This window comes from Telopea speciosissima, chromosome 5, assembly GCF_018873765.1.
Source record: "Telopea speciosissima isolate NSW1024214 ecotype Mountain lineage chromosome 5, Tspe_v1, whole genome shotgun sequence".
In the NCBI taxonomy this organism is placed as follows: domain Eukaryota; kingdom Viridiplantae; phylum Streptophyta; class Magnoliopsida; order Proteales; family Proteaceae; genus Telopea; species Telopea speciosissima.
Genome location: NC_057920.1, coordinates 18,538,185 through 18,610,273, shown reverse-complemented (window position 1 = coordinate 18,610,273; position 72,089 = coordinate 18,538,185). Strand labels below are relative to the sequence as shown.

The window sequence follows — 72,089 nt, the reverse complement described above, 5'->3', positions numbered from 1 at the left end:
ACACGGTTGTGCCTTCAACTGTTAAATGGAGGAGTGAGTGTGTTATTACACTTCTATCCTCCACTCCTATCTAGTTGAAAGGCACGACTGTGTATGCACATGGCCATACTTAAAAACTAAGGGTGTTAAATGGTGTAGTTACGATTAAATGGTACGGTTTGATTCAGTTCACAGTACTAAAGGTATAAACCAAAATTGAACCATTTATTAAACAGTTTCATATAATTAAATCAAAATCCAAAAGATTATTAAACAGTTATATGGTTCCTAAATGGTTTCATAGAAAATGCTGCACTAAAAACATGCTCTTATAAAAAAAGTCATAACCTATAATTTAATATAAACCTACTCTCAAATAAAAAAATATAAATAATTATTTCATATATACTTATTCCATTTTTTAAAAATTTGGATTACTATTTTTAGAAAAACATAAACAATTTCATCAATGTGGGGAAAGACCACGAGGATATTGAAGATTCAAACCCTTAATCAGTTTTAATCGACTTTGACGGTTAAAATGGTTAAAACCAAAATCGAACCATTATTTAAATGATCTTATTTTTCAAATCAAAATTGAAAAATATTTATTAAATAGTTTCAAAATTCCAATGTAAATGGCTCGGATTTGGTTTCGTTTGGATTTTGAAACCCTTAGATAAGAGAATGGATCATCTATGCGTATTACAGGCGAACATACATATGAGAGATAACCACTTATCCTTTTTGTTTCCATTAATACGCTTCTTCCTCTTGTAAATGGTAAAAATAAGATTTTTTTATTTTATTTTACCCCGAATATTCTCTGGGACCCGAGACAGCCCCTAGCATTTTATTTTAAAATTATATGAAGTACAACGACAAGGCAAGTGGGGTGGTGCGTTGAAGGTTCTGCAAGGCCGTGATGTTGGCGGTTTTATTGTAACCTTGTTGTAAATACAAAGTCAAAAAGTCTTAATTTCATTGCGTGGGCTAAGCTTCCCTTCCCACTCCTATAAAAGCCCATGCATGGGCTTTGGTGTTTCATCATCGCTTGCTTTAGCTTTCCCTGGCCTTCCATGCATCTACTCCATTCTCCGACTCTAATTAATCTCTGTTCTTAATTGCACCCTTACGTTCAACTCAACTTAGTTTACAAGAGAGAGAGAGAGAGAAGTAATGGAATCCGTTGGTCGAGAAATTTACTTAGTGCAACGTGCTCGAGGTCCAGCCACGGTTCTGGCAATTGGCACGGCAAATCCATCCCTCTATACCTACATGACTGACTTCCCCGATTTCATATTCAAAACCACAAGGAACGAGGATAAGCCTGAGTTGAAGGAGAAGTTGAAACGAATTTGTCTTCCTTATTTGGTAGAGCAAACTACCATGTGGTCTTAAGCATAGGAACAGAAAGGCAACAAACTCGGTTGTCTCGGATTTTCATCCTCTTAAATGCGGTGCATTGCCCAGCACTTGGGAGGATAAAAATCTAAGTCTCAAGTTTGGTACACTGTCCGATGCATTTTAAAGATGCATGCAAGAGGATAAAAATTCCTCTCTGAGTTCTGATTTGTTGAAATAGTATGGAGAATATGTGTCATTTATTGTTTAGATGCCCATTCTCTTTGAAGTTATGGAAAAAGGGTTCTGAGAAGGTGTTGGCCGGGATGTTAGGAGAAGAATTGGTGATTTGGAAGTGGATTAAGAAGACCTTTAATAGAAAAGATATCTCGGATCTTGTAGGCAAGTTTGCTTTTTGTGTCACCATATATCATATCACATTTGGATAGAAAGAAATATTAGATGCTAGGGTCGGAGTTCTAGAACTCTTCACTAAATCTGGGATTCTATTACTTTTGAAGTTCGTGGAAAGGTCCTGAGTCTTAGCTAGTTTGTCCCTTCTGCTGTCTCCCTCCCTCCCCCCTTCTTTTTTGTTTTTTTTGTGGGTTGTATAGTCCTGTTCCTGTCTCTATGTTTCATTGTCCTTGTATTTTTGCTGTCATTTTATGTATATTCATTCAACACCCCCCCCCCCCCCAAAAAAAACCTATTTCTTTAAAATTCGGGCCCAATTACCCTTGGTTTTTTTTTTTTTCAAAAATTATATTATAAGAAATCTAGAGGACAGACCCTTGCGCAATGGTAAGGTTGTTCTATTGCAATTTGATGGTTGTGGGTTCGAGTCTGAAAATTTTTCGATCTGTGAAGCAGAGATAAGGCTGCAGTCATTATGATACTCCCCAAGGATCTTTGTCCCCTCTAGTTCCCAATGCGGCTGAGTTCCCCCAATGCGTGTAATAAGGGGGGGGGAATGACCATCCTACCCCAGCCCCGGGTGAGGTTCACCCCACCTTAGTACAAGCACTGGGGGAACTAGGCCGGGCAGGGAATTGGAGGAGATAATTTTCCTACTCCCCAAACCCCATAGTGGCAAAAGCTGGAAAATTATCTCCTCCAGTTCCCTGCCTGGCCCAGTTCCCTAGTGTCTCTAATAAAAGGTGGGGGGGATGGACCCCACCCGGGTAGAGTGTTTGGGCAGTGGTAGGGTGGTCATTGCGCCCCCCTTGTTAGAGGCATTGGGGAACTGGGCTGAACAAGGAACTGATGGGGATAAAGATCCGACGGATGCCTCGTGCTGCAGATACAATGTCTTTTTTATATTATAAAAAAATCCATGACGTGAAACAAGGTAATCCAAAAGAATCTCAGTCGCGTACCTTTCTCAGCTTATTTTTGATTAAGATAAAAAATATTTAATGTGTAAGAGTACTGTTTTTTTTTTGGTAAAAAGAGAATTATATATTATTATCTCATGAACAACACAAGGCATTTGAAGTACAAAAGTCGGACAACCAAGGAGTGAATAGGACCAGTAGTATATATTTTTTCTGGGCAAGTGTACTTTCATAGTACCTTTAGTATATATTAATTTTGGAGGCATTAACCCCATTGCTATCAAGTTTGACCCCACAAAGAAAAACTCCATATAGAATTAATTAGTGGCCACTATATATATACTATTTTATTTATCTAACTAAGTTTCTTTACAGGTGACAGATCAAAGATCAAAAAACGCCACACTTACTTGACTGAGGAAATCATCAATGAAAACCCTGACTTGTTCAATCCCACTGTTGCATCAATAGACATACGCCAAGATATTATGGGGGTTGAGGTACCCACGTTGGCCATGGAACCTGCAACCAAAGCAATCCAAGAATGGGGTCAGCCGAAATCAAACATAACTCATCTTGTATTCACTACCATGTGTGGCATTCGATGCACCCGGGGCTGATTTCCAGCTTGTAAAGCTCTTAGGCCTTTCATCGAACATCAAACATGTAATGATGTGTCATCTTGGTTGCTTTGGTGCTGCCACTGCTATTCGTGTTGGTGAGGACCTTGCAGAGAACAATAAAGGTGCTCGTGTCTTGATTGTATGTGCAGAGATAAACTCTGTGAATGGGTTTAAGGCACCAAATGAAACTGACTTGGATTCCCTACTAGGGTTGGCCCTCTTCTCCGATGGTGCAGCAGCTTTGATAATCGGTGTAGAGCCTGATAGTCAGTGGGTGAGCGCCCATTGTATCAACTTGTCACAGCTGATTCAAGGATTCTTCCAGACTCTGAAGATATGGTAGCAGCTCACTTGCGTCAAACTGGTCTTTCAATCTGTTTAGCTAAGGATTTGGCTCCAACTATCTCTATTAATATTGAGAAATGCTTAGTGGAAGGATATGGTAAGATTGGTATTACTGATTGGAACTCTATTTTTTGGGTGGCCCACCCTGGTGGTCCAGCAATTTTAGATATGATTCAAGCTACTGTAGGATTGAAGAAGGAGAAATTGGAAGCATCAAGGAAAGTGTTGACTGAGTATGGTAACATGCCAAACCCTACATTATTATGGATGAGATGAGGAAGAAATCACTGGAGGAAGGGAAAGCCACAACTGGTGAAGGGTTTGATTGGGGTGTACTGTTAGGGTTTGGACCAGGTTTGACTGTGGAGATGATTGTCTTACGTATTATTCCAATAAATGTTTGAGCATCAGCTCATTGATAAGATAATGAGTTCTGCTCTAGAGATGATATGATTGTCTTACGTAGTATTCCTAATGTGTCTTACGCAGTATTCCCAATAAAGGCTCATGAAGGCCTTGTTTGATCTTAAGTTATTTTTATGTTGTACTTTTGCTTATGCTCCTTTCAATAAAATGCAACCTTGAATTTACTAGCTAAACTATATGGACTTCTGCAACGGTGGAAACATGTTGCAAAAGCTAAAATCATTCTCGAAGATGTTTAATGCTACAATAGAGACCTATGCTCTCTTCATCATACTACTGATCAGATGTGTTTTCCATGAAACTTAATTAACCTTTATTTTGAATTAGCTGATGAAGCTGCTAATTTTACTAGTATTAGATTTAACTGGAGTAGTAACAAACTTTTTTATAGCAAGGTTAGAAGTACTGCCCTCTCAACTCTCAAAAATCATTGTACGCTGACCTAACCCTTTTGTAAATTCCAATCTTTAAGCAATATATTTTCTTTTCCATCAGAAAAATAAACCTTGAATTTACTAAAATTTACTAAAAGTAATCGCCGATGAGGATAAAGATCAATTTTGTGGTTAGATTTAACAATTAGATGGTCCCAAATACCTTTAATAGCTTGAAGAAGACCCTTTTGAATTGCGATCACTTCATCCATTAATCATGTTATCATCCTCCGCGGGTTAAAATCTAATTTACATAGGTATCATTCTCATTATTATAATCAATGAACTATATATGGTGGGAATACAATTATTAAAAGTATGAATTCACCAAAAAAAAATAAATTATCAAGATTATAAAACAATACAGTAAAAACAAGATATACATATTTCTATCCGATAAAAATATATTATGATGGGGTCAACTATCCCCCAAACTTCTCACATCCATTCATATTGTGGCTGCTTCCCCACATTTGCTACAGTGCATGATTCTCTTCTTCTAAATGCCTCATATTTCCTTCTCTTACTCTTGGGTTGCCCTAGCATACGATGAACTGGGGATGGTAGAACATCATTTTTCTTAATACCCTATCTCATTAGGTAGCAATACCGGATGGAATGTCTAAAAGTAAGCTCGGTGGTTGTAGGTGCAAAGACCAGCAAACCAATGCCCCTCTTTTTGGTGGGAAGTGAGGGGCAAAAGGGGTTTTTATCTTCTTTTGAGAGTTGTCACCGAGATGAGGGTATAAATGTTTCTCCCTTTCAGAGGAGAGATATGAAATCCAAATGGATAGGTTACTAGTATACCAAAGGCTAGGGTAAGTGTCAAGTTACAGGCTAAGGATGTGTTAGGCACCTAGTCCGCTCGACTGAAAGCCGGTCTTCATAAACCATGTGTGTTCCTACAACATTGATATAATTCTTTTTTGTGTTATATAAACACATTTTTTTTTCCATTTAAAATATTTAATAGAATTTTGAAATTATTTTGGGGTGATATTGACTATAGTGGGGGATTTTGTGGAAAATCTAGTAGCACATCAAGGTAAAACGAGTAAAAAATCCGATAGTGTAACAACATGTCGGGGTAAAGGAGGGTATTTCTGGAAAGGACCAAAATAATCCATATGTATGTACACATGTATACTATTGTATGGAATAACCAGATTATAAAAAGAAACCGAAAATGACTAAAACATAATGATTGACATTATTGGATAGCGCAAAGCTAGCACCTCAGTCGGTCAAACCAGATCTTTAGCCACAAAACACAACACACCCACACTATATAGAAAATTAATGATCGATTGCATCATGGGATAACACAATGTCGGTGCCTTAATCAGATACGTTAGAAATTTTAAAAATTTTCTAACTTTGTGTCAAGAATATTCTGGTCAGCGTGTTAACTTGGAGAAAAGTAAAATATTTTTTGGAAACATCTCTCCTGCTCAAAAACACAGGCGTACATCCCTGTTGGAGATCCCTGCTTGCTCTCTTCCAACTCGTTATTTGGGAGTTGAGATATTTTATTAGGGAAGAGTAACTAACCAATGCCTTCTTCTGCTTATGGATAAGATTAAAAGTCGTTTGTCAGATTGGAAAGGCAAGCTGCTTTCGATGGATGGGAGAGTGAAGCTGGTGAGGTTGGTTATATCTAGCATGCGTGTACATAATTTTTCTATTTATTGGTGGCTTGAGTCTTTGATAAAAATTCTTGAAAAATGGATGAAGAATTTTATCTGGACTAGAGACATTGATTCTTCCAAGAAAACCATCGCTAATTGGGTGGATGTCTGTCGTCCGTTGTCCAAGGGTGGTTTGGGAATTCGGCACATGAGGGATGTTAACAAAGCTTGCATTTCTAAATTAGTTTGGCAAATCAAGCATGGTGATTCTATTCGGAGCAAATTTTTCAGAGCTCGATTTGTTAATTCTAATGGCATGTTGAAGAATCTATACAAGTCCTCTTCGGTATGGCCTGGTATTAGAAGGATGTGGGACTTGGACATCACTGGGAGTGTCACTGTGCTGATCTTTAGCAAAAAAAAAAATTGGGAACTGAGAGAAACATCTAGAGGAGAGGAAACATGAGTACGTTGGTGGCTGATTTAGGAGGGTTTGTGGGCTTTCCCGCATTACAGCCTCCACCAAAAGAGGTTGCTGGACCCCAGAAGTCGTTTGAGGCAAACGGTGGTAAGGCCAAGGTTACCGGAGACTGCCGGCCTTCCCTCGCCTGTTAGGGATGGAAATCTGACAAGAATTAAGATTCCTCTGGCGGCGTATTTGGCTCAGTTGGATAAACTGAAGTTTGCCCTTCTAGGCAGGGTTAACTTCAGGTACACTTCGATGCCCAAGCTCTGTGATGCGACGAAGAGTTGGGCGCTTAAGGAGCCGGTTCACTTGAAGTCGATAGGAAAAGGGGTTGTCATCTTCCGTTTCTGCAACATGGAGGATATGACTGCTATATGGAGGAGAGGACCACTATGGGTGGATGGGCAGACGCTAAGGTTTCAAAAATGGCGTAAGGATTTCAGAGTCGTTGAAGAGGACATTACTCACAGGGTAACCTGAGTTTGCTTCCCAAATCTCCCTCAGGAGTATTGGCACGACGACATTCTGCTGTCGATCGCCAAGGCCGTAGGCCAGCCAATTGTGATTGATAGGAGGACGACGGACGCCCAATACGGCCACTTTGCAAGGGTCTGCATCGATATCGGTGCCTCCATTCCAAGAGTGGAGGAGATTTACGTCGAGAGGGAGCCGGAGGGTTCCCCAGATTTGTTCGTCTTCAAACAAGAAGTGTTTTATGAGGATTCGCCGGCACGGTGTCTGCGATGGCCCAAGTTTGTACACAAGGAGGATCTATGCCCTATGAAGATCAGAGATGAGTTAATGGACAGTTCCGTTCCTGGAGCAAACTATGTTGAGGTCCAAGCTTGCACTCGGCCAGAGAGGAGGAGGAAGGAGATTCCGGCAGGCGGCGTGGCAGCAGGTGGTGACGTGATGCAGACGGTTACGGATCCCTTGGTGGGCAGTAACGTAAGAAGCCAGGACTGGAGTGTCCATGGTTTTGGAAATAAGTCGAAGGAGTTAGACTCTGATTCAAACTCTGTTACAAGAGTTTGTGAATCGGTGGGATTGGATGTGGGTGACTCAAGGGATGATGTGGAAGATAACCATGCATTTCAAGAGTCCTCTCTACACTTGAATAAGGATGTTGCAACGGCTAGCACTAATCAGTCTAGGGATTTGGGATTGGGTCAGCCACACGCTCCAGAACAGGTTCAAACCGGACAGAATTTTGAAGGGGGAAACATTGAGGTGGTCTTATCACCTATCACGGTGTCAAGCCGTGACAATGGAAGTGCAGCAGTTGTTCACCATGCTGATCCAGGCCAAGAGGCTAATAAGGAAGATGCTCGTGATCTTCAGTTTGTTAAAGTGAGTCGGCGCCGACAAGCTCGCGAGAAGCACATCCAGTAGGAAAACATAATCCCAGGTGCGCGTCGCCGTGGACAGGGAGCAATGGAGGCAAGCCAGGTCAGCTATTGTCTGCGCAAAGAGAGGGTGCTGATGGAAGGCGCCACACTTCAGATGCACTTCATCAATGAAGTGTATCTATTGGAATATAAGAAGGTTGGGGAACCAGTGGGCTCGCGCTCACTTAAGGTCCCTCATAAAAGATGAAAGACCAGATTTCTTGTGTTTGCTGGAGCCCAAGGTGGGTATTGAGAAGTGTCCATTGCATTTTTTTGCTAGGTTGGGTATGCATGGTGAGGTAATATCAAACCACCGAGATGTTGGAGTTCCAAATATACGGTTCTTGTAGCGGTTTGGGCTATCTCGGCCAGTGGTAATTATGGAGTCTGATCAGCATTTGACAATGCAGGTGGAAGAATAGGGGGTTAGAAGTATCATCTCTGTAATCCACGCTAGTTGTTTTTGGGTTTTTCGGCGACGGCTTTGGGGTGATCTGGTATCCTTGGCAGGTTTGTCTTGCCCATAGTTAGTTGTTGGAGACTTTAATGCATGTCTATATTCCTCAGAGAAAAGAGGACCTGCCAGATTTAACTTAGGATTTGCGGAGGAGTTTGCATCGATGGTGGATTCAGCCTCCCTACTGTCGATTCCCTGAACTGGTAACAGGTTCACTTGGTCAAACAATCGACGGGTGGGTAATGTGTTGGCAGTGTTGGACCGCAGCTTTTGTAATGATGCTTGGTGGTAGCAGTACGAGGGAAGTGTGCAACGGGTATTGGTTAGGGGCGCATCATACCACTCTCCATTGGTGATTTCATGTGACAGGATTGCTCGGCCTTCTAACGTTCCTTTTCGGATGCAACATTTTTGGATTGAGCATGAAGACTTTCAAGACTTTGTGAAAGGATCATGGTCAGTGCCGGTTAAGGGTTCTCCACTATATGTAGTTGCAGCAAAGCTAAAACGACTCAAAGGTCCACTGCAGGAATGGGCGAGAATAGTATTCCCACATATAGACAGAGAAGTTGCTCAAGCAAGGGCTAGATTACAGTCAGTACAAGCTGTGATAGAAGCAGACGGCCTCTCTGATGATCTGTTAGAAAGTGAGCTGCAGGCAAAGAAGAGCTATGACCAGGCTTCGCTGCTTCAAGAGAAACTGTGGAGCGAAAAGGCTAGGGACAAGTGGATAAAGCAGGGTGATAGGTGCACAAAATACTTTCACATGGCTGCCAGGATCAAAGCAATAAGGAGCGCAATCAGGGAATTAAAGACAAATGATGGGCAAACCTTAACGGATGCTAGTGCCATTGGAGTTCACATGGCCTCGCATTTTGAAAATTTTTTCAAAAGAGGGGAGTCCACCAAGGCTGCGGATTTACTTGCGGTAATCCTGAGTATTCTCACAGATGCATATAATGAGATGCTTACAAGAATCCCTTCGCAAGAGGAGATAAAAGCAGCAGTATTTGATTTAGATCCTTCCAGTGCCCTAGGATCGGATGGGTTTCCAGGTGCTTTCGACAGATCATGTTGGGATGTGATTGGGCATGATGTCTGCCATGGGATTAGAAATTTCTTCATGGAAGGAGTGGTGATGAAGGGGTTAAACAGTAATTTCTTAAGCTTGGTCCCAAAGGTGGACAATGCTAATAAAGTGGGGCAGTTCCGGCCTATATGCCTAGGCAATTTCTTTTTTAAATTGATCCCAAAGATCATGGCGACACTGTTGTCTTCGATCCTGCATAAATTAATCTCTCCAGAGCAAGGAGCATTCCAACAAGGGAAGGTCATCTTTGAGAGTATTGGGGTAGCTTCAGAATTAACCAATACCATAATGCGGAAATGCAGGGGAGGTGGTTTGGGAATGAAGCTTGACATCCAGAAAGCTTTTGACACTCTTGAGTGGGGCTTCTTAAAGGATGTCCTTGGTGCGTTTGGATTTCCACAGTTATGGATATCATGGGTCCAGGCGATGCTGCTCTCTACAAGGATTTCAATTTTAATAAATGGGGGACCAGTAGGATTTTTTGGTGTTGAAAGGGGGCTTAAGCAGGGAGACCCGCTCTCCCCTCTTCTGTTCATCTTGGCTGAAGAGGTTTTGTGTCGAGGCATAACTTATCTGTGCAATTGGGGGTTGATAGAGGCACTGCCAGGACCCCGTCAGGTATCCTCCCCCTCCCACCTTTTATATGCTGATGATCTTTTTATTTTCATGAAGGCGGATGTGCTTGGTGTGAAACAGATCAAAAAGTTTCTTGAAGACTATGGTGCATATTCGGGTCAAGTGGTGAATCTTTCCAAGAGCAAAGTCTTCTTGGGGCGCATCACGCCAATTCGGAAGCAGTGGATTGCATCAATTCTACAGATTCCAGTGAGCAAGTTACCTACAAGGTACTTGGGAGTGGAACTAATGCAAGGAAGGAGGAAGAGGGAAATGTACTGGGCCATGATTGATAGCTTCAAAAAAAGGTTATCAGCTTGGAAAGGATGCCTGCTATCCATGGCGGGCCGAGTTGAACTTGTTAGATCAGTGATGTGTAGCGTTCCGATACACAACTTCTCAATCTACCTATGGCCATCATGGGCAAATACTACAATGGAACGATGGATTCGCAATTTTATATGGACGGGGGAAGCAGATTCAACCAAGGCCATCACGGTCCTTTGGGACCAACTTTGCTAGCCGAAGAAAGAGGGAGGGCTTCGAATTAGGCGATTGAGAGAGCTAAACATGGCGCTGCTTGCGAAGCTCGCTTGGACAATTAAAACAGCGAATTCAAGTTTTGCTATATTTTAAGAAGTAGATTCATGAAAAGGGATGGAAATCTAAGAAGATCGGTGGGAGCATCTTCAGTGCTGCCAGGCATTAGAAGAGTATGGAGTTTTATTCAAGCGGCGGAACGATGGGTAGTGGGAGATGGAAAATCAATAAGGTTTTGGTATGACAGGAGGGTAGGGGACAACAGTGTTCAAGAGCTCTTGAAGCCGTATAAGATTCCAATCTTACTGTAAAAATCTCAGATTTCCTTGAATGTGACACATGGGACTTCCCTCAAGCTTCAGCAGCCGCGCTTTAGGGGGTTTTTACATTAATTTAAGGACTGGGTATTTCAACTTCGGCTAGAGAAGACATGAGGGTCTGGGCGTACTCACCTTCAAGCTATTTTTCGGTGAGGTCTGTGTGGGAAGAACTAAGGGTGAAGGGTGCCCAGCCAGAGTGGAGCTGGGCCATCTGGCAGTGACACTTGCACCCACGCAGCTCCCTGTTTGAATGGCGCTTAATGCATGGGGCGATACCCACGGATGAGAAGGTAGCTCGAAAAGCGGTCCCATTGGCCTCAAGATGTGAATTGTGCAAAGCAGAAAGTGAAATAAGAACTCATCTATTCATGGATTGTCCATTCTCGAGTCAAGTGTGGAGGGAGCTAGTTTATTATTTTACTGAAAGCTAGAATGGGTTCCCTACTGTGGAGCTTCTCTTCTCTTGGTGGCGAAGGAAATGCAAGACGGTTCCCCTGAAAGAAGTTTGGGGGGTGCTCCTAATTATTGGGTGTCAGCAGCCGTGGTATGAGCGCAACAGAAGAAGATATGACAACCTCAGTGGATCGCCAATGCAAGTCGTGAAGCGATGCCTAAGAGAGATTGTAGACTACTCACGCATCAAAGGAGCCCATGTAAAGTCAATGAACGATCTATTACTGGCTAGAAGATTTCAGGTCACAGTCACACGGCCTCCTGTTCATTCAGTCATGACAGGTCATCCTTGGGAAATCCAGGATCTTCAGGAGCAGGGGGAATCTTTCGAGATCACCTTGGTACCACTATCAAGTGTTTCTCAGCCTTCCAAGGAGTGGGGATAAATTTCAAAGCAGAATTGGCAGCTTTCTTTGAAGGGATAAAGGAAGCTAAGAGTTTGCAAATAAAATATCTATGGATAGAATGCGACTCTGTAGTGGTGGTCTCGTCTATATTGTCTGCCAGCCTACCCTGGAGCTGCTTACAACTATGGTGGAGGACGACAGACTACCTGGACACCATTCAGTGGCGATTGACTCATTGTTTTAGAGAAGTAAATTCTATAGCTGATATGCTAGCTAAAAAGGCAGCGTTGCGCAAAGAATCGCACTCCTGGTTCACAACACCGAGCTTTATAGATCGGTCCATCACATGGGAGGCATTGTGCCGTCCATATTACAGATTTTAATCTGATGTACCTGTAACATTTCCATTTTCTTTCATAATACATACCTTGCTGATCTTTAGCAAAAAAAAAAAAAGAAGGATGTGGGACTTTGTTGCTAGCAAGGAGAGTTGGTCGGAGGGTGATGGCATGAGCATCTTATTCTGGTCGGATAAATGGCTAGGTGATTTTTCTATTTAGAGATATCTAACTTAGATCCTCTCTTGTTCTAGCCCTTTTCTCACCGAGTTGCAGATTTTATTGTGGGCTCATCTTGGATCTTGCCAGTGGTGGAATTGAATTTTTTGAATTTGATTTTTAATTCAGCCAAAGAGATTATTATTCCAGGGCGGCAAATGACGGATGTGTGTGACAGGTCTCTTGCTTCATCGAGTGCTTTTCCGGTTAAATCTACTTGGGAAGCAATTTGTGCTGCGAAGCATATATTGCCTTGGTGGTCTGTGGTTTGGAAAAAATTTCTACTGCCTCGTCACTCTACTTTCGGTTGGAAATTACATCATGGAAAGCTCTCTACTGATGATTTAGTGCAACATAAAGGCGTGCCTCTTCCTTCAAGGTGTAGTATGTGTTGTAAGAAAGTTTTTTTTTTCCGCTAAAGGATCATTTTATTAGAACAAAGAGAAAAGAGAAATTACATGAATCTGAATCTGGGCAACTCCATAGCATCCTGAGCAAGAAGCTCACCAATGTGACTAGGAAGAGAGCAATCTAAAACTGATTCCCCGGTCCTCGTAGCCCTTTTAGCGTGGAAATCCGCAATGGGATTAGCCTCTCTATAACAGTGAGTGATTTTCCAGTTGCAAGACAATAAAAAAGGCTTTATCACTAAGAAGGTTGAGTCCTATACCCACTTGTTCCTGGAATGTGATTTCTCAATGGCTGTTTTGAAATTCTTTTTGATTTTTTTTGGGTTTGCATGGTGTCCGCATCTTTCTTTCCTTGATTTGTCTCAATGGCCGGTGGAAGCAAAAATCTAGGGTGGTTAACCTCAAGGAGGTCTGATTTGCTTATTTTATTATTATTCCATATTTGATTTGATCGGAAAGAAACCTCCAATGTTATGATGAGAAGTTTAGAGATTTGAGGTGGATCTATAAAGTTTTGTTGAGAGATTTATCTCTTATTTCTTCCAAGTTTAAGAATTCAGTTTCTTAAGTATCTAATCGTCTTTATGCTCGTCTCCTATCGATTCTGGTGGTTCCAAATACCAACCGTGAGTTCTTGGATGTTTACATTCCTAGCGAAGTTAACGCTATTGCGGAGTCTCTGGCCCAGAAGGCTCTGTCTATGCAGTGTAAGACAGTTTGGCCAAATTTCATTCCGTGGTTGAAGGAAAATTGTAGTTCTCCGGCCATGAGCCCAACACTTGCATCTGAATAAGATCTCTTTTTACCCATAAAAAAAAAAAAAAACGAGTTCTTGGAGGTTCTCTGGTGTCCTCCCCCTCCTTCCTTGACTAAGCTGAATGCGGATGGTTGCTCTTTGGGGATTACTGGAAAATCTGATGTCGGTGGTGTATTTCGTGACTCTCATGCTCAGGTTATTTTCTCCATCAGATCCTTCTTGGGTGTTAAATCCAACTTTGAAGCAGAATTCTTAGCGGTGATTGATGGCTTCTTTTTGGTTAGAGAGTTAGCTTTTACAAAGTTTTGGGTTGAGTGTGATTTAAATGCAGTTTTTATATTGCTCTCTATTGAGAGAAAGAGATCAGATTCACCTACCTTTCTCGGTTATTATCACATGTGATATAACCCAATATGGTAACACAATTCGGTTGGGCTCCTCTTATGGACAACCAATATTCTAGCAATATTCTCCCATTATTCTTGTACTAGCTAATATTGTCTTACCATTCTAGGCTAGACTGTATTGGATTGCAATCTTGTGTAATCTTGTAATCTCTGTATCTATATATACCCAGTGGGGTAAATCAATGAATTTTAAGGATCACAATTACATCAATATGGTATCCAGAGCCACACTTGCTCCAATGAGCAAATTCTGATTTTTTTTTTCTTCTTTCGGCCTTCTTCTTCTCTTCACCATGGCCGGAGATAGTGCTTCCTCCAACGATGGGAGGACTGCTGTTGTTACACCTGAAACGCCCAACCTTGTTCTACTTTCCACCACTGTTTCTCCACCTTCATTGAACCATGCTCATCACTACATATCTCTGAAATTGAATTCCAAAAATTTTATATTCTGGCAAACACAGGTTGAACCATTCTTAGATGGCCAAAATCTGATCGGTCATGTTGATGGTTTAAAACCATGTCCTGATGATCCAACCGAAGCTGAAATTTGGAGGCATCAGGACTCCCTCATTCGAAGCATGCTTGTATCATCTCTATCAAAAGAAGTTTTTCCTTTGATTGTTGGGAAATGGACTAGCAAAGAAATCTGGGACACCTTGACAACTGCCTTCTCCTCCCCCTCTGAGAGTCGATTGATGGCTCTCAACATGGCCCTTACTGATCTGGAACAAAAGAGTGATGAAACCGTGTCAGCCTTTTTACAAAGGGCAAAATCTATTGCTGAAGAACTTGCTTCGGCAGGTCATGCTCTGCGGCCTGGGGCTTTTAATTTGCATGTATATCGTGGCTTGAAATCTGACTTCAAGTCTATGGTATCGTCCCTTCTCACAAGACCAGATCCAATCGGGTATGATGATTTACATTCCATGTTGTTAAGCCATGAATTCTTCATGGGACATCCTTGAAAAAGCTTGCGATGACTGAAGATGCTACTCCTTCAACAAATATAACTACAAATATAGTCCAGCGCACTAATTCCCCGACTCCCCAAGGCTCCTCTCCACCTAACCGTGGTGGTCGTGGGGGTAGGTGGGAGCGTGGGGGTCGCAATGCTTGGCGTGGTCGTGGTTCTTATAATGGCTATGGCAGATTTTGGTGTGCGATTTGTAGGCGCACAAATCACTCAACAGACAGGTGCTTCTATAGACCTCAATCAGCCTTTCCTAGCACTAACTCAAACCCTTTTGCATCCCAGCACCCATCGGCTCATCACACTTATCCCAACCCAACAGCCCATTACCCTTCCTATTCACACCCGAATCCACCACCCTTACCTACCCCACACCCATCAACCGCCCTACCCTGGTACCCTGACACTGGTGCATCCCATCATGTGACCCCTGAGCTACATGCATTTTCTCAATATGATGAGCACAATGGTATGGACCAATTACATGTGGGTAATGGTAAGGGACTCAAAATTTTGCATATTGGTTCTTCTTCTTTCCCTTCCTTATCCGATCGTAGTTTTCATTTACATAATATTTTGCATGTTCCCTCTATCTCTAAATCCTTGCTTTCTGTTCAGAAATTTTCACAGGATAACCATGTTTTCTTTGAATTTCACCCATCTCACTTTCTTGTGAAGGATCAGGTAACCAAGGAAACTCTGATGTCCGGACCGAGTAAGGACGGCCTTTACCAACTTCATCCATCAACATCTCCTTCTGTGCATTCAGCTATTCAGACTCCTCCTACTCTTTGGCACAATCGGCTTGGGCATCCACATCACCAAGTCTTAAAATCTATGCTTCGCCAGAATAATTTTAGTTTTCAGTCCTCTAATTTAAGTTCAATTTGTAAAGCTTGTCAACTTGGCAAAGCTAGACGTCTTTCCCTTCCTTTATCTAGTAGTTGAAGTATTTTTCCATTAGATTTAATTTTTACGGACGTTTGGGGACCCTTCCCTACCCCATCAATTTCCAACCATCGTTATTATGTGATATTTGTGGATGATAACACCAAATTTATATGGTATTATCCTCTCATCTGCAAATCTGATGTCCTTGACATTTTTCCAAAGTTCCAAGCAATGGTGGAACGGTTATTTGGGAGGAAAATTAAATCGGTTCAGTCTGACTGGGAAGGGGAATTTCGGTCTCTACCTTCCTACTTTACAAAATTGGGAATAACACATAGACTTTCTGCTCCACATGCTCATGAACAACAGGGTTCTGTTGAGCGCCGGCATAGACATATTGTTGAAACCGGCCTCACCCTACTTGATCATGGATCTGTGCCTAAAAAATACTGGCATTTTGCTTTCGAAACAGCTGTTTTTCTAATCAATAGAATGCCATCCTCAGTGTCCTTTGGCATTTCCCCTTTTCAACTAGTCTTCCATAAATCACCTGATTATGGGTTCTTATGAGTTTTTGGATGCCTATGTTTCCCATACCTAAGGCCTTACAATCATCATAAGATGGATTACCGGTCCAAAGCATGCGTTTTCCTTGGTTACAGCCCATCACACTTGGGCTACAGATGTTTGGATCCTACTACGGATAAAATATTTATCTCTCGTCATGTTCGCTTTGATGAGCATATTTTTTCTTTTTCCACTATGAGCATCACATCCAATGTTTCACCTGCAGTCCCTCCTCCTATCCGTTGGGCCTCTTCCTCTTTACATCCACCTTCCATACCACCACAACCAATACCGGGGTCACCTTCTTCACCAGTGTCACGGCCTAGTGTAGGTACATCACCCATCTCACCAACCGCACCCTTACCTCATCTTTTGGGTTCACCTAGCCTAAGCCCAAGCCCGAACCCTCCATCCTCTTCACCACCATTACGCACTAGGCCACTCCATGAACTTTATCAAACACCACAACCTGCACCTACCTTACACCCAATGCGTCTTCGATCTCACCGAAATCAGCCTCAAGCACATGTTACTAATGCAGTTATTACTGAGCCATCTTCTTTTTCGTATGCTAACAAAATTCCCGAATGGAGGGCTGTAATGACTGAAGAATTTAATGCCCTATTACGAAATGGCACGTGGTCTTTGGTACCTCGCAATGCCAATATGAATCTTGTGGGCACTAAATGGGTCTATCGGATAAAGAGAAAAGCAGATGGATCTTTAGAGCGCTATAAGGCGCGGCTGGTTGCCAAAGGGTTCCACCAACAACATGGCTTGGACTACAGTGAGACGTTCAGCCCTGTTGTAAAACCCACAACCATTAGATGTGTGTTATCTATAACAGTTTCACATAACTGGCCAATTCGACAACTGGACATCCAGAATGCGTTCCTTCATGGGTCCTTAGATGAAGAAGTGTTTATGGTCCAACCACAGGGTTTCTTTGACCCATCACATCCAGATCATGTGTGCAGATTAAATCGATCACTCTATGGCCTCAAACAGGCACCCCGTGCCTGGTTTCACCGTTTAGCAGTATTTTTGGTGGGCTTGGGCTTCATTGGGTCCAAGACGGACACGTCTCTCTTTATTCTTCGATCTGGTAGTCAAACTTGTTATGTCTTGGTGTATGTTGATGACATAATTGCCACGGGCAGTGATTCCTCCATGATTAATGATCTATTACACCGGCTCTCTACGGAATTCTCCATTAAAGATCTTGGGGACCTTCATTTCTTCCTTGGTATTGAGGTGAACAAACACCCGAAAGGGATTTTATTGTCTCAGACTCGTTACATTTCTGATTTATTGGACAGCACAGAGATGACAGACTGCAAGCCTGTGCAAACACCTATGGCTACGACTCAGCAACCGAGTGCTTCAGGGGGTGCACCAATGTCCGATCCAACCAAGTACAAGTCGGTTGTTGGTGCCCTGCAGTATGTAACACTGACACGGCCAGATGTCGCCTTTGTAGTAAATCGGGGTTGCCAGTTTATGCATTCCCCGACTAAAGCACATTGGCAACTTACGGAGCGTATCATTCGTTATTTGAAAGTACACAAAGAGCGTGTCTTTTGATTGAAAGATCGCCCTTGCGATCCATCTAGGCCTTCACTGATGCAGACTGGGCCGGTGATGGGTCTGATAGAAAGTCAACAGGTGGCTTTACGGTTTTTCTTGGCCCAAATCTGGTTTTCTGGGTGTCTCGCAAGTAGAGAACAGTGGCTCGATCATCTACCGAAGCCGAGTATAAGGCACTTGCTGATGCATCAGCCGAGCTCATTTGGTTAGAGTCCCTCCTAAAAGAACTCGGCCATCAACTGTCTGGGCCGCCAATCCTGTGGTGTGATAATCTTGGGGCCACCTATTTATTGGCCAATCCCGTGTTCCATGCTAGAACCAAACACGTGGAGGTCGATTTCCACTTTGTTCGTGATCGAGTAGCCAAGAAGCAGTTCCAAGTGCAGTTCGTCTCATCGCAAGATCAATTAGCTGACACATTCATCAAGGCCTTACCAAGATCCAGGTTCGACTCATTACGGGACAAGCTGAAGATTCGGTTACCCGAACCTCCACCTTGAGGGGGTGTATTGAGAGAAAGAGATCGGATTCACCTACCTTTCTCGGTTATTATCACATGTGATATAACCAAATATGGTAACACAATTCGGTTGGGCTCCTCTTATGGACAACCAATATTCTAGCAATATTCTCCCATTATTCTTGTACTAGCTAATATTGTCTTACCATTCTGTAGACACCACATTTTGACACCTTGGAAGTGTGTCTAGGCGATGATGGTCAAGGACGTAACTCGTGTGGTGACCGAATGGCAAGAATTACCAAATTACCCCTACCTCACTTTTTGTAACCAAACTGTCCCAAATAGAGCCTAAACCCCTAACATAGCCGTATTTAACCATTTTAAGTCCACATTTGAAGTTTCGGCCAAATCGGGTAACTTTTGTGAAAATGACCGTTTTGCCCCTGGCACGGTTCTCAGTATCTGGATCACCCGACTTAGTCCGAAATACTTTGGATGACCTCATTTGGTCATATTAAGTTTTCACGTAAAGTTTCGGCCAAATCGGGTAACTTTTATGAAAATGACCGTTTTGCCCCTGGTATGGTTCTTGGTACCCGAGCCACCCGATGTGACCTAAAATCATTTGGATAACTTTATGTGGTCATATTGTGCTTACACATAAAATTTCATGTAATTTTGGTATCATTTGGACCTTGATCGGTGTGAAACACCATTTATGTGCTTTCCTCGATATCCGTATCATTTTTAGGCAAAATCTGACCATAAATGTCACACGGATGAAAAGTATGGGTTGAGACCTTCGCGGCAATATGTGGCGCGACAAAATCGGCCACACGGATTGGAAGATATCAATATTTGAACATGGACCTTTAAAATGGAATCTTTAAATGGTTTATTAAAAAATAAATAAAATAAAAAAGGTGGGTCAAACTGAGTTGACCCGAACCGAGTCAACCCAGTCTGACCCGGCCCAGCTGGACTGTCGGCAGGGGACAAGCCCCCACCATTTAGGCTGAGCCACACATGGCCCATCACCCATGCCCACTTGCCCTGCAGGCCTAGGCACACGCATGCCCAGGCTGCACAGCAAGCCTAGGCACATGCAAGCCCAGGCTGCTCAGCAAGCCTGGCCACACGCAAGCCAGCTCCTAGCCATTAAGGCCCCAGGGGTCTTTGAGACCTTTCCTCAAACACTTTTTTTCCTATAAATAGGAGGTGTTTTAGAGAGGTTAGGGAAAGAGGAAAATTAGTGAAAAATTATCTTCACGTAGTCCTTGATCCCCTCTTTCCATCCATGATTTTTTTATTCATAGATTATACTCCATTACTGATATAAAATTCCGTAAATACCCCTTCTTCAGCACTCTTGCCATTTGGAGCAACCACACTTGGAGCGACTTTTGGAGATTTCCGGCCATACTTACGGTCAAGAAAAGGTTACTCAAGCTGATCCCAGGCACTTCCACGCTTCAAGGGTATTTTTCCATATTTTTTACTTATTTCTAAGTATTTGTTTTGATTTGCTTTACAACAAAGGTTTTTTTTCAGTTATAAAAATGTTAAAAATAATTCAAGAGTGATAAAAATATGAAATTTTCAGGGATAATGGTTGTCACTATGTTTGACATTCATTAATTTTTTCAAGCTCCAAATCATTTTTTTTGTGACATTTTTTCCCCTGTAAAAGATTTCGGATTATGTAAAATCTGAACTTGTGGATGGGTATTTGGACAAAAGTGTTATGACCATGTTAAAGATCATGTTTTGATTAGTGGTAATGGGCTCTGGTTTGATCCAATTCGGATCTGTGATGGGGATTTTGTATTTTTCTTTGTTTTCCCTTCTTTTTTAGCATTTCAGAAAATATTAAAAATAATATAAATGCATAAAAATTCACAAAAAAATTATGGAATGCATATTTCATCATGCTTGATTTTATGGAATCATTATCCACTGACATGCATGTTTGATAGTTTTTATACATTTCCCACCTCATTTAGGGGTATAAATGTCATTTTTCTAATTATAATGAAAAATTCTGGAAAAATAGGAAAAAATGTTTTTATGCATGACATGCTGTTTTAGAATGGTTTAGGATGTTTTCATATGCATACGTGACCCTCATGCTTGATAGATATGCATACAAAGTCATTTGCCCTCTAGGGGGCATTTTGGTAATTTACCAAACGTGGGCCTAGGCTATCATTTTGGAAATATCATTTGGTGTGTTCAGTCATTTTAGGATGTTTAACATCACTTTTGATGCCTACAATGATTCTAAGTGTCTTTTGACACTTTTGCCATTTTGCCCTTAGGGGCATTTTGGTCATTTTGTGACCAAACCTTGCTTAGGACCCCGGAAAGGCTCCTGTTACTTTTGCCGCATGTTTTAACATTTAATAAACATGTTTTAAGCATAAGTTAGCATTTTCATGAATTATCATGCATTTTCTACATGTTTGCCATAACAGGGGCATTTTGGTAATTTTTATCACCCCACATTTCCTTGCCATTTCATGTGCTCTTGATGATCCAAATGCATGATGTTAATGTTATTTAATCATGTTTTGCTTATTTACAGCATTTAAATATGATTTCATGCCTTTGTACATATTTTGGACTGTTAGTGGCATTTCCGTAATTTTGGCTATTTTAGCCTATAAGCTGTTTTGCTTATCAATATAATTGTCCTTCTCCATGATATAATTAGACTTGGTTTTCTTTTTTACAGTCAACCATGTTTTAGACCATAGAGTTAGGCTTTCTAATTTAGGTAAAATCCATTAATTAGCTTAACTAGGATGCATAATGTACATAACCATCTAGCCTAGTGATAGGGATAGTAATCAAGATTAAAACATTAATCTTAATTAGCCTAACTAGGTTCATAAATTTCAATTAAGTTAATAAAAAATCTTCAAAAAAAAAAAAAATAGTTTAATTAGGTACATAATATGTATAAAACAACAGTACACAACAGAGTTTGGTCTAGGAAGACCGGCCGTCGGCCGGGCGGTTGCTGGGTGCCTAACACCTTCCCAGCCCGTAACTTGACACTTACCCAGGGATCTGGGGCAGACCATCCATTGAGTCGTTGGAGTTAAATTAGCGCCCCTTCTGCGAAGGAGGGGCACCATTCATGGGTCCTAGACCCTAAATCTAGGTGGCGACTCCCATTTTCCATTTTCTTTCTTTCCCCCCGGGTGCACACTCAGCGACCCTCTGTCCGCTGCACCTACACATTCTAGGCTAGACTATATTGGATTGCAATCTTGTGTAATCTTGTAATCTCTGTATCTATATATACCCATTGGAGTAAATCAATGAATTTTAAGGATCACAATTACATCAATACTCTCCAGAGGCCTAGTTCCCTGGTTTGTCCGAAAGAAGTGGCTTTCGTTACAGCCTTTCCTTCGCTCAATTGAGTGGTGTATCTCGCACTGCTATGAGGAAGCCAACCCCATAGTAGATTTTTTGGCCAAATCTGTTGCTAAGCATGAGCTCTCCTCCACCTTAATTGTTTTTCCGTCTTTGAATGTTTCTGAGTTGCAGATGGATGCTCAGTGTAGAGCTCGTTTCCGAGCTGGATAATGTTTTGGTTGCTTGATTGTAATCCTTTCTATTGATGACATTGCCATAGGTGGGAGGGATTGTCTTTGATTGGGTTGTTTGTGTATCAGGCAGCTGGCCTGTTTTTCCTTTGTATTTGATTTTATTATTTTAATACAAATCATCCTTTAGCGAAAAAATCTATTCCAATCAGACATTACAACATCCCACCATAACCATTAATTGGGTAAGTCTTACTCACCTTAATTCTAGTTATCCAATAACTTCCAAGCACCTCAATCAAGTAGGGGAAGATCAGTTGCTTAGTTTTACAACTTTAAATATGGGTATGCTTGTAATCGATAAACAGATTTGGAACAGAAAATTGATTGAAGTGTTCTCACTGTGGGTACGGCATGATAATTGGTGCGAAGTTCTCTCTCTCTCATCTTTTCTTCTGATCTTATTTTCCTAGGTTTGATCTCTCCTAAGTCTCTGTTACACTTACCCATATTTTTTTTTAGGGAGAATGTTCTCTGTGCAGCAGCGCAGCCTGCGCCCAAGCACATGGACAGCCTATGCAGGGGGGCAGGGTGATCATTGCGCCCACCCCCATGTGCCTGGGCGCAGGCTGCGGTACGACACAGAGAACAGCGCCCCTTTCTTTTAAGTTCTTTGCTATTGTTCACTTTATTTTCCAACAAACTTTGGCGCTATTGGACTGATTAACTTTGAATACCGACAAGCCATCACTGGTTGATAGTCAAGGCATAGATTGTTCCTTCACACACGACTCAAACCCCCAAAGCAGAGATCTGAAACCCTCTCCCATTTAGAGAACCAAAGCTATAAACCAGGGTGGTTCATAAGTTGCCGCCACATCTGATATTAGACTATAATCTTTCTTTCTCTCTCTCTCTCTCCACCTTTTGACTTTAGTGATTCTTAGAAGCAATCAAGAGAGTCGTACCTTGCGACTCTTACCTTGAAGTTTCAGCTCGAATGGGCTTCATATGAACTAACAACCAAGCCTTATCTCTCTATCTCTATTTTCTCTCCAACAGCCACGGTTCCCTTGAAGATAAGCTCATTATCACATGTGGTTATCACATGTGATTATCTTCATATGTGGCATAGTCATCTACTACTAGATTGTAACCTCTAGTTTCATATTTCATGTGGATCTCTATGATCTCACAAGCTGTAATCTCAAGTTACCTAGTCTACTAGGATTCCATCTTGTAATCAGATTATACAATTGTAGAGATGATTAAGGACATTCAATACAAACACAATACTATCTTATCATGGTATTCAGAGCAACACGCTCAAACGAGCACCTCTCCCTTCCTCCACTTCCATCTCCAACAAGTGGAATTATGGGCGACCCAAACACCTCCCTTGTCTCTCTCATCTCATCATCTATGTCCTCTTCATAGGATCTGGAGCGCATAACTTTGTCTCCATCAGATTGTCCTCAAATAATTACATCTACTGGAAGACGCAGGTTGTCCCGTACTTGATCAGACAACGCCTTTATAACTATGTAACGGGCAATAAACCTTGCCCTACCAATTCCACTCAGGCTGCAGAATGGCGTGTTCAGGGCGCCGCCATCATGAGTATGCTTATTTCCTCCCTTGACAAAGATGCTCTCCCTCTGGCCATTGGGCGCCTCACAAGCAAGGAGATTTGGGATGCACTTATAGCTACTTTCAGCAACCCTAACACGCCCCAGCTTCTTTCTCTTAATGTCTCTTTAAACAATTTGGTACACAAAACCGATGAGACAATCACCCAATTCCTTCATCATGCTAAGGAACTCTCCGATGAGCTTGCTGCTGCCGAGAAGCCCTTACCCACAGAGGATTTCAATATCTACATCTATAGATCTCTTTGTAAAGAGTTTCGGTCAATCTCTCATCCTGTCTCGCCGTGCCATGATCGATCCCTCTGCAGCTCCTTCAGTTAATATCTCTCAAGTTCGCGGTTCTAGACTTCCCCCTGCAGGTCGTGGTGCCCCTAGAGGCCGTGGCCGTGGTAGGGGCTTTGGTTGCTCCAATATTTTTACTCATAGCCCTTGCACTATTTGTGGGCGCACTAATCATCAGGCCCCTTCCTGCTATTATCGCCAATCATCATCCGGCCCTTCCAATCAACCACCCCTACTCCTACACCACCCAACCCATATGTCCATCCCCCACCCACTCCCACCGCCTACTATACCCATAACCCTCAACCATACAACCAGCACCTTCCACCCACCATCGTCCCCCCCACCCTTCCTCCAGCACCACCACAAGCCAATACCACTTGGATTCCCGATCCAGGCGCTACTCATCATGCCACCCCTGATCTCCAGTCCTTCACTACATATGATCCATATGTAAGGACCAATCAGCTTCATGTGGGCAATGGTAACGGTCTAGCCATCTCTAACACTGGTTTTATCTCTCTCCCTTCCTCTTCTAGTTCTTTTTTACTTTATGATGTTCTTCATGTTCCCTCTCTTACTAATTCTTTGGTGCCTGTTTGGAAATTTTGTCGTGATAATCATGTATATTTTGAGTTTCACTCCTCTTATTTTCTTGTGAAGGATCCGGTTACCAAGGCTACTCTTCCTTCCGGTCCCAGTAAGGATGGTCTCCGCTCTATGCCCAACATCTCCATTCTTTCCACCCACCCGGCATCCACTACTTCTTATGATCGTTGGCACAGTCGTTTGGGTCATCCTCATGATCGTGTTCTTCTCCTCATGGTTCCAGATCAGCACCTCCCACAGTGTTCTCATCTCTGTCCGGCTTGTCAAGTGTGCAAAGCCCATCGTTTACCCCTACCCCCCACTTCTTCCCGTAGTTCTTTTCCGTTAAATTTAATTTTTAGTGATGTATGTGGATCTCATCCTACTGCATCCTCTGAAGGCAATCGTTACTTTTTAATATTTGTGGATGATTTCAGTAGGTTTATTTGGTTTTATCCTTTAAAATTCAAATTGGATGTATTTCCTATGTTTCTTAAATTTAAATCCTTGGTGGAAAATCAATTTTCTCGCATCATCAAGGTTATCCAAACTGATTGGGGTGGTGAATTTTGTTCCCTTTCTTTTTTCTTTCTCACCCATGGCATCCAACACCGGGTGTCCTGCCCCCATACTCATGAGCAGTAGGGCTCCGTTGAACACCGTCACAGGCATATTATCGAAACTGGCCTTACCCTACTCTCTCATAGCTTGGTTCCCTCTTTTCACTGGGATTATGCTTTTGAAATTGCTGTCATCTTAATAAATCGAATGCCCTCTCCCATCACAGGTAATATTTCTCCGTATCAACTTGTGACTCAACGGGCTCTTGACTACTCTTTTCTACGGGTATTTGGTTGCTTATGCTTTCCATGGCTCCGCCCTTATAATGCCCACAAGATGGACCCTAGATCTTCTCCATGTGTCTTTCTAGGGTACAATCATTCCCATGTTGGTTATCGGTGTATGGATCTCCTCACTCATCGCATTTATATCTCTCGCCATGTCCGCTTTGATGAGGCTGTGTTCCCCTTTTCTCAACACCCACCTGTAGACACCACATTTTGACACCTTGGAAGTATGTCTTGGCAATGATGGTTAAGGACGTAACTCGTGTGGTGACTGAATGGCAAGAATTACCAAATTACCCCTACCCCACTTTTTGTAATCAAACTGTCCCAAATAGAGCCTAAACCCTTAACATAGCCGTATTTAACCATTTTAAGTTCACATTTGAAGTTTCACCCAAATCCAACACCTTTCATGAAAATGACCGTTTTGGCCCTGGCACGGTTCTCGGTATCTGGACCACCCGATTTAGTCCGAAATACTTTGGATGACCTCATTTGGTCATATTAAGTTTTCACGTAAAGTTTCGGCCAAATCGGGTAACTTTTGTAAAAATGACCGTTTTGCCCCTGGTATGGTTCTTGGTACCCAAGCCACCCGATGTGACCTGAAATCATTTGGATAACTTTATTTGGTCATATTGTGCTTACAAGTAAAATTTCATGTAATTTTGGTATCATTTGGACCTTGATCGGTGTGAAACACCATTTATGTGCTTTCCGCGATATCCATGCCATTTTTAGGCAAAATCCGACCATATCTGTCACACGGATGAAAAGTCAGGGTTGAGACCTTCGCGGCAATATGTGGCACGTCAAAATCGGCCACACAGATTGGAAGATATCAATATTTGAGTGTGGGCCTTTAAAATGGAATCTTTAAGAAAGAGAGAAAAATAAAATAAAAAGTTGACCGACCCGAGTCAGACCGGATTGACCCGACCGGATCAACCTGGCCTGACCTGACCCACCTGAACTGTCGGCAGGGGACAAAGCCCCACCATTTAGGCTGAGCCACACAAGGCCCATCACCCATGCCCACCTGCCCAGCAGGCCTAGGCACACGCAAGCCCAGGCTGCACAGCAAGCCTAGGCACACGCAAGCCCAGGCTGCGCAGCAAGCCTGGCCACACGCAAGCCAGCCCATCACTCCTTATCCTAGCCATTAATGCACCAGGGGTCTTTGAGACCTTTCCTCGAACACTTTTTTCCTATAAATAGGAGGTGTTTTAGAGAGGTTAGGGATGGAGGAAAATTAGTGAAAAATTACCTTCACGTAGTCCTTGATCCCTCTTTCCATCCATGGTTTTCTTATCCATAGGTTATGCTCCATTACTGATATAAAATTTCGTAAATACCCCTTCTTCACCACTCTTGCCCTTCGGAGCAACCACACTTGAAGCGGCTTTTGGAGGTTTTGGGCGATACTTACGGTCAAAAAAAGGTTACTCAAGCTGAGCCCAGGCACTTCCACGCTTCAAGGGTATTTTTCCATATTTTTACTTATTTCTAAGTATTTGTTTTGATTTTCTTTACAACAAAGGTTGTTTTTCAGTTATAAAAATGTTAAAAATAATTCAAGAGTGATAAAAATATGAAATTTTCAGGTATGATGCTTGTCACTATGTTTGACATTCATTAATTTTCTCAAGCTCCAAATCATTTTTTTTGTGACATTTTTGCTCCTGTAAAGGATTTCGGATTATGTAAAATCTGAACATGTGGGTGGGTATTTGGACAAAAGTGTTATGACCATGTTTTGATTAGTGGGAATGGGCTCTGGTTTGATCCAATTCGGATCTGTGATGGGGATTTTGTATTTTTCTTTGTTTTCCCTTCTTTTTTAGCATTTCAAAAAATATTAAAAATAATATAAATGCATAACAATTCACAAAAAAATTATGGAATGCATATTTCAGCATGCTTGATTTTATGGAATCATTATCCACTGACATGCATGTTTGATAGTTTTTATACATTTCCCACCTCATTTAGGGGTATAAATGTCATTTTTCTAATTATAATGAAAAATTCTGGAAAAATAGGAAAAAATGTTTTTTATGCATGACATGCTGTTTTAGAATGGTTTAGGATGTTTTCATATGCATACGTGACCATCATGCTTGATAGATATGCATACAAAGTCATTTGCCCCCTCTAGGGGCATTTTGGTAATTTACCAAACGTGGGCCTAGGCTATCATTCTGGAAATATCATTTGGTGTGTTCAGTCATTTTAGGATGTTTAACATCACTTCCAATGCCTACAATGATTCTAAGTGTCTTTTGACACTTTTGACACTTTTGCCATTTTGCCCTTAGGGGCATTTTGGTCATTTTGTGACCAAACCTTGCTTAGGAACCTGGAAAGGCTCTTGTTACTTTTGCCGCATGTTTTAACATTTAATAAACATGTTTTAAGCATAAGTCAGCATTTTCATGAATTATCATGCATTTTCTACATGTGTTGCCATAACTGGGGCATTTTGGTAATTTTTACCACCCCACATTTCCTTGCCATTTCATGTGCTCTTGATGATCCAAATGCATGATGTAAATGTTATTTAATCATGTTTTGCTTATTTACAACATTTAAATATGATTTCATGCCTTTGTACATATTTTGGCCCTTTAGTGGCATTTTCGTAATTTTGGATATTTTGGCCTATAAGCTGTTTTGTTTATCAATATAATTGTCCTTCTCCATGATATAATTAGACTTGGTTTTCTTTTTTACAGTCAACCATGTTTTAGACCATAGAGTAGGCTTTCTAATTTAGGTAAAATCCATTAATTAGCTTAACTAGGATGCATAATGTACATAACCATCTAGCCTAGTGATAGTAATCAGGATTAAAACATTAATCTTAATTAGCCTAACTAGGTTCATAAATTTCAATTAAGATACTAAAAAATCTTCAAAAAAAAAAAAATTAGTTTAATTAGGTACATAATATGTATAAAACAACAGTACACAACAGAGTTTGGTCTAGGAAGACCGGCCGTCGGTCGGGCGGTTGCTGGGTGCCTAACACCTTCCCAGCCCGTAACTTGACACTTACCCAGAGATCTGGGGCAGACCATCCATTGAGTCATTGGAGTTAAATTAGCGCCCCTTCTGCGAAGGAGGGGCACCATTCATGGGTCCTAGACCCTAAATCTAGGTGGCGACTCCCATTTTCCCATTTTCTTTCTTTCCCCTGGGTGCACGCCCAGCGACCCTCCGTCCGCTGCGCCTACACCACCTCCCCCACCTCTCTTCCCATCCACGGCTTCCTCTACCCCTTGGGCTATGGCCCCTAATACACCTCCCCTACCCGGGCCTACACCCCTCCCCATCCCTCCATTATCCATTGCCGAACCCCCTCCCCTCCCCTCACGGTCCCCTCAGCACCCCCATCACCCCCCAGCCCTCCCATTAAAACCCGTACCCTCCACAACCTATATGCCGACCCTATGACTATCCCCCACCCTCAAGCCCAAAATACCACTTCTACCCTTGATGCTCTCACCACCGAACCCATCTGTTTCTCCCAAGCAAAAAAGTACCCCCCTAGCGGACAGCTATGACTGATGAATCTAATGCTTTACTATGCAATGGCACCTGGTCTCTTGTACCTTACAATAATTCCATGAATTTGGTTGGTTGCAAGTGGGTCTATAGAGTGAAGCGCAAAGCTGATGGCTCCATTGAGCGACATAAGGCCCGTCTTGTGGCCAAGGGTTTTCACCAACAACCTGGGTTGGATTATACTAAAACATTTAGTCCTGTTATTGAACCCACCACCACTCGAACCATTCTCTCCTTAGTGGTCTCCATCGGGTGGTTGGTTCTCCAACTAGATGTTCAGAATGCCTTCCTTCACGGCATACTTGATGAGGTGGTCTACATGTCCCAACCACCAGGGTTTACTAATTCTGCATTTCCTCATCATGTGTGTCACCTTCATAATCTCTATACGGACTTAAATAGTCCCCCGGACCTGGTTTCATAGGCTCTCTGACTTTCTTATCCAGTCTGGTTTTCGGTCATCCCACACCAACCCATCATTGTTCATTTACAAACAGGGCACTGTCTCTACTTATGCTTTGGTTTATGTTGATGATATTTTGGTGATAGGTAATCAGGCCAACCATATTACCACTCCATTAGCCCAACTGGCAGCTGAATTCTCCATCAAGGACCTCGGCCTTCTCAGCTTTTTCCTTGGTGTTGAAATCGTGTACCAACCCACAAGAGTGCTCCTATCTCAGTCCCGGTACATCTCTAATCTATTACAACGTGCCGGCATGTCTGATTGCAAACCTGTCTCTACTCCCATGGCTACCACAGTTTTAGCATCTGATGCAGGGGGTGCTCTCATGGCCGACCCCACCAAGTATCGCTCTATTGTTGGTGCTCTTCAGTATATTACTTTAACTCGGCCGGATGTCTCCTTCCCTGTTAACCGGGTCTGCCAGCATATGCATGCTCCATCTAAGGAACATTGGACTATGGTCAAACGGATTCTTTGATATTTACAAGGCACCAAGGATCATGGCTTATTTTTCTCCAAATCAAGCTCTCTCCAATTATAGGTTTTCTCTGATGCTGACTGGGTTGGTGAGAAACTAAAGACTGTGGCCCGCTGATAATATGGTAGTTAGTGGGTGTGACTTAAAATATAGACAAACGTCACACGATGGCATTGATAATTTCTCTATTATTAAATATCAAGACCAATACACGAGGTTAGGGCAACAACAGGGTCGGGTTGGGCCGGGCTTTATAGAACCCTAGCCCAACCCTAAGTCCCCTTAGCTGGGCCCAGGCCCTACCCGACCCTGACTCAGGGCCAGAAAAATCCAACCCTGACCCACCCTCAGGGTTGGGCCGGGCCAACCCTGATTGGCCCTTATCATGGGGAGGAGGAAAGAAATGCATGGGCTGGGAAGAACATCATTAATTTTACATAGAATAACAATATAATAAATTATAGGAAAAAAGTTCTCTGTCCGAGAGTGTGGCCTACACCAGCACTCCCATGAGTCTATCTCTCTCCTCCTCATGTGAAAAGACACCTCTTGCCCCTTGTTTTAAGGAGGAGAGAGATAGACACATGTGACTACTAGCGTAGGCCACACTCCCGTGCCAAAAGTTGCTTCCCTAAATTATAATATAACACTTATTGTCTTCATATATAATATATTATATAAAAAAATGTGGGTGAAATTTAAAGTTTATAATGTATAAATTATATCAATATATATTTTATAGTATAACTTAAATCAGGGTCGGGCTGGGCCGGGCCAAGCTTAGCTCGAGGCCTCAACCCTAACCCAACCCGACCCTAACTCAGGGCCAGAAATTTCCAGCCCTGACCCGCCCTCAGGGCCAAATATCTCAGCCCAGACCCTGTTCGGGCTCAGGGCGGGCCAGGGCGGGTTTGGGCCGACAGGGCTAAACTTGCACCCCTACACGAGGTATTACAGATGCATTCTCCGCCTGAACAAAGATTATGAGATCATCAGCAAAAGCAAGATGTGACAAATTGGTGGACTTACATTTCGGGAAAGTCTCAATCAGAATCTGGTCAATAGGCTGCATGTAGACTACGAGACATAGCCTTCATGACAAGAGTAAAGAGGAAAAGTGACATGCGGCATCCTTAACGAATCCCGATTGAGCTAGAGAAATATCCATTAGGGCTGCCATTAATCAAAACAGAGACCTTTGCCATAAAAATGCACCTGTACACCAAAGTCACAAACTTTAGATAGGAAATCTCATAAGCCTGGTAGTTACGTGCTTTATAATCCAAAGAATGGTTTGATTAATGGTAATGTCGTTGCTTCTTAAGTAATAAAACTAGATCTGGAAGCCAAGATTTATCACAAGTTGTTCACTAAATTAAATTATGTTAGTTGATTCTTATGTACAATAATAGCACCAGTCCACATTTAGCTCACAGATAGTACTTTATCATTTAATTAATACTTTTCTCTTAAAAAAAAGTAGGTAGTCAATAAACCGATTGCATTAATTAATAGTCTTCTTTTTCAAAAAAAGTTGGCAGTCCATTGTGGCCTCTTCGTGTAATTGGAAATTGGAATGGAGACATGTCTGTTACTCAAAATGCTATGTTTTGGGACCACCACACACAAGAAGGGCAAAATGACTAGCCCACCTTTTGTGAAATGAAAAATATCACCTTTGTTGGATGCTTTTACATGTGTTTTTATTGATCTCCAAGTTGATGCAGACACCCCTGATAGTGATCCCCATCCCTATTTTATGGCCCTGTACGCTCTTATTGACCCATGCTGATGCAGGCCACGCCCTGACAACGATCTCCTTCCCTATTTTTTATAGCTAAAGTTTTTCTTAAACTAGATTTCATGATTTTTCCCTTTCATCTTGAAAAATGTTTTTCACATTACAAACCGAATAAGAAACTGAATAAAACCAAACCGATTCAGTGCGATTTCAATTTTGAGGTTATGAAAATTATTTGATTTTGATTTGATTTTGATTTGTATATATTGTATCCCGATTCAAAAGACCAAAATCGAGCCGATTGACACCCTTAATGTAAGAGTTATGAACACTTAATTGTTTAATGAAAAAAAAAGCTGTATGGTCATGTTCTCCTGCGCCCACACACAATAGGTGAAATGATTGCTCTGTCCCTCCCGTTGGATGCCCTTGCATGCCCCCTCATTGGCCCCACGCTGGTGCAAGAGCCACACAGCCAAGCAACAAAACCCTTCCCTTGTTTAGTAAATTAAGGGAAAAAGAACATTGTTTGGTTATGCGCCCCTACACTAGACATAAAGGGTTGTGAAATGACCACCCCGCCCCAAGTTAGATGCATAGGCACGCACTCCCATTGGCCCCCTCACTAGCGTTGGACGCAGCATTTGCTCTCCTATTAATTAATTTGCACTGTAGTATATTTGAGCCTAGAAGAGCTCCTCGGCAACTGGGTGGCTAGTCTATCTTAAAATAAAAAGAATGGAGATAGAAAGAGAACCAGACCACCGTTACCAAAAACGGGTTTAAAATCCGTTGAAAATTCCGTTCTCGTTTGTTAAAGTCTTAAACATGTTTTGCCGTATGCTTTTCAAATGAACGAAAAAAAACACATACTTTTATCTTCCGCTTTTTAAACACATTAAACATATTTGCATTTGTTTGAAACTAAAAAAATGCCACGTGTAATAAGGTAGGCAAACAGCTTGCCTTTTACGCAACGATCTACCACATTTGGAGCGAATACAATCTTAGAAGATGGACCACCAAATCCAGGACATTTGTTCAGATTTGGGAAGCCATCTCTTTTGAAATTAGAACGGCCAAGGCCTCTCAATGTGTGGGGCCTTGGGTGGAGTTTCCAAGGAATCATCACATTGTCAATTCTTGGAACCTCTATATCCATTTTTAAATGGATAGCCTTGTGTATATTCTTCTCTTTTTCTTTTCAGTTTTGCTACCCCGCTTGGGATTATTTTTGTGATCTTTGGGCTTATCGAATACATATTTATTCACCCCAAAATAAAAGGGCCATGTGTATCTTATGTGCGGTTCATGTGTATAGAGTATATATCGATAAGGGAGCATACAAATCGTACTTTCATGTGAGACGTGTCCTAATTAATATATAATCATATCATATCAATTGTTTATGCATGAAACAATTCCCTATGCAAAAACTACAAGCCCTTTCATTTCATGTTTTTAGTATTATTATTTTTTATAAAACTTGTAATGAGTTATGAAATATAAATATGGATTCATATTATTGGATGTTATAGTTATTTTGAACATTAGATGTAGGTTATTCAGGTAAAAATTCATCAATTTTAATGAGTATGTTGTCTCTCTTTTTTAAATGTACACATTTTAAATCCGTACAAACTTTTTTCATTTTTCTATCATTCTTTGTTTTTTTTCACCATAACATTTAGAGTTCTATGCCGTTTAAAACTTGTACCGTCCTTTCCGATTTTTTAACCATTCCCCTTTTTTAACTAACAATGAAACAAACTACTTCAAGTCACATATCTTGTCCAAATGAATTGAAAATTTATGGCCTTCCTTCCCCCAACTGCTCCGCCACTGGGTTGGTCACTATCAAATTTAAACGCAACATAAGGGATTTTGGTATCGTAAACTGAATGATATTGTCGAGTCCAGTTCCTTTGCAAGTACGTGCAGGTGCACATACGTGTGAAGGGTAACCACCTGCCCTATTGTTGCCATTTACAAGGAGATGAGGGGTATTAATGGAAATAAAAAGGATAACTGGTTACCTCCCACATGTACGTGCACTTTCACGTACATGCAAATGATCTATTCTCGATATTCTCGATTCTCCCCTTTCTGAGAAGGGTTTCATGGCAGATCTCTCACTGCCTTCGAGAGTCCAACCCAGTGGGATTTGCTAGCGAAACATGTGGCCAAGACTAGGAGCTCTCATACTACTGCCAAGCTGCCCAGCAGGACCGTGCTGCCCAGATACGGTGCTGCACGCAATGTCCGCCGTACCCCTACCCGAGCACCTTGCCCCAGTGGGGGTAAGGCGGTCATTGCATGCAGCACCGTTTCTGGACAGCATGGTCCTGCCGGGCCGCTCGGCAGTAGAGGATCCAAATTGCTTGGGGTGTCCCGCCAAGCTTTACCTTGGCAGATATTAATTGGGACAGATCGTGTAGACCTCGCTACAGATTCACTTGAATGGTCGTGCGCTTCCCCTCCCTGTTGATGGCAATGCCGAAGGTGGGGAGGGGAACTTCTTCTAATGTCCTATGTATTTCTGTGGGTAGGGTGATCCAATAAGCTGATGGCATTGCTGTAGGTGGTTTGGGTCCCCCTTCTCTTATATTTTTTGTTCTGCTCTCTTGTATCTTTCTCTCTTCCTCATTAAATAAATGATTAAAAAAAACCCATAAAATATCGCCCACGCAGAAATTTTTTACCATGAACCTGCTTAGTGTTTTTGGATAAACATAATAAGATAGGTGTTGAAATGTATAGCAAACTAATTGAGACAAAATCTTATATTTATATCTTTGTAGATGCATGGATGGTAATGCTACTTCACTTTAGGAGAGCTTTTGTATAACTACGACTTATAAATGTGTACGTGCTCTCCCTCCTTCCATGTGTCCTTACTCCTAAATTGAGTCACCTGGTTTTTTCCCCATAAGCAATGTTTTTTTGCTAAAGGTCAGCAAAGATGTATATTAATATAGAAAGAAAAGAGAAAACAAACCCTTGAAAAAAGGGAGGTGAAACCATACAAAAATCAATTTAGGATCCCACCTACTGCAATGCCATCAGCAGTAAACCTAAATCAACCTCAAACAAAGAAAAGGGATATCAAAAGGATTAACAAAATTTTAAAAAAGGTTTGCCAGATGCATCCCAATCCAATCCTGATGCACAAAGGATGGAGCTGAATTCTAAGAGCCAGAGACTTTAGCTTTCGCCACATGGCCTGCCAAAGCATCGGCAACAAAATTAGCCTCTCTGAACACGTGTGTAATCCTCCAAGATATACCGTCGAGGAAACCCCTGTAGGCCCTCCAATCCTGTTGAAATGACCATGGAATTTTCCTGGACAGGATTGAACCAACCACCGAAGTTGAGTCACATTCAATCCACAACCGGTCCACCCCCATCGAAGCAACAATTTTAATGCCTTCAAAGAAAGCAGTAAACTCAGCCGTGAAATTCGATGCCACACCTAAAAACTTTGCAAAGCAAACAAGAGCACGCACACTATTATCTCTGAAAACCCCTCCTGCTCCAGCAGCACCCGGATTTCCCAACGAGCTTCCATCAATGTTGATCTTTAACCAGCCATGAAGGGGGCCCCATAAGCAATGTTCCACTAAAGAAGTTCAGTTCCTCTGTACGTACGTGTATGTGTAAGTGCACGTACGTGTGAGAGGCAACCATCTGTCTTATTTTTACCATTTACAAGGGGAGAAGGGGTATTATGGAAACAAAATAAACATATGATTGGTTCTGAGATGTATGTTCACCGGCACGTACGTGCAGATGATCCATGTTCACACAAAAGTAAGTCCACTCCTAAATGTACGTACACGATACACGGTTGTGCCTTCAACTATTAAATGGAGGAGTGAGTGTGTTATTACACTTCTATCCTCCACCCCGATCTAGTGGTTGAAAGGCACGACTGTGTATGCACATGGCCATACTTAAAAACTAAGGGTGTTAAATGGTGTAGTTATGATTAAATGGTACGGTTTGATTCAATTCACAGTACTAAAGGTAAAAATCAAAATTGAACCATTTATTGAACAGTTTCATATAATTAAATCAAAATCGAAAAAAATTATTAACTAGTTATATGATCATCTCAAAAGATCATCTGCACGTACATGCAGGGAACGTACATATGAGAGATAATACAAAGTCAAAGGCTCCTATCGAAAAACAAACAATTCAAAGTCAAGGCAAATGGGGTGGTGTGTTGAAGGTTCTGCAAGGCCGTGATGTTGGCGGTTCCATGTTGTAAATACAAAGTCAAAAAGTCATAATTTCATTGCGTGGTCTAAGCTTCCCTTCGTAGTTCTATAAAAGCCCATGCATGGGCTTTGGTGTTTCATCATCGCTTGCTCTAGCTTTCCCTGGCCTTCCATCTACTCCATTCTTCGACTCTAATTAATCTCTGTTCTTAATTGCACCCTTACGTTCAACTCAACTTAGTTCACAAGAGAGATAGAGAGAGAAGTAATGGACTCCGTTGGTCGAGAAATTTACGAAATGCAACGCGCTCAAGGTCCAGCCACGGTTCTGGCAATTGGCACGGCAAATCCATCCCTCTATACCTACATGACTGACTTCCCCGATTTCTTATTCAAAATCACAAAGAACGAGGATAAGCCTGAATTGAAGGAGAAGTTGAAACGAATTTGTAAGTATATTAGTAGTTGACGTTTATATATACTTCCTTATTTGGTAAAGCAAACTATCATGAAGTCTTAAGCACAACAATAGAAGGCAACAAACTCTGTTCTCTCAAATTTTCATCCTCTCAAGTGCGACCCAGTGCACCTTTAAAGTCCTTTAAAGTGTACCATTCGATGCACTTTAAAGGTTCGGGAGGATAAAAATTCCTCTCTGAGTTCTGATTTATTGAAATAGTATGGAGAATATGTGTCATTTATTGTTTAGATGCCCATTCTCTTTGAAGCTATGGAAAAAGGGTTCTGAGAAGGTGTTGGCCAGGATGTTAGGAGAAGAATTTGGTGATTTTGATTGTGAATGGAAGTGGATTAAGAAGACCTTTAATAAGAAAGATATCTCGGATCTTGTAGGCAAGTTTGCTTTTGGTGTCACCATATATCATATCACATTTGGATAGAAAGAAATATTAGAGTTCTAGAACTCTTAATTAAATCTGGGATTCTATTACTTTTGAAGTTCGTGGAAAGGTCCTGAGTCCTAGCTAGTTTGTCCCCCCCTTGAGCTGTCTCCCTCCCTCCCCATTTTTTTTTGTTTTTGTTGTTGGGGGGGGGGGGGGGTGGTGGTGGTGGTGAAGCTTTTTGGGTTGTTGCTTGTATTGTCCTGTCCCTGTCTCTATGTTTCATTGTCCTTGTATTTTTGCTATCATGTATATTAATTCAACCCAAAAAAAAAAAAAAAAAAACCCATTTTTTTAAAATTTGGGCCCAATTACCCTTGATTTTTTTTTTCAAAAATTATATTATAAGCAATCTAGAGGACAGACCTTTGCGCAATGGTAAGGTTGTTCTATTGCGATTTGATGGTCGTGGGTTCGAGTCTGAAAACCTCTCGATCTGCGAAGCAGGGATAAGGTTGCAGTCATTATGATACTCCCCAAGGATCTTTGTCCCCTCTAGTTCCCTGCTCGGCCCAGTTCCCCCCAGTGCCTGTAATAAAGGGGGGGGGGGGCACAATGACCATCCTACCCATGCCCGGGTGGGGTTCATCCCCCCTTATTACAGGCACAGGGGAAACAAGGCCAGGCAGGGAACTGGAGGAGATAATTTTCCTACTCCCCAAACCCCACAGAGGTGAAAGCTGGAAAATTATCTCCTTCAGTTCCCTGTCCGGCCCAATTCTCTAGTACCTCTAATAAAGGGGGTGGAGCCCATCTGGACAGAGTGTTCAGACAGGGGTAGGCGGTCATTACACCCCCTTGTTAGAGGCACTGGGGAACTGGGCCGAACATAAAACTGAAGGGAATAAAGATCCGGCGGAAGCCTCGTGCACTAGATACACTTTCTTTTTTATATTATAAAAAAATCCATGACCTGAAACAAGGTAATCCAAAATGATCTCAGACATGTACCTTTCTCAGCTTATTTTTAGCTAAGATAAAAAATATATTGTGTGTAAGTGGACTTTGAAAGCGCCAGTAGTATTTATTAATTTTGGAGGCATTAAGCCCATAGGTATTATGTTTGACACCACAAAGAGAAACTCCATATGGTACTATTTTTCTTATCTAATTAAGTTTCTTTACAGGTGATAGATCAAAGATCAAAAAACGCCACACTTACTTGACTGAGGAGATCATAAATGAAAACCCTGACTTATTCAATCCCAATGTTGCATCAATAGACATACGCCAAGATATTATGGTGGTTGAGGTACCCAAGTTGGCCATGGATGCTGCAACCAAAGCAATCCAAGAATGGGGTCAGCCGAAATCAAAGATAACTCATCTTGTATTCACTACCATATGTGGCATCGATGCACCCGGGGCTGATTTCCAGCTTGTAAAGCTCTTAGGCCTTTCATCGAATATTAAACGTGTAATGATGTATCATCTAGGTTGCTCCGGTGGTGCCACTGCTATTCGTGTTGCTAAGGACCTTGCAGAGAACAATAAAGGTGCTCGTGTCTTGGTTGTTTGTGCAGAGATAAACTCTGTGAATGGGTTTAAGGCACCATCTGAAACTGACTTGGAATCTCTACTAGGCTTGGCCCTCTTCTCAGATGGTGCAGCAGCTTTGATAATTGGTGCAGAGCCTGACATGTCAGTGGGTGAGCGCCCACTGTATCAACTTGTCACAGCTGATTCAAAGATTCTTCCAGACTCTGAAGAGATGGTTGCAGCTCATTTGCGTCAAACTGGTCTTTCAATCCGCTTAGCTAAGGATTTGGCTCCAACTATCTCTAATAATATTGAGAAATGCTTAGTGGAAGGATTTGGTAAGATTGGTATTACTGATTGGAACTCTATTTTTTGGGTGGTTCACCCTGGTGGTCCAGCCATTTTGGACATGATTCAAGCAACTGTTGGATTAAAGAAGGAGAAATTGGAAGCATCAAGGAAAGTGTTGATAGAGTATGGTAATATGTCAAGTCCAACATTATTGTTCATTATGGATGAGATGAGGAAGAAATCATTGGAGGAAGGGAAAGCCACAACTGGTGAAGGGTTTGATTGGGGTGTGCTATTAGGGTTTGGACCAGGTTTGACTGTGGAGATGATTGTCTTACGTAGTATTCCTATAAATGTTTCAGCATCAGCTCATTGATAAGATAATGAGTTCTGTTCTACAGATGATGTGATTGTACTATGTAGTATTCCTAATAAAGGCTCATGAAGGCCTTCTTTCATCGTAAGTTATTTGTATGTTGTACTTGTGCTTTTGCTCCTTTCAATAAAATACAACCTCAAATTTACTAAATTTCGTTTTTCTAAATACACAGTGTTGCAGATACGAACATGTATTACATATGAATTTCTAATTACAAGTTTCAAGAAGCCATGGAATTGAACTGGGCCAAATAGTCCTACATGTCAATGACCGGGTCCAACTAACAAGGGAGTCAGCATCGGTACCCCTCTTTTTGGTGAGAAGAGAGGGGCAATAGGGGGTTTTCTCTTCTTTTGGGAGTTCTCACCTAGATGAGGATCTATAAATGTTTTTCCTTTTCAGAGGAGAGAAATGAATTCCAAATGGATAGGTTACTAGTCTACCAGAGGCTAGGGTAAATGTCAAATTACGAGCTGGGGATGTGTTAGCTAGGCACCTAGTCCACTCGACTAAAAGCCAGTCTTCCTAAATCATGTGTGTTCCTACAACCTTGATATAATTCATTTTTATATCATATAAACACATTTTATTCCATTTAAAATAGTTAATAGAATTGTAAAATTATTTTGGGGGTGATATTGACTATAGTGAGGTTTGTGAAAAATCTGGTAGCATAATGGCATATCGAGGCAAAACGAGTGGAAAATCTGCTAGTGTAACAACATGTCGGGGTAAAAGAGAGTATTTCTGGTAAGGACCAAAATAATCCATATGTATGTTCACATATGTATGCTATTGTATGGAATAAACAGGCTATAAAAAGAAACAAAAAATGACCGAAATGTAACGATCGATGACATTATTTGATGCAGGCCCGGTTCGGCATTGCCACAACAACCGAAATTGGTTAAGAAGTTTGAACACAACCAGCCACAAGTGGAGGCTGACTCTGCCTTCTAATGGGCTAGAAATCATTGGCAAGGAAAGAACCATTTCCCTATTTTTAAGGGAAAACTAGATATTATTAAAGAAATATACTTTTCTATTTTGGAGGAGGAGTTTTCTACTTTATTGGAAGCTAAGTTCACGTATTATCTTTGAAGAACTTGTCAAGAATACAAGATCCTCAATCCTATTCTAATTCTTACAAATTAGGAGTTGCAATTTATTGAAACTCCTATTTTCAAGTACTTAGACAGGGACACCTAGCTTGGACGAATTTCACAAGGAAGCCTAGCCGCCATCCATGCCACATAGACAGCCTTGGACGATTTTGAAGAAAGGAGAGAGAGAGAGAGAGTGTGTGTTCTGATGAAGAGTAACTATCAGTCTTTCTTAATTTAGTTTTTTTAATTTTAGTATTTCTTAATTAATAAGATTTCTAACTTTAATTAGGATTTACTTTGATATTTAATTTTCTTTGGATGCAATTTGCAATTAATATTAGCCGTAGGATTTAGTAGTCTTAGAGATTAAAATTAGGTTTATTTTCTCTTTAAATATGTAAGAGAGCTATGCTCATTCGGTGGTGAAGAATTGATTAAGAAAGTTTACCCCCATTGAGTATTAGAACCTGGAAGTGTTCTCCTTCGTAACCTTGGAAAGTTACGTTGCATCCTTGAAGAGTTACAATTTTCCCGTTTCCTTGAAGAGTCACATTAAATCCGTTGCGATGTCTTTCTTCTTGTATTCGTGTGTTTGACTCTCTCAATCCGTATCTCCCAATCAGTATCTTCCGATGAGACTGCATTATTATTGAATAGTGCTATGCTAGCATCTTCGTTGGTCAAACTAGATCTTTAGTCTATATAACACAACACACCCAAAGTGTATAGAAAAATAATGATCGATGACATCATGAGATAACACAATGTCATCGCCTAAGTCAGTCAAATCAGATCCTTAGTCCATAAAAACACAACACACCCACATTGTATAGAAAAGTAATGGTCGACGACATCATTAGATAGCACATTGCCAATGCCTCAGTTGGTCAGATTAGATGGTTAGTCTATAAAAATGCAACACACCCACATTGTATAGAAAAGTAGACATTCTAAATATTGTCAACCCCAACCCTCGTCGTATGCAACTTCCAAGAACTCTCAATGAAGTAAACTTCTTCCGAATTTGAGGACTACAAAGACAAGCACGAATTTGTAGACAAAGTTTTCCTTACGTGAAGATTTCCCATGCCGCAACTATACCACATGATCACCCTTTTATATGTGTTTTTTAATTGGTTTTTCTTTCTTTGCTATGATTCTATGGGTTTAAATCATGTGGATAATATAATTTTTCACTTCGTCATTGATGTGGCATGAGAGATTCTTCCATACTGGTGGCATGGGTTATCCTCTCTCATTTTTTAAATAAATGAAGAAAAAAACTCCCAAAAAATATCAACCATCCAAAAAACATTGACCATGAACCTTCTCATAGTGTTTTTGGATTAACATAAGATAGATGTTGAAATGTACAGCAAACTTATTGAGACAAAGTCTTACCTTTATATCTTTGTAGATACATGAATTGTAATATGCTACTTCACTTTAGGAGAGCTTTTGTATAACTACGACTTATACCGGGTTTTTTTTTCCCATAAGCAATGTTCCACTAAAGGAGTCCGGTTCCTCTGCACGTATGTGTATGTGTAGGTGTACGTACGTGTGAGAGGCAACCACCTGTCTTGTTTTTACCATTTACAAGGGAAGGAGGGGTATTTATGGAAACAAAATAAACATGTGATTGGCTCTGAGATATATGTTCACTTGCACGTACGTGCAGATGATCCATGTTCACACTAAAGCAAAGTCCACTCCTAAATGTACGTACACAGTACACGGTACACGGTTGTGCTTTCAACTGTTAAATGAAGCAGAGGGTGTGTTATTACACTTCTGTCCTCCACCCCCATCTAGTGGTTGAAAGGCACGACTGTATGCACATGGCCATACTTAAAAACTTAGGGTATTAAATGGTGCAGTTTTAAATGGTACGGTTCGGTACCGAACCGGTGCCAAAGGTAAACATAAAAAATGAACCATTTATTAAACGGTTTCATATAATAAATCAAAATTGAACAGTTTATTAAACAGTTATATGGTTCCTAAGTGGTTTCATAGAAAATGCCAAAACCAAAAACCTGCTCTAATAAAAAAATCATAAGCTATAATTTAATATAAACCTACTCTCATATAAAAAGGCATAAATAACTATTTAATATACACTTATTCCATCTTTTTGAAATTTGGATTACTATTTTTAAAAAAAGCATAAACAATTTCATCAATATAGGGCAAGACCACCAGGATGTTGAAGATTCAAACTTAATCAGTTTTAATCGACTTCAACAGTTTAAATGGTTAAAATCAAAATCGAACCGTTATGTAAATGATTTTATTTTTTTATAATAAAAAATGAACTACTTACGAAACAGTTTTACAATTCTGATGTAAATGGCTCGGTTTGGTTTCGTTTTGATTTTGATACCCTCAAATAAGAGAATGGATTATACGTGCAGCATACATGTGAGAGCTACCCACTTGTCTTTTTTGTTTCCATTAATATCCCTCCTTCCCTCGTAATTTGCAAATTAGACATGTGGTTACCTCTCAGGTTCTCACACGTACGTGTTATTTTTTATTTTAAATTTATATGAAGCACAACAAGAGAGAGAGAGAGAGAAGTGTTAGAAATAGGATTCTTGGCAATCAGTATAAAACAAAACACAATCTGAAATATATACACAAATGTATATATTTATGTATATGTATGAAATATACCCAAAAGCAATATCAAATAACAAACAAAAAATAAGACAACTTACAATACTAAGATGACTTTCTTCTTGTATCTCTCAAAGCAACAAACACAAGCACAAGTTGAGTCGTACTAAATGTACTCTCCTTAAGGTGTTTGAACGCCCCCTATTAGTGCAAAATCGGGTTGACCTTGGCGTTCTTACCCCCAAATAAAACAACTTCAAACCACAATTGGCAACACCCCACACGTGGTTACAAATACGGAGTGTCTGAAGGTACTACTCAGTAATCCAAAGAAGAAAGAGGAACAAAACAGAATAAAACAATACTGTTTCAAAGAGAGAAGACAGAGGACAGAATACAACACTTGCTTGTACGAATTTTGTATATACTGTGAAGCCCAAAGCCCATTTGTATTTATAGGCCCACTGGTAACTGTACAAATAGATGTGTCTTTACACATATGTACATGTACAACTATGTACAATCCATATACAGAGTCCCTATGTATGGATACATATATATACATGTGCCTATACATACTAGAATGCAGGTGCATGATGTCTATACGGGTAAGGATGCATGTATCTCTTTTACCAAAAAGAATATATAAAGTCTACCCACACCAACACCCGTACCTGTACCCACCCCGCCCCACCTTGGTCCGGCTTGGCTCGCGCATATTTGAAAAGCACCCCGGACCCCAACTTCACACATGGGACAAGGGAGGCTTCCCTTGAAACCCTATGCCCCTTGTAAGTTACATGAGCTAATATTAGCTCACCATTTCACTTGTCCCTAACCCATGTGGGATTAAACTTGAAGAGGTTCATGTGCCTTCTCAAGTTTACCTTACAAGTCTTCATAAGAGGTCCATGGTTCAAATCACCATACAGACACACATGTTTTTCCAACAAAAAACAAAACAAAGTGGAGGGAAGGGGTTTTTCATATTTTAAAACTTAACTTTTCAAAAAGAAACTTTTTGAAAACATAAAATCCAACAATCCCCCACAAGTTTCAAAATATCGAAAAACAGAATAGACTACTGAGTAAATTTAGACATAGTAGGACACATCGTTGGAGATGTCTTTCAGACTTGAACCTACATTAGGTCTGATGACCTACGCTACACAATACGGGTGAAGTCAGACTTCTTAACCTTGGCATTCTTACCTTCAAGATAAAACAATTTCAAACCACAATTGACAGCACCCCAAATGTGATTACAAATACAGAGTGTCTGAAGGTACTACTCATAAACATGGTAATGTGCTGTGTTATCCAAAGGAATGGTTTGCCTAATGGTAATGTCGTTGCTTCTTAAGTGATAAAGCTAGATATGGAAGTCAAGATTTAACACATCATGTTGTTAATTCCCTACCAGCAGCTATGGCTGGAACGTAACCGACGGCGATTCGATAACTCGAGCAGAACAGCGGCGCAAATAGTAATGCTTTGCATTAAAGAAGTCAGGAGCTGCTCCAACTCAAAGGGTGCCCAAGTGAAGAGGATCAATGATCTCATGTTGGCGAGAAGTTTCCAGATTAACACCAGACCACCTCCAGTACAAAGAATTTTGGAAGTTTCATGGAGAAAACCACCACCAGAATGGTGGAAGCTCAACATCGATGGCTCATCGCTGGGAAATCCTGGACATTCTAGCGCAGATGTAGTCATCCGAAACCATCTCGGAGCTGCGGTAAGGTGTTACGCATCATATGAGGGTGTAGGAACAAATTACTTTGCAGAATTATCTGCGTTCTTCACAGGCCTTAAGGAAGCTCAAGAGCTGCAAATACAGAAATTATGGATTGAGTTGGACTCTACAGCTGTAGTATACGTAGTACTCACAAGAAATACGCCGTGGATTTTTCGACAACAATGGTGGGCAACATTGAAATACCTAGACACCATTCACTGGCGGATCACACAATGCTATAGGGAAGGAAACTCGGTTGCGGATGCATTAGCCAACCATGCAGCGAAGAAAAAGAGAACAGACAAGTGGAGCGACACCCCCTCTTTCATTGCAAGTAGAATAGCATGGGAAGCGATGAGTCGTCCTTACTACAGATTCACCTAGAGGTTTATCACCTTCAACGGTTGGCTAACTGTGGAACTGGTCTTTTGTGAATGTAATGAAAGGCAAGCCCAGCTAGAGGGTTCTTGACTGTATCATATTTTCTTTTTATTAATACAAACCTTGCTAACCATTAGCAAAAAAAAAATGATGTTAACAAATTAAATACTGTTAGTTGATTCATATTTATAACAGCACCAGTCCATGTTTTGAGAGTCACCATCAGATCTTAACTTGTGGGAATTTTCTACCTAATGGACTTTTTAGCTCATAGATAGCAATTGTTTATCATCAAATCACTTATCCTAAGTTCCTAACACAGGAAATGATCTGCACATTGAGAAAAAGTTGCTTTGTTTTGGAAAAATATTATAAGTATTAGTTAAGTGCACTAATCAATACTTTTCCATCCCTTGAAAAAAAGTAAGCAGTCAACAACCGATTTCATTAACTAATACACATCTTTTCAATAAAAAAATAGACAATCAATAACTGATTGCATTAATGGTCTGCACATTAAAAAACGTTGCTTTGTTTTGGAAAAATATTTATTAATACTTTTCTTTCCAAACAAAAAAAGTGGGCAGTCAATAACGGATTGCATTAATTAATATATATATATTTTGGAATTGGAGGTGTCCGGTCTTTGGCCGACTAATTTCCCCATGGTTGATACACGACCTCAAAACACACACGAAGTGGGAGATACTGGGGCCCCCATGTTCACCAGGGAGTTTCTTCTTAGACGGATAGCCCCAAAGGGGGAGGTGGAGTCGAACTCAGGACCTTCAGCTTCTTTAGACCTCGTCCCTTGCCAATTGCATTGCCCCTTAGGGTTCATTAATTAATATAATACTCTTCTTTTTAAAAAAAAGTAGGCAATCCATTGCGGTCTCTTCGTGTAATTGGAGACACAAATTGCTAATTTTGGAATTGAGTGATTTCATTAGCTTGAGAGAGTTAGAAGAGAGGTTTTACTTAAATAACACAATCAAGAAGAAACCAGTTCCCCTAGTGTTTGTAATAAGGGGGTGGACCCCACCTGGGCAAGGGTAGGGTGGTCATTGCACCCCCTTTTATTACAAGCACTGGGGAAATTAGGCGGGGCAGGGAACTGAAGGGGACAAAGATCCCATGACTGGGTATGCATGTGGTCATACATAAAAATTAAGGATGATAATTGGTGCAGTTTCGGTTAAATAGCATGATTCGATCAGTTCGATTCACAGTACTAAAGGTAAAAACAAAAATCGAACAATTTATTAAATGATTTCATATAATGAAATCAAAATCAAACAATTTATTAAGAGATTATATGGTTACTAAATGGTTTCATAGAAAACGCGGCGCCCAAAAGCCTGCTTTTATAAAAAAAAAAAATCATAAGCTATAATTTAATATAAACCTACTCTCATGTATAAATTACAATTCCGATATAAATCGATTTGATTTCGTTTGGATTTTGACACCCTTAGAAAAGAGAATGATCATGTACATGCAGGTAAATGTACATGTGAGAGGTAGCCACTTGTCGTTTTTTGTTTCCATTAATACTCTTCCTTCCCTTGACAGGTGGTGAGAGGTGTGAGGAACACATCCCATGGATGGTGGGAGATAATGTATAATTATGTCATTATTAACAAACTTAATAATGTATAAGTATGTCATTGTTTCCATTAATACTCTTCCTTCCCTTGAACATTATTCTCTGTTGATTGCGTATGTGATCCATCCATCTACGTATCTAAGCTTCCCACTTCTATAAATACCCATGCATGGGCTTTGGTCTTTCACCATCGCTTGCTATAGCTTGCTCTGGCCTTCCATCTACTCCATTCTTCGACTCTAATCTCTGTTCCACTGAGAGAAGCAATGGAATCCGTTGGCAGAGAAATTTATGAAGTGCAGCGTGCCCAAGGTCCAGCCACAGTTCTGGCCATTGGCACGGCAAATCCACCCCTCTATACCTACATGTCTGACTTCCCAGATTTCATATTCAAAATCACAAAGAGCGAGCATATGCCTGAGTTGAAGGAGAAGTTGAAACGAATTTGTAGGTATTACCACCGTCCGATACACTTTAAAGGTGCACTGGACTGCACTTGAGAGCATAAAAATTCCTCTCTCGGAGAGAAGCACAGGTACACAAAATCACATATGCATGCATGCATATGCACACATGATTTTCACTAGTTTTCTTTTCTTTGCAATTTGGCTTTCCTCTAGTCATGACGGGAGCTGGAGGGTCCAGCCCAACAAAACAAAGGGGGTTTTGATCATTTCACAAGTGAGACCCAAGTGGGCCCCCCTGTGAAATGACCATACCCACTTGTTTTTGTTGGCTGGACCCTCAAGCTCCTGCCACAGCTAGAGGAGAGTCAAATCAGGGGGTGGTGGTGGTCAAACTTTTTGGATTGTTGCTTGTATAGTCCTCTCCTGGCCTGTCCATGTTTCATTGCCCTTGTATGTTTGCTATCTATTTATGTATATTAATTCAACCAAAAAAATGAAACCTATTTCTCTAAAATTTTGTCCCAACTGCCACTGATTTTATTTTTTTCAAAAATTATATTTTTATAAGAAATCTAGAGGCCAAACCTCTGCGCAACGGTAAGGTTGGTCTATTACAATTTAATGGTCGTGGGTTCGAGTCTGAAAACCTCTCGATCTGCAAAGCAAGGATAAGGCTGCAATCCTTATGACCCTCCCCAAACCCCACAGTGGTGGAAGCCTCATACACTGGATACACTTTTTTTATATTAGAAAAAATCCATGACCTGAAACAAGATAATCCAAATGGTCCTCGGACACGTATCTTTCTCGGATCTTTGTCCCCTCCAGTTCCTGCCTAATTCCCCCAGTGCTTGTAATAAGGGGGGTCGTAATGACCACCCTATCCTTGCCCAAACACTTTGCCCGAGTGGTGTCCACCCCCCTGATTACTGGCACTGAGGGAACTAAGCCAGGCAGGGAACTGAAGGAGATAATTTTTCTGCCTTTCTCAATTTATTTTTGCATAAGATCAACAATATATAGTGTGTAAGTGGACACTGATAGCACCAGTAGTATTTATTTATTTTGGAGGCATTAAGCCCATTGCTATTATGTTTGACCCCACAAAGAAAAACTCCATATTGGGTCTCTATTTAATTACTTGCCACCATATATATACTATGTTTCTTATTATCTAATTAAGTTTCTTTACAGGTGACAGATCAAAGATCAAAAAACGCCACACTTACTTGACTGAGGAAATCATCAATGAAAACCCTCACCTTTTCAATCCCAATGTTGCATCTATAGACATACGCCAAGATATTATGGTGGTTGAGGTACCCAAGTTGGCCTTGGAAGCTGCAACCAAAGCAATCCAAGAATGGGCTTAGTCGAAATCAAAGATAACTCATCTTGTATTCACTACCATATGTGGCATCGATGCACCCGGGGCTGATTTCCAGCTTGTAAAGCTCTTAGGCCTTTCATCGAACATCAAACGTGTAATGATGTATCATCTAGGTTGCGCACTTTGGTGGTGCCACTGCTATTCGTGTTGCTAAGGACCTTGTAGAGAACAATAAAGGTGCTTGTGTCTTGGTTGTTTGTGCAGAGATTGTAGGAAATTTTTTATTGGCCAATTGATCAACTCCATCCCCATTCAATGATTCCCGTTATGGACTCCAGTAAACTTGATCCATTATGTTCCATTACTAGGCTTCATTATGGGAGTATTAATCCTCTAGTCTAACTGTCAAGTCTTTATGGGAGATTGACAGATTATGACTATTTAAGGAGAAGAAGGTCCCTCCCCTCGTCTACGCACAAGAAACTCTTTACCCATTGAAAGAATTGCATATAGAAGGATTGAGGGAAGAAGTCCTTCTCTTTTTGTTTTGATATTCTTCTCATCAAAACGCTACAATAGCTTCATCAAGTTTCGCCGCAACTAATGCCTCGACGGTGAACGGTATGTCATTGTATTTTATAGTATTGTAGTGATTCATTGTATAGGGCAAAGATTCAATCGAGAATTATAATATTACTTATTCTCCAACAGTGGCATCAGAACCAAGGTTATAGCCCTCATGCTTTAAATCACATTATTGATTTTCTTTCTATGAAACTCTTTTTGTCAAATAATTGTTTTAAAAATATATATATTATTAAAGAGGATGGCGAACTGTTTTTTAAATACCAAAGGGTTTTGTAGTTTGTTTCTTTGGATTTGAAATCAATTAATGAAAAAGGAAACTCCATAATAAATCATCAGATTAATGATGGTTTGATGTATGCATGTTATTTGATTCATTAAATAAAAAGGGGTTGGGACATTGGAATCAACCATTAAAGAGGGATTTTGGGTTTTATATCAGCTTGTATAAATGGGATTTAGGCTCGATTCTACTGGCAATGGTCATCGGCATAATGTTCGTCGTACCAATTTGAGTATTCGTCGAGATTTGGAGCCTAGTCGTCGTGTCATGTGGCTGCCATTACGGTTCTATTTTGTTCTTAACTGTCCTAAGGTTGAAGAAATGGTCGTAATGGGTATTATACAATTATATTATTATTATTATTTTTTTTTCTATATCTCTGTTGGGCATTGCTTTGATAAAATAAGTTATGGGCTTATGCCCCATGTGATGGTTTTAATTGAAGAAATGGACCTTAATTTATTGTGTATTGACCCATTAAGATTGCCTATGAACTGACCACATGGTCCGATAATTGAACCAACCAAACAAAACAGAAATCAGAAATTAATTTGTTTAAGTTTCTGGAATTAATTTCTATTTATAGTTTTTTTTTTTTCTTAGAGGGAAATGCTTTTGTATCCTTTAACAAACCAAGATCATTGTTGGCAAATAAGATATCATCTACATACAGGACCAAAAATATAAACTTGCTTCCACTGACTTTCAGATATATACACTTGTCAAAAGTGTTTTCTACAAATCCGAAAGACACGATGATGTGGTTGAACTTTAAATACCACTGTCTGGAAGCTTGTTTAAGTCCATAGATTGATTTCTTTAATTTGCATACTAGCCTTTCCTTTCCTTGAATCCTAAACCCTTATGGTTGGTTCATGTAGACTTCTTCCTCTAAATCCCCGTTCAAGAATGCCGTCTTCACATCCATCTGGTGAAGCTCCAGGTCATAATGAGCCACCAATGCTAAAATGATCCTAAGTGAGTCCTTCTTAGAAACAGGAGAGAAGGTCTCATGATAATCAATGCCTTCCTTCTGAATGAAACCCTTCGCGACTAATCTAGCTTTATGTCGTTCAACTTTACCCTTTAAGTCACGCATGGTCTTAAATACCCACTTACAACCAATTGCTTTAGACCGGAAGGTAGTTCAACAAGCTCCCAGACATCATTGTCGCTCATGGACTTGATCTCATCTTTCATGGCATCTACCCATTTACTAAAATCATTGTCATTCATAGCCTGTGAAAAACTTAAAAAGGTCATCCTTGATTCCTATATCAAACTCAGACTTCTGGAGATATACTATGTAGTCATCTAAAATAGCAGACCTCCTCACTCTCTGAGGTCTACCCTGTACTTCCGACCGAGGTGGAGGTAAATCCACAGTGTTCTCAGTGACAACATCTTCATGGAATGGTACATCCTCTGTAATTTGTTGTTCTATAGGATCATCATTAATGATGACTTGTGGAAGAACAACGCTATCATGATGTACAGGAGCTGGAAGTGTAACCCGGAGCTCCTCAAATATCACATTACGTGATTTATCACTCCCACTAATATCACCATCCTCTAGGAATTTAGCAGTTGAAGTTTCCACAATCCTAGTACTATGATTAGGTGCATAAAATCTAAATCCATTTGACCATTGGCAGTAACCAATAAAGTAACAACTAATGGTCCGAGGGTCGAGTTTTCTTTCATGTGGATTATACAATCTAGCTTCAGCTGGACAGCCCCATACGTGTAAGTGTCTCAAACTAGACTTCTTTCCCGTCCATAACTCATAAGGAGTTTTAGGAACTGACTTACTGGGAACCCGATTAGAGATATACACAGTTGTTTTCAAAGCTTCGCCCCACATAAACTCAGACAGCGATGAGTTGCTTATCATACTACGAATCATATCCTTAAGGGTACGATTACGTTTTTTTGCAACTCCATTCTGTTCAGGTGTACTAGGAAGTGTATATTGGGGAGTGATCCCCTTCGATTTGAGGAAGTGGGCAAATGGTCCCTCAACTTGCCCTAGGTCTGTATGTCTACCATAATACTCACCCCCTCTATCAGATCTCACGATCTTGATCTTTCTATCCAACTTGTTTTCGACTTCAGCACAAAATATCTCGAAGATATTTATGCTTTCAGACTTTTCCTTCAACAAGTAGACGTAACAATACCGTAAGTAATCATCAATAAAGGTGATGAAATATGTCTCACCAGTAATGCAGGGGTCAAATGGTCCACAAATATCTGTGTGAATTAATTCTAATAGTGCATCACTTCTTGTGGCAGCAACTTTATTTGTCCTAGATTGTTTACCTTTTATACAATCTATACAAATTTTGAAGTCAATGAAGTCTAAATTAGGCAATATACATTCCTTCACTAATCTCTCCATCCTAGGTCTGGAGATATGACCTAGACGTTTGTGCCACAAGGTTAAGAAAACATTATTGTTGAATTTACGTTTAGTTCCAACATTCACCTGTAGGGTAAGCAAAGAGCTTTCATAATTGGAGTCCAAATTAAATCTATAAAGACCTTCGCATAAATATCCAGTAATTACTAGATTATTATCTTTATAAACTTTTAAAATATTGTTCCCAAACATAAAGTCAGAACCCTCAACATCAAGTTTAGACAAAGAAACCAGATTTTTGGAAATAGAGGGGACATAAAGGGTGTTCGATAAGTCAAGCTGGTATCCAGTATCCATAATGAGTCTGTAAGTGCCGATCTCTCGAACTTCAAACTCCATTCGGTTTCCCATGTAGACGACACTCTCACTAGGACTTGGGCTCCGGGTTGAAAGGAATCCCTGTACAGAATTCGTAATATGCACAGTTGCACCAGAATCAATCCACCATGTATTACAAGGAACATCAACGAGATTGGTTTGAAAACAAACTAGGATAGAATCATTACAGAAGAAGAGCACTTCATCTTGTCAAACTTTTCCTTGTTCCGCTCCTGTGAATTATCGGTCTTTTTCTTTGTTGCATTGTTGCTCTTCTTTCCTCTCTTATGCTTATGTGACACCAAGTTCACCACTTTTCCTCCTACTTACTTCAGTCTCTGCTCCTCCAAAACACACTTGCTCTGAAGCTCATTCAGATCCCACTCATCTTTGTTAGTGTTGTAATGGATCTTGAATGGTTCAAACTTAGAAGGAAGAGATTGAAGGATCAACCCAACAAGGAAAGGTTCATTCAGTTTCTAGTCCAACTTGTCCAGTTGTGCAGCTAAGTTTGTCATCTCACAGATGTGATCCCCTATGCCACTGCTGCCATTGTATTTCATGTTGACTAATTTGGACATAAGAGTGCTTGCAAGAGATTTATCTGCTGAAGAAAATCACCTTTCAACAGAAGCCAAATAGGTCTTTGCATCATCAAAGGCAGGGATTGACCTTTGATAATCTTGCCAATAGTCTTCTTAATGAACAAGAGGCACAACTGGTTTGATTGGGTCCAATTCTCATGAAGAGTTATCTCAGTTGATGTACTCTTATCAGTAAGATCAGCTGGCTTCTCAATGCGGAAGCAATAATCATGATTAACGGCAGTTAGGTAGTATATCAACTCCTCGTACCAATCCGAATAGTTTGAGCCAGTGAGGATAGGGACAGAATTAGGTACAGCCATAGGGGATGGTCCTATTAAAAGAAAACAGAAATACATGCTTACTTATCTATAATGCTTTGAATTTCAATAATACTATAACTATAATTCTAGAGGGAACAACCTATTGCATCATTACAATCTATCCTTCGAGATTGAGAATGTAACAGGCTATTGGTTCACTCGATAGGTGTTGGAAGTCACCTTTTAGGGCTAAAAATCTATCTACATAGTCAAGCAGAGATGTGTGCCTTTGGACACTCCCATTCCAACCCAATTATGAGACTAATAATTTATCATAATGCCCTATTTTACCTTTAATTTGATGTTGTTACATTTATGTCTAGGGTTAACAGTTATGGTCATCACAACCATGATGAAGCGTGTACCTTTGGATACTCCCGTTCAATCTAAATTGCATGACCTAATACCCTAAACTAGTTGCATTATATTTGGGATGATTTATCATTTATATCTAGGGTGAATCAAATTAAGCAAGTAAAGATGTGTGTTTGCAGAAAGCAGTGCAGGGAGCAACCATCATACTACCCCAGAGTGATTAGTATGATGCACCTGGTGAGGTGCAACAAGGATCACCCTCGTAGAATGATTACACTTTGCACAACATAATAACACTTCCATCCAACTCGACTATGTGATAAACACCTATATCCTAAATTAGCTTATTATGATGTCTTTTCATTAATGATGGTTGGTTCAATTATTTCAAGTTCAATTACCTTAAATTTCATGATCGATTCGCTTCGGTGGCAATCAAATCACTTTTTTTTTTTCTGTTTCTTTTATGTTTATGTTATAAATAGAAATTGGTTTGTTTCTGTTCATGAATTCTATTATGTGTATTATGAATTCTATTCTTGTTTATTTATATTTCTCAAAAACAAACATGTTCTATTTCTATTAGTTTCTGTTTATTTCTGATTATTAGTAACAGAAATTATTAGCATCAAAAACTTGTTATTAGCAACAGAAACAAAACCTTTAGCGACGAAAATTAATGTATGACAGAATTGTTACATAACCACTTCCACTGTCATTCTGTCTTCATTTTAAACTCGATTATAATTTCGTCTTCTCTTATGTTTGTTATTTTAGGAGAACCTTAAGATAAAAAAAAAAAATTTATTGATGAACTTAGTTGTATTAGTTTTGGAAAAATAAATTAATAAATTATTGATATCATATGTGACTAGATGTTGGGATTTTGCTTCACCAGATGGATGTGAAGATGGCATTCTTAAATGGTGATTTAGAGGAAGAAGTCTACATGAACCAACCAGAAGGGTTTAGGATTCAAGAAAAGGAAAGTCTACTATGCAAATTAAAGAAATCAATCTATGGACTTAAACAAGCTTCCAGACAATGGTATTTAAAGTTCAACCGCATCATCGTGTCTTTCGGATTTGTAGAAAACACTTTTGACAAGTGTATATATCTGAAAGTCAGTGAGAGCAAGTTTATATTTTTGGTCCTGTGTGTATATGATATCTTGCTTGCCAGCAATGATCTTGGTTTGTTAAAGGATACAAAAACATTTCTCTCTAAGAATTTTGAAATGAAGGATATGGGTTTGACATCTTACGTTATCAGCATAGAGATATTTTGATATCGATCTCCCCGACTACTTGGGCTATCATAAAGAACCTATATTGATAAAGTTCTTGAGAGATATGGTATGAAAACCTGCAGAGCCAGTGTTGCTCCCGTGATTAAGGGTGATAAGTTTAGTTTGAACCAGTGCCCGCAGAATGATCTGGAGCGAGAACGGATGAAAGACATTCCCTATTCTTCAACTGTGGGAAGTCTTATGTATGCCATGACTTGTACTCGTCCAAATATTAGTTATGCAGTTGGGATGTTAGGCAGATACGTCAGTAATCCTGGTATGGATCACTGGGTGGCTGCTAAGAAGGTGATGCGTTATTTACAAGGAACGAAAGATTACATGCTTACTTACAGAGCAACTGATCAGTTGGAAGTGATTGGTTATTCGGACTCTGATTTTGCCGGTTGCCTCGATAGTAGGAAGTCTACGTCTGGTTATGTCTTTCTATTAGCTGGTGGGGCAATTTCTTAGAAGTCCAAGAAACAGACTTGTGTCTCCACTTCCACCATGGAAGCGGAATTCGTGGCATGCTTTGAGGCCACATCAATGGCGATTTGATTGCGAAATTATATCTCAGGGCTTCGGGTTGTCGACTCCATCATAAAGCCGCTAAGACTTTACTGTAACAACGTCGTCGTTGTGTACTATTCCAAGAATGACAAGCATTCTAGCAGAGCTAAGCATATTGGAGTGAAGTACAACTTTGTGAAGGAAGCTATTCAGGAACAAATGTATCTGTATTTCATATAAAAACAAGTCTAATGATTGCATATCCGTTGACCAAGGCATTGGCGCCTAAGCTCTTTGTAGATCTTGTATCTGATATGGGTCTTACTAGAGTTTGATGTATTGGTCACATTTTGTTATAGACACCTTCTATCATTTAATATGATCATATTTATGGATCTTCCTGAACATTTCTCATCTCTATCTTTGTGTATACATTTATTGCGATATGAGTGAGATATTATAGTTTTTTTCTTTTGAACCATTTATTATTTGTTTTTCTACTTAAGGACCTGCTTGAATGGATTTATTGGTGTTGTGATTATGGAAGGGAATATGTCGATATAAATGACATATAACCGCCATGATTCGCATTGATAAGACTATTCATTCAAGGTATTATGTTGTAGAAGCTTTGTATGGGATATTATGATGGGATCCAAGTATTATTGTTATGAATTGGGAGATTATAAGTTTGGTCATATGGTCCAAGTGGGAGATTGTAGGAAATTTTTGATTGGTCAATTGATCAACTCCATCCCCATTCAATGGTTTCCGTTAAGGGCTCCATTAAACTTGATCCATTATGTTCCATTACTAGGCTTCATTATGGGAGTATTAATCCTCTAGTCTAACTGTCAAGTCTTTATGGGAGATTGATAAATTATGACTATTTAAGGAGGAGAAGGTCCCTCTCCTCATCTACGCACAAGCAACTCTTTACCCATTAAAAGAATTGCATATAGAAGGATTGAGGGAAGAAGTCTTTCTCTTTTTATTTTGATATTCTTCTCATCAAAACGCTGCAATGGCTTCATCAAGTTCCACCGCAACTAATGACTCGACGGTAGACGGTATGTCATTGTATTTTATAGTATTGTAGTGATTCATTGTATAGGGCAAAGATTCAATCGAGAATTATAATATTACTTATTCTCCAACAGAGATAAACTCTGTGAATGGGTTTAAGGCACTAACTGAAACTGACTTGGAATTTCTACTAGGCTTGGCCCTCTTCTCAGATGGTGCAGCAGCTTTGATAATTGGTACAGAGCCTAACATATCAGTGGGTGAGCGCCCACTGTATCAACTTGTCACGGCTGATTCAAAGATTCTTCTAGACTTTGAAGAGATGGTTGCAGCTCATTTGCGTCAAACTGGTCTGTCAATCCATTTAGCTAAGGATTTGGCTCCAACTATCTCTAATAATATTGAGAAATGCTTAGTGGAAGGATTTGGTAAGATTGGTGTTACTGATTGGAACTCTATTTTTTGGGTGGTTTACCCTGGTGGTCCAACAATTTTAGATATGATTCAAGCAACTCTTGGATTGAAGAAGGAGAAATTGGAAGCATCAAGGAAAGTGATGATTGAGTATGGTAACATGTCAAGCCCTACATTATTGTTCATTATGGATGAGATGAGGAAGAAATCACTGGAGGAAGGGAAAGCCACAACTAGTGAAGGGTTTGATTGGGGTGTACTGTTAGGGTTTGGACTAGGTTTGACTGTGGAGATGATTGTCTTACGTAGTATTCCTATAAATGTTTCAGCATCAGCTCATTGATAAGTTAATGAGTTCTGCTGTACATATGATATGATTGTCTGATGTAGTATTCCTAATAAAGGCTCATGAAGGCCTTCTTTCATCATAAGGTATTTGTATGTTGTACTTTTGCTTTTGGTCTTTTCAATAAAATATAACCTTGAATTTACTAAAATTATTATTTTTTGGGTAAACAAAGTGTTATTGATAAGAACATGTATTACATATGAATTTCTAATTGCAAGTTTCAAGAAACCATGGAGTGGAAATGAGCCAACGAGTCCTACACGTCAATGATCGGGTCCAACTGACAAGGGAGTCAGCACCGAAAACCCACTTTTTGGTCAGAAGAGAGGGGCAAAAGTGGGTTTTCTCTTCTTTTGGGAGTTGCCACCTAGATGAAGGTCTATAAATGTTTTTTCTTATCAAAGGAGAGAAATGAATTTCCAAATGGATAGGTTACTAGTCTACCAGAGGCTAGGGTAAGTGTCAAGTTACGGGCTGGGGATGTGTTAGCTAGGTACCTAGTCCGCTCAAATGAAAGCCGGTCTTCCCAAACCATGTGTGTTCCTACAACCTTGATATAATTCATTTTTATGTCATATAAACACATTTTATTCCATTTAAAATATTTAATAGACTTTTAAAATTATTTTGGGGTGATATTGACTATAGTGGGGTCTTGTGGAAAATCTGGTAGCATAATAGCATATCGAGGCAAAAGGAGTGGAAAATCCGTTAGTGTAACAATATGTCGGGGTAAAAGAGGGTATTTCTGAAAAAGACCAAAATAATCCAAATGTATACTAATGTATGGAATAACCAGGCTATAAAAAGAAACCAAAAATGACTAAAATGTACTGATCGGTGACATTATTGGATAGTGCAATGCTACCACCTCAATCGGTCAAATTAGATCTTTAGTCCATAAAATACAACACACCCAAAGTGAATAGAAAAGTAATGATCGATGACATCATGGGATAACACAATATCATCGCCTCAGTTAGTCAAATCAGATCTTTAGTCCATAAAAACACAACACACCCAAATTGTACAGAAAACTAATGGTGGACGATATCATTAGATAGCACATTGTCAGTGCCTCAGTTGGTCAGAATGTCAGATTATATCGTTAGTCCATAAAAACGCAACACACCCACACACGCTGTATAGAAAAATAGTCATTCTCAATATTGTCAACTTCCAAGAACACTCAATAAAGTAAATTTCTTCCGAATTTGAGGACTACAAATACAAACACAAATTTGTGGAAAAAGATTTCCTTAAGTGAAGATTTCCCATGCCGCAACTATACCACATGATCACCTTTTTATATGTGTTTTTTAATTGGTTTTTTTTACTTTACTATGACCCTATGGGATTAAATCATGTGGATAATATATTTTTCACTTCGTCATTGATGTGACATGAGAGATTCTTCCATACTGGTGGCATGGGTTATCCCCTCCCATTTTTTAAATAAATGAAAAAAAAACCCAAAAATATCAACCATCCAAAAAAAATTGACCATGAACCTTCTGATAGTGTTTTTGGATAAACAAAAGATAGGTGTTGAAATGTATAGCAAACTAATTGTGAGACAAAGTCTTATCTTTCTATCTTTGTAGATGCATGGATTGTAATGCTACTTCAATTTAGCAGAGCTTTGTATGACTACGACTTATAAATTAATGTATACGTGTTGCGCAACCAAAAACTTTCAATGAGTTAATAAAGATGATAGATGTAGTGATCCTCTCTCCCATGTCCGCCAATTCTGGGGTGGTGCCGCCACCCCCCTGGGTCTCCCCATCCCCTCACTCCCTTTCCACCTCCCCTCTTCCCGAGGGATTGCCTTGGTCCTTCCTTTTCTCCTACTCAATCCCAGCTATGGGTGAGATGAGTTCTAAGAATGTTGGTGTGCTATCATCTACTTCTGAAGAGAGAATGGACCAATCAGTACCTCCACTCAATGTTCCTCTCGTTACTGGAACCTCTACTTGTGTCTGGTCTTCCTTGTTTGAGGCCCCTCCATTGTCTCTTGTAAGACTACCCCTGCACTTCTCTCAACCTGCTTTGGTTGATGGAATCCCAGTGACTACTATGACCTTCCCAATCACGATTTTTTTCAAACATTTCTCCTTGAAATACAAAATTCTATCAATACTCGGTAAAAAAAAATAAAAAATAAAAAAAAAAGAAAAAAGAAAAATGTATCTAAATGGATAAAAAAAATAGTGGGTTCCATCGTTTCTATGGTTACTTCTTAAACCGTGAGGTCCCCTCTATATGCCGGAGCCCTTCCCTCATTTAATGAATATTATTGATGCCCTGCTAATGTTGTTTCGGAGGAGCTGCACCTTTGGAGCAACACTTGTGTTGGCTATTTTGTTGGACGAAGACCATCGTTTGATTACATCAAGTCTTCGCTGCCCAGATTGTGGAACATTTCCAATCATGTCAACATCAAGATGGTAGATAGTGGCATCCTAGTATTTCAATTCAGCAATGATGTAGACAAACTTAAGGTTTTAGAGGAGGGACCTTGGACTTTGTCTAACAGGCCACTGATTGTTAGACCATGGGATCCCTCTCTCCCACTCAAGCACATGGAACTTACCTGGGTCCTAGTTTGCATCAGGCTCCCAGCACTTCCTTTCCATCTCTAGACTACCTCGGTGCTGAGCTTGATTGGAAGTGCTATTGGTATACCACGTTACTCCGACAGGTATACTTTGTCCAAGGAGCGGCTCTCCTTCGCTCGCATTTGCAGCGAGATTAATGATGAGCACATTTATGTGTGAAATTATTTCATTTAATTCTACATTTTTATCTGCTTAGAATGGAGTTACCTTGGGTATGTTCTGTTATTTTCAGGTTTAGGTCATTGTATGCGATTTCATGTTATTCTGGACTATCGGGCAACGTATCTTCAGATTTACACATAAAATGATCCAGTTTCTTTTCATGGTTGGGAAGAGGGCTGAATTTTGAACAAGATGGACGTATTGCATTAAAAGTACGCATCAGTTTTAAAGCTCATATATGTGATTATTTTTTTTGGGCCAAAAAAAAATAATGGGCCAGAAAATGAGTTGAAATGCAAGCCCGAGCCCAAAACCAAGGAACGATTTGATGCAATCTAGGCACTAGTCTATCCATGGATCAGCTCACATGTGATCAAGGGCAAGATAGGAAGAAGTTTCATTGAAAACCCAAAGGCATAATCGTAATTTCAAAAAATTGAGAAATTTTCAAAAGATATCTGATATTGGGCTCTTATCGTCCAGAATATTAATTGAAATAACTTTAATTCTCGAATTGGATCCACCCGGGACTAGGATGGAAAAATATTTTCAAAAAAAGAATCTTGATCAAATTTATAGTTTAGATTAAATTCTCTCTCCTCCCTAATATCTTTCTCTCATCTACTCCGATTCTCTCTCTCCTACTTCAATTCTCTCTCTCTCTCTCTCTCTCTCTCTCTCTCCCTCTCCCTCTCCCTCTCAAATCCCTCAGGGGCATGGAGATGGGTTGTGTCGGCGACAGGAATGGTGGGGGCGAAGTTGCAGGAAAGGGGTTGCAAGAGAAAGAAGGGTATTTTGGGGATAAAAAAATACTACTTACCCACGTCATGACTTAACAGATAGACGCTAATGGTATGGGTGTGATTGTAATTGTTTATACGTTGTAGGGGAGGTAAGGGTGTCAAACGGTGCGGTTCTGGTTATTTGGTTCGGTTGCGGTGCGGTTTACATTTTGATAAGGTGAAATAAAAATCAAACCGGATAGGAATTAGTCAAAATCAGAATCGTTTTGCATACGATTCGATTTTTCCGGTTTTTATTCGATTTTCGTTATCCGATTCACAACTTGTTTACATGCGGTTTGTGTAGTGTCGCTTTCGGAATCAATAATGAAAACAACCCTGATTTTTAAGGCCTTCATATTCCCGTGTTTCCCCATTCTCTCCTCCCTCATTCATCGTATTTCCTATGCCTATGTGATAAAAATAAAAAACTTCCCTTCTTCACCTGTCATTTTCCTTTCCTATTATTTGTTTTTCCTTTTTTTTTTCTTCTACACTCTCACATGATGAATAAACTATTTCTTCTATTAAAAAGTAAGATTTTGTTAATCCGTTTTAACATCATCCATAATTTTCAATTCATACTTGAACAAATTTAGTATATATTTAACCCATGGCATTTTACTTATTTTATGTTTCATGTTGGTGCAATAATTATATTTATTAAATTAATTATATATTATTAATTATTCTAATTGATGCATGGGTTAGTATTAGAGTAAGAGGTATCGGAATCTATTCGCTTGTTCCGGTTTCTTATTTAGTTTAGAACCTCGGTTTTGCGATGAAAATCAAAACCGAACCGGGAAGAGAACCTATAAAGTCAAAACCGGATCATTTTTCTACGGTGCGGTTCGATTTGATTGTAAACGGTCGATTCCGGTTCCGATATTCGGTTTTGGTTCCATTTTGACATCCTTAAGGGGAGGGAGCATAATAATCAAAAATAGAAAGGAGGAATTTATAATTGGGACAAAGTACAAGGGAGGGGATGTAATTTTCTCTATTTTATTCTATTTTTGGTGATTGCATCATGGTTTTATTAACTCTTTCACTATATTTTAAGTTAATCATATATGTGAGTAGGCAGCAATGATAATTAACTTTATTGAACATTTACTTATTAAACAATGCTAAGAGGGCCTCTAAGACTGCATAAGGAAATAGACATATATTTTGATTCTCTATTCTTTGAACAACATTCACTTTACATAAAATTAAGAGTAAATTACTCCCCCTCCCCTCGATTATGCCCGAATGACAAACCCCTCTCCTGGGTTTTGAGTAATGACTCTCCCCTCCCCTGCATTCCCAAGATTCTAACAACCGTATTCATTCCGTTAAAAAGGACTGTTAAGTGATGACATCATCCAAAATATTTTCATTTAAATCCCAAAATGCCCTTATTATTCTGATATACTAATAATACCCCTTAATAAAAATAGGATTAATTCCAAATACCCCCCTAAAAATGGCCAAACGTACAGCTGCCCCACTGAATTTTCATTAATGCAATGTGTACCTTTGCTTTTCAAACTAAGTACCACTATAATCCCTGCCATTAGATAGAGACTTTATAACATAACGGATCTCAGTTTTTAAACTTTGATGGACCATTCTGCCCCTGGATAAGATAAAATGTTTGGGGAAGATGAGTTCTTGAATCAGAAATGTGTTATGCTAATAATCCATACCACTGTTTTGCTTCCCGTATACATTTGCTTCCTCTTCCTCCGTTCAAAGTTCCAGTCTCTCTTTGTCCCTATAAATACCCAACACAGCAGCAAACACCAACAAAATAATTTCTGTCATCCCGAGATTCCACTTTTCTCTCCTCTCTCCTCCAATACCCTACCAAAAATCTCAGATCTCAAGGGGGTAAAAGTTAAACTGAAACAGGGAATAGCAACTCCTAAGATTGATTGAAGATTCATGGCGATGGCTAAGGAATTCTTGGGATCTTCTTTGTTGGAGAAATCATCTTTTGTTCCTGCTTCAAGACTTCTATTTAATCATAAGTTCAATCAGACCTTTCATTTTCTCCTGTTTTGGTTCCTTTCGAGAAGAGAAGATTTCATTCAAGGAAGGTTGTGTCTGTCCCTGTTGCAGCCATTAGTGAGGATTTGGTAAAGCTTGTCGCACCAGAGAAGCCAGCGCAAGTTTAAGGTGAGAGCTGTGGTTACTCTCAGGAGGAGAATCTGCTTGCCTGGGTGGAAAGACAGGGAAGAGGGATTCTTGTTCTTGCTGAGGTGGTAATATTTCTCGGTGGTTTTCCACTAAGTGAGAACATAGGGTTAGGCCAGGTGGGTCTTCAGGGGAGGGGAAGAAGAGAGGGAAGAGATGAAGTCAGAGATGATGGCTCGTTGAGAAGGCTTGAAGTGTCTGTACCAGATGAGATTGACAGGGATTTTGACGGAGAAGAGGACCATGGTGGTATTGCAAGAGAATGGGACTGTTCCTGCACTAACTCAGCCAGGATTGGAGAAGTGGAAGACTGAGAGAATCAAGAGAAGCTGCAAGAGCAAAGAAGCAGAAGAAAAAGAGGCCATTTTCGGAATAAGTTAAGAAGTCTTGAACCGAACTAAAAACTGAAAAGGATTCAGTGCTGTGAGTGGAAAGGGGTGGTGGGGGTCTTTATAGCTTGAGTTTTCCCTTTTAATTATCATTTTTTTTCAAGGAAAGAGCAGAGCAGCTCAGTCCTCAAGTCCTCAAGTCGCAGAATTTTTGCGATTATGCAGAAACAAAGGCGCCGAAGAAGAGCATAGAAGATGGGATAAGTAGTGAGAGAACACAGGGAAGAAGAGGAAGAAAAGGAAGATGGGAGAAGCAACGAGAGAACACAGGGAAGAAGAAAAGGAAGATTGGAAGAAATTGACGAACGAAGGAAAATGGGGGTTGAAGGATCCCTGCAATTCATCAGGGTTTTTTTTTTTTTTTTTTAAGTAAGGGCATTTTAGTCATTCCACCCTATCAAGGGCAGAATGGTCTCATCATATTCAAAAAATGCCAGAAGTTAGAACATAATGTTTTTGCCTAACGGCAGGGACTATAGTGGTACTTAGTTTGGAAAGGAAGGGGGTACGTTGCATTAGTGAAAGTTTTGGGGGGCAATTGTAGGTTTGGCCATTTTTAGGGGGCATTTGGAATTAACCCATAAAAATAGACAAAATCTCTTATTCTTCTTCATTTCGTTCGAACATTCCAGCGGAAGTCTCCCTTTCGTTCGAACACTCCGGCAGAACCAGCGAAGATATTCTTCATTTCGTTCGACCACTCCAGCGATATCAGTGATTACGAATCTTATTTCTTTCGTTCAAACACTCCGGCAGAACCAGAGAACTTCAAGAAGTTCAGTTCTCCTCTTTTTCCTCTCGTTGAACACTCCGACAGAACCAGAGAGCTTCTTCTTCGTTTCAGTCGAACACTCCGGCGCTATTCTTCTACCACCAAGTTGTTGAAGGTAAGGTGTTTCATCATCATATCCAGTCCATAAGATTAAGCAGTTCAAACGGCAGCCCTGGTGCAATCACCCAGTATAGGTGGGTTAAGTTTGAACCCGATTGGAATTGACCATGTGTAAGAGGATAAAGGTTTGAAAATTTCTCTGAAGAAAAAAAATACAGACAAATGGAAATTCAAGGGGAGGTTAACTATGGTAAGAACAACAATAGTTGCCAGTGAAATAAACAATTGAGGATGCTTTGCCACCATTAAAATTGAATTGTTCTCAGACAATAAACACAAAATTCATTTTTTAAAGAAGGTGAATTATTTTCTGCAATTATATCCATAAGTTCTAATCCCCAATTGAACTGTAAACTATTAATGGTAAACCATACGACCTTAAGAAAATTTAATTCATCAAAACTTCTTGTAACCTATCAGGGATACAGTCTGCACTTTCTTCAGATTGAAGAGATTTAGCACACTGAGCTTCCCTTGTCTTTCATTTCAGCAACAGTAGAGATGCAATTAAAATGTGTCCCACAGAAGATTGTGGAGACACTGTGCCCTGTGCCATATGCCATGTGCACACAGAAACGAGTGGCTGGCTAATGGCTAATGGGTATGAGCCAGAATGACGAATCGCTTTCTTAATACAGTTTTGTCTTATTTGAAAGAGAGAGAACGATGAGTTATTATTCATTAATCAGAGAAGCTGGATCATATCAATCTTCATTCTGAGTTTGTGAAAAGATTATGGATTTCCAATTAGGATAGCTCCAAAGAACAGAGGAATTGAACTACTGGAGTCATGAGCATCATAGTTATCGTTTGCTACTCTGTTTGGACAGAAATGATAAAATCTTCTTCCCCAAAAAACCCACATTAAACCCACTTGTGATCATTCATAGAATCAAAACTGTGTGTGGAGAAGTAAGAGGTTTTTGAAAAATCCATCACAAATGGGGCAAATAGATATGAGAGCAGTTCAGAACTTCAAACCAGATCTCCTAAAGTTGGATAGAGACCAATCAAAGATGCAAATAAAAAGTCAAAAATCTGATTTCAAGGAAATCCGCCAATTTGGCTCCCAACTAACTTCTCAAGTGTTTTTTTCTGAATCTTCAATAAACGACGAATCTAAGAGGTTATCTGAATCGGGTTTTGATCCATTTACTGTACTCAAACAATAGAAATGGTGGCCATGGCTTTAAATTCATTCTCCTATAAAAATGAAGAGTTTACTGTAAATTTCTTACCTCCAGTACATGCATGGAATGGAAACTCTAATCGTCTGGCATTAATTTGTTGATTTTCTAGGTCTGGGCTTCTAAAAGAAACGTTTTTGATAGTGATGGTGAGAAAGAGACGCACTCAAAAAGTCATAAACGTATCTTTTATCTGTCTTTGAGTAGGTGGATGTTGTGGAGTGCCATTTTCACCAATAAATTTCCACTTTCCACTCATCTTTTTTGGTCCAAGCCGTGAGAGAATAACCGAGATGGGAGTTGGTTGCAGGTCCAAGCGGAGATGGAAGATGCACGTCCAAGCAGTTGTAGAGAGAGATGAGTTGCAGGTTGTTGCGGCAATGTCTGTTTCAGCAGGTGGAAGATGCACTCTCCATCTTCACTTTCTCGTTTCCACAGGTGGGAGACGATAGAGCAAGGAGAGAGAGGAGTTAGAATAGGGTTTTTAGATAAACTGTAAAAGGGTAATATAGTCTTTTCTTATCACTTAACAGTCCTTTTTAACGGAATGGGTACGGTTGATAGAATCTTGGGAATGCAGGGGAGGGGAGAGTCATTATTCAAAACCCAAGGGAGGGGTTTATCATTAGAGCATAATCGAGGGGAGGGGGGAGTAATTTACTCTAAAATTAATCCAGACTGATTCAATACTCATCAACATTTCCTCACTTTCAATACTTGTTCAACAAATTAAAATTTTCATTTTCTTGTTATTGAACAGTATCGACGTATCGCGACCGTTCTCAGCTGAGGAATCATTCAAAATTTTCCAAAATGATCAAGATCAAAGCAATCTCCAAATTGGATGCTCAAAGAAACAATGACTCTTCATAATCAAAATCATTGATCAGGCCAAAAGTACTGTTCCATTCTTGTTTGACTTGGAATCCTACATTAATAACAAAGAGAAGAAGCTTATTAATTAAGTGTATATATAAAGGAGAAATGTCTAACCAATGTAACAAATTATTTTGAAAGATGAATTAAGTAACAACCTCAATGGGTTCTATTGATCCACCCCATTCTCTTATCCTAGATCCTGCAGCCTCAGCCTGTAACAGATAGGCAGATCAGAGAGATATTAAAACCAAAACTATGTCACAGAGAGAGAGAGAGAGAGAGATTAAAACCAAAACTCTATATATATATAATGAAGAAAGTTCTCCGGAGAAAATTTTTCTCCTCGAGCCGTGGCAGGAGCTGGAGGATTTAGCCCAGCAAAATAAGGGGTGTTTGGGTCATTTCACAGGCTAGTCCCTCTATGAAACGACCATAACACCCTATGTTTTTGCTGGACTGGATCTTCCAGCTCCCACCACGGCTGGAGGAGAGCCAGATCCTTAGACAGTGGTGCAATCACTATCCCACCCCCATGAAAGGCAGAAATTCTGTCCCCGTAATGCCAATGTTAACGTTCTCATTAGCCCCATGTATGCACAGGGGCCACGCTTCCACATAGAGAACATCGACAGTATATATATAAGAGAGAGAGAGAGAGAGAGGGACCTCTTTGTTCCAGTTTGTTCTAAAAGTGATAACTGTTAAGATCAAGGTTTGCAAGACAACTCCAATCATCATTCCAGACCATATTCCCTGCGATTTAAGAGGTGTTCTTCACTTTGTTAGGATCATCAATCAAATATCCATCATACACACACACACACACACACACACATTATTTGAGGGGCATGCAAGAAAATGTAATACCTCTACTCCCAAGTCCAATTTTGAACCTAGGAAGGCCCCTAGAGGAAGACCCACAACATAATAACATCCAACATTCACATAAGCTATCAACCACTGCCATCCTGCTCCTACAGCCACACCTGCAACCCAATCCATGACATTAATTTCCAAAAAATTGACTCAAAAATCAATCTTTAAAAAGGAATATTTAGTGTTGCTTAGCTTACAAACCTGTTAGAACAGGCTGAACACTGTTAAGCAACAGTGTGAAGGCTAAGATGAGAGCAAGGTGAGACACAGCTTTGGCAACCTCAGGACTATTTGTGAAGGGGAGAGCATATACATTCCTCAGAAGGAGGACAAGGGTGAAGAACACTAGACCTATCATTGCTGATGTTAGTACCACCACAATAATTGAGAATTTGGCTGCCCTTGGCCTTCTTGCTCCAAGTTCATTTGAGATCCTCACACTGCAAGAGAAGAAGAACAAAGCTAATGAAGTCATGAGTCTCTCTTGATATTTAATCTCATCTTTTGCAAGAACAAATGTTGGAATAAAGGGAATATTGCATTCTTAATTACCTGATTGCTGCATTGAAACCTATGAAGATCATAAGTGCCCACCCATTCAGGTTGGAACTGTCATGGATAAATGAATAGATCAGGACAATGGATTGATCAGACCCAAATCACAAACAAGGGATAAGATCCAAAAAATAGTACTGTACCAGATGGAAATGGAAGCCACTGCAATTTGTGCATCCTTCAAGTTTCCAGCCAACACCACAAGTAGCATGTAGTACCAGAATTCAAGGCTGCTTGGTCATGAGAAAAAGGGTTATTTGATCAATTCTTTTTTTCAAAAAACGAGAAAAACCCACTCTGATACCATGTAAATATCCAACCCAAAAGCTGCGAACTATTGGAGGGACCTGACTCTCCTCCAGCTGTGGCGGGAGCGGCAGGATCCGGCCTAGCCAAAACAGGGTGGGGTTTGGTCATTTCATAGGATGGGGGCCCGCCTGTGAAATGACCCAAACACCCTTGTTTTGGCTGGGCTGGATCCTCCAGCTCCAGCCACGGTTGCAGGAGAACTGAATTCATATATGAGGGGATGAGGGGACAGAAGGTCTCAAGGGTAACCGATGTGGGACTATTCTCCCAACACTTACCACAGCATAATGGCAGATGCGATGGATAGTCGAACGAAGGATGCCAAATCACGAAAAGCCCCCCAACTGAACCCGGTCCAAGCACCGGGACAATTGCCCATGACAATGTACAAAAATTGACCCAAGTCCACTACCAACCAAGATAAATTGAGTGCGGTTGCTGCACCCACCAACCCTAGCTTGAATTGCACAATTAAGAGCCAACATAAAAAGATATGGAAGACCAAGGCAAACCCAGATACCCAAGCCATGGCCATGACCTTGCTTTGAGCCTGCAAGAACTTCTGCATTGGAAAATTGATTGCATAAGCGAAGACCTGAGGGATCATGTAGAGCGAGAACTTTCCGGCGAGCTCCGCAATCTCGTGGTCCTGCCCAAAGAATCTCAAGATTGGGGAGGCAAAGAAGTAGATGGGCAAGAGGAAGAAAGCTGTTAAGGTGAGGATGACCCATGAACGTTGCATGTATACACCCAACATATGTATCTGCTTTGCACCGTATGCTTGCCCGCATAGTGTTTCAAGTGCACTTCCCATTCCCAACTGCAAAATTTAACAGAAAACTATTAAATCACAACCATCAAGAGCAGTAGTGTTACTGTGTTAGTGTGTAATGATCTTTAGCAAAATTTGGTTATGGGCTTTGGTGGGCCTTATGGACTCCCAATTACATGTTCTCTAAGCCGCTAGGGCAGGCTATGCTAGCAATCTCTCTATCTCTCTCTCTCTTATTCACATGAAATGACCTCGCTATCCTCCTATATAGGAACCATTCCGCCATCCCTTATAGATGCGTTCCTCTATGCCGTTTGGTCAGAGAACCCTCTCACATATTATTAGTATCAGTTTTATACAAAAAAAATTAAATCAAAACTAAATAATATGATTGCGTAATTAATTCTAATTCATTCAAATTTGCTAATTACATTTAACTTTATTTTGCAACCAAAAAAATAAATATTACATCTGAAAGCATAATTAATTAAATTTGATAAGAGTTCTAAGTGGGCTACAGTTCTAGGGGTGGATCAAGGTATCACCATTTAAACTACCCAGACCCGACCTGTTAGTAATCGGCCAGGTCTCGGCAAAGACCAATTATTTTTCGTCTTTCTTGGTGTTTGGTTGTAGCCCAACTGGCACTGGCAGCCAACCGTCTAAAACGTAATCAGCCCATTTATGGCTTCCTTATAGCCCATTTGTAGTCTGATATGGACCGGCAACTGACTGACCAAATATACATAGCTCCATACCAGGCCCATGAAGCCCAATTAGCAAAATGGTGCAGTTACGATGCGGCCATGCGGGGTATTATAGGTGGGAACCGATTGGGTCTGTCCAAAACAGACCTGCAGAGCAGTCCAGGACTGAGTCAAGGGTGTCAATCCGGTACCGAAATCGATACCTTACCGTATTACCATACCGTACTATATCGAATACAATTCGGTATGGTACCAGTATGAAAAAATGGTACCGTACTCAGTACGATATGGTATTGGTATGGAGGTTAAAACCGTCAGTACATATCGATACCGTGCCATTTTACCGAATATCAATACCATACTGAATTAAAAGCTATATATATATACAATTATATGTCTATATCTATAAGTATATATGTATTTCATATATATAATAATTTTTATATACAATATAACATATTAAATATAATATATTTCATATTATATGTAATAATTTTATTAATTTATATTAAAAATATAACATATTGAATACCATATATAGGTATAATACTGTACCGCATAAAAACCGTACCAAAATTGTACAGGGTCAGTACGGTATTGGTATAGGAAATTCACCATTTATCTGGTACGGCACGATAACGGTATGGGCTATTTGACTTCTGTACCGTACCGAATACCGGTACCATATCGGATTGACACCCTTAGGACTGGGGACCCATCAATCCCCAACTTGTCTGAACCTTTCAGTTGATGTGCTTTCCCCTGCGATTCCACTAGCCCCGTTATTCCACTAATGCAGGAAGCTGGTCCTGATGCAAGAAGGTCAACCATATGCTCACCAAATCTGAAAAAAACCCAAAGGTTATTTGTATTCCTTGGAAACCTCCACCCCCGTCACCATTCAATATTTCTTGGCCCACTATTGGCCAAACCACCTGAGCGCTGGGCCCAACCGAATGAACCATCGTACAAACAGGTATACAGCAATAGACCGCTCCTTAGTTAGACTACTGAAGAGGCATAATTTGACTTTTGTGAAAAGCCCAATTATGCGGCGAGCGAGACAATCAACACCCATGGTTAATACGGGAAAATTTTTGGTTCCTGCTGCCCCTAATTGTAGGTGCAAACTTGGAATAACCTCTTTCCCCTTTGGGATAACAAATACCCTTCTAGATTCCAAATCGCTGCCTACAATTGGGACAGTAGGAACATAGCTGCAACTCGAGCAGCAGCCAATTTTTGTTCGATCCCCGCTCCGATTAAAAGGGGTATTTTGGAAAATACAAAAACCTAAGGAGGTATTTTCCTGCTACCTGGTTTGTAGAAATTTTTTTTCTATAGTGACTGGAATAAAGTATCGAATAAAAAGATTAGGAAAAAGTTGGGTATGCTAGTGGTATACTGTATACTAGCACCGGATGGTGGAACGAGAGGAACAAAGACAGATAGATACATAAGGTGCTAGCAGACGGTATACTGCTAGCATACCCATCCCTTTCCCTAAAAGATTTTAGCATTTTCCCTTATATGATAACACCCGATTTAGAAGATTGGAAAATTTTCCGATCAATTCGCTAAAGGAAACCAGGCAACCAGTTTCCGATCCCTTCTTCCAAACTTTTCCTATCTTCCTGCAATGTCCATAATTTCTAATAGGGATTTCTATTACAAAACTTCCTAAGAAATAAGGATATGGCACTAATGCATGGAATAACGAGCAGAAGGAAATTAATGAGTAAAATGGGGGAGAGAAATTCATATATACCATAATGCCAAAGGCGAGGCCGGCGATGACCATATTCTCGGTGGAGACGGCATCGAGCTCGAGCGTGGTGAGGTGGCCGGCGAAAATCTGGGTGGCGCCTCCGAGAGAATACTGAGCGATGGTGGTGAAGATGGCAGGAGCGGCAAGGTACCACAGCTTCTTGTTCTCCTTCACCGATTCCTTTATTAATTGACTCAAACTGCTTATCTCATCTATGTCTGCTTCCTTCTGCTGCAGCAGCAACGGATTCTGCAACTCTCCTTCACCCATCTCTCCGCTTTCCTCTCTATTGAGTAGAGAGATTATAAATCCTAACCAAACAGATTCCTTGTGATTGTTGTCTGTGAGTAGGGGATGGAGCTTCTTATATAATGTATCAGGAGTAAGATTTTCTGAGCCGCCAGCATAGGATATACTTTAATTTTCTCGGATTAAATGACCTTGCTGTCCTCTATCGTAGGATTTTTATCCGCCGCTGTACTCATCGTGTGGCGCTGCAGGTGCCATGTGTGTCATGTGGGGTCTGCTGTGCACACATGGCACCTGCAGCGTCGCATGATGAGTACAGCAGCGCTGCAATTACAGCAGCGGTCCCTCCAGTGTACGGAACAGTTCCTTGATGTATTCTTGTTGTGTCAACCTAATAAGCGACGTTTTAAATAAAATAAAAGGAAAACGATGGACACACCTGCTGGTGTTCCGTACGCCTGCATTCCTATCAGTGTCAGTTGCTAGCTTATCACACACTGGCAGTGTCTCTATCCCTCCCCCATAAAATAAAATTTGAAAAAAAACATAAAATTCTTTCTCTAGTTCGTTCTTCCATGTCTCCCTCTATCATTAATGTATGCAAGGATAAATAATCCATCACTAATAACCAATAACCACGTGGCGAAATTCCAGATTTTTTGCGAGTTACGGCCTTCTAGTGGCTTTAGAATTTAGCTCGTCTCCAAGGAACCCAGCACGCCTAGGGTGCATCTAGTCGTTGGGCTGTGCTGCAAACATCTCTAGGCATGCGTCGAGATGTGTGCGGCACAGCTCAACCATTCGATGCCCCCTGGGCGTTGGGTTCCCTATAGACGATCCTGATCCAATGCTTTAACCCCATTACTGATTCCTTTTTAAGTCAACAATCTCCCTATTGGTGTATATTCTCTGGCCACTAATAGAAGGCGAAAATTCTGCCCTCGAGATGTCAACACGTATTTTCATTGGCTGTTGCGCACGCATGGCCCCTGCGCTCTCCCACAGAGAACGGTCTCCCTTTATTGGATAACTATTAGTGTTACAAGTGTTTGTGGCATTTTTGAAAGTCAAAGATAAGCCATCTATTTTTATGGTTTATGTTAATCTAAATTGTGTCTTTTTACTCAGTTGGGAGATGCGTAGAGTTTTAAAACTCTAATACATATATATGGACATATTCATGATACATATCAAGACTCTGAAATTTAACATATGACTAATTTAGGCCATGTCTTCTTTATCCAAGTGTTTGGATAAACACAACATCTGTTTACATGACAAAATAAATGTCTTACGAGCTAA

At 40.3% G+C, this 72,089-nt stretch overlaps 2 protein-coding genes and 2 pseudogenes across 2 annotated transcripts; 3 read left to right on the top strand and 1 right to left on the bottom strand.

Annotated features, from left to right (window-relative positions):
• The first annotated feature begins 1,158 nt into the window (after positions 1–1,158).
• On the top strand, positions 1,159–23,928 carry LOC122662840 (annotated as a pseudogene).
• A 13,904-nt stretch (positions 23,929–37,832) lies between these two features.
• On the top strand, positions 37,833–47,705 carry LOC122660784 (chalcone synthase 2-like). Its single transcript, XM_043856017.1, has 2 exons — positions 37,833–38,856; positions 47,679–47,705. Exon 1 carries the CDS (start codon positions 37,940–37,942, stop codon positions 38,843–38,845), a length of 906 nt encoding a protein of 301 aa, XP_043711952.1. The 5' UTR covers positions 37,833–37,939; the 3' UTR covers positions 38,846–38,856; positions 47,679–47,705.
• On the top strand, positions 46,553–66,240 carry LOC122660786 (annotated as a pseudogene).
• LOC122660785 (protein DETOXIFICATION 33-like) lies at positions 65,493–70,807 on the bottom strand. Its single transcript, XM_043856018.1, has 9 exons — positions 70,539–70,807; positions 67,570–68,111; positions 67,126–67,212; positions 66,980–67,036; positions 66,629–66,867; positions 66,419–66,537; positions 66,218–66,304; positions 65,707–65,763; positions 65,493–65,600 (listed from the first exon to the last, which is right to left on the bottom strand). The coding sequence occupies exons 1-9, from the start codon at positions 70,569–70,571 to the stop codon at positions 65,559–65,561; spliced, it is 1,263 nt and encodes a 420-aa protein (XP_043711953.1). The 5' UTR covers positions 70,572–70,807; the 3' UTR covers positions 65,493–65,558.
• Positions 70,808–72,089: the final 1,282 nt, after the last annotated feature.

Excerpts from the sequence above, each read along its gene's own strand:
- LOC122660784 (XM_043856017.1), top strand. The coding sequence starts at position 37,940 with ATGGTGGTTGAGGTACCCAAGTTGGCCATGGATGCTGCAACCAAAGCA.
- LOC122660785 (XM_043856018.1), bottom strand. The coding sequence starts at position 70,571 with ATGGTCATCGCCGGCCTCGCCTTTGGCATTATG. Across the intron at positions 68,112-70,538 it reads GCCTCGCCTTTGGCATTATG|TTGGGAATGGGAAGTGCACT; the intron begins GTATATATGAAT and ends TAAATTTTGCAG. Across the intron at positions 66,538-66,628 it reads TGTTCAGCCTGTTCTAACAG|GTGTGGCTGTAGGAGCAGGA; the intron begins GTTTGTAAGCTA and ends ATTGGGTTGCAG.